Source organism: Ictalurus furcatus, chromosome 3, assembly GCF_023375685.1.
Source record: "Ictalurus furcatus strain D&B chromosome 3, Billie_1.0, whole genome shotgun sequence".
NCBI lineage: Eukaryota > Metazoa > Chordata > Actinopteri > Siluriformes > Ictaluridae > Ictalurus > Ictalurus furcatus.
The window spans coordinates 1,628,266-1,695,765 of record NC_071257.1 but is presented as its reverse complement, the minus strand read 5'-3'; the positions used below and the strand labels follow the sequence as shown (position 1 = coordinate 1,695,765).

Genomic DNA, 67,500 nt, shown 5'->3' with positions numbered 1-67,500 from the left:
TTAAAACCCTAGCCTTTATCAGGACTTGAACCCAGTATTTCAACACCATCTAAGAGGAGTATTTTATTCTATTGTGCCACTGATATTGCTGGTGCTCAATTGGTTGTTTTGCATACTTATTCATCTGCATTTCAGAGCAAAAAGATACAAATGAGAAGGTGGTTTTGAACCAGAGATCTCAGGAATAAGAGGCATACATCTTTCTAAAGCACCACAAACACTCACACAAACAACCCTGCGTTTATCAAGTTTATCCTCAACACTGACACTCTACCTTCAGGCTCCTGCTCAAGATGTGACCTGAGGTATGATTACCAGCTGGTCAGGGTGTGTTGAAGTGGCTCAGAGAGCTAAGCAGATGGGTCTAAGTGTGTGTGCGCTTACTTCCTTGTGAGGTACTAGGTCCGATGCTCGGGGCAGATGGGTCTTTGGTCACTGCGTGTCTGGCTTGAATAATCCTTGAATATGTGTGTTGCTATTATCTGAATGTGTACAAAGAACACATCTCGCAAACCGCTGGGTCTATGAGCATATATGTTCTAGTGCTGTGTGTGTGTATATAAATATGTGTACCTTGTTGCAGTGTGTTTCTGAACATAGTTGCTGTGTGTGTCTGTAACCATGTGTACTTCACTGTTGTGTGCATATCTCTCCCAAGGAGTATATATGTGTTTCTCATACACTGTTATGTATGGATCTCTTTCACTTACAGTAAGCATGGGCTAAGAAAATACTCCTGACAGACACCACTGAACACTGTTTATCAGGTTACAGAGTGCCATATTTCCTTTTGTCCCAATCACTGCAGATGTCACCCTTTTCCTTGTTAGATGCTTCCCTAAAGCATACTCATTTATCCAGTGAAGTTTTCTGTAAGGAGACGTTTATGAAAGTGGCGGCGCTTTGTAAGAGCTATATGTAATGCTCTTTAAGTTTTACGACGTCTTCATGGCGGAGGAGTTCACGTGTTTCTCGGTAACTGGTTTGCTGAAGAGGGAACGGCGCTACCTGCTGCACATTGCATTGAACTATAAACAGATTCGTAAAAGTAGAAGACTCTAGTATAATATTCTGTAATAAGAAAAGAAAGTAGCTGCCTGTAACTCCACTTCATCACACCAGACTGTCGTTAATTATTTTCCTATAACAGCGTAACATCACATGATTTATTAATGACATATTGCTCACTGCTACTTTTTTTTTAATAAAAAAATTATTGACATTATCAATCACATGCCTGCGCATTTAAAAATCGATCATATTGACCATCTTTTATATTTCAGTCGACATAAAGCGGATTTTTGAGGACCACCTCGTCAATCGGCTATGACCAGTGTTTGTGTAACGCCTCTGATTGATTTTCCCGCTTTTCTCCCGTAGGCAGCTCTCTGGAAACGCCAGCACGCCGCCTTGTTATGCACCTGTTTTCAGGATGCGCCTAAGGCCACGTGCTCCTCCAGCCCCTCGCTCTCCCTCACCGGCACCAGCGCCCTCTCGGGGATGACTCAGCCTTCCTTGTAGCGCTGGCTGTCCTCGGTGGAGAACGCGTAGATCCAGCCCAGCTGCATGCCGACCGTGTCAGGATCACACGGTCCTGCACGTCACCGTACTGCAGATTCATCGCGGTCACGTCAAGATAAACACACACACACACACACACGTACATGTACATATACTGTATATACTCATACATACACACATGTAGACACACTAGCCTTTAAATTCTCTGCTGAGTTCGCTAGTCTTGCAGCAAACACGAGTGTGAAATATGATTGTTTGAGCTCGGCAGACAGAATCCCTCCCCAAGCAGTAAACAAAAGCGAGAAAATCCGCAAAGGCTCGATCGGAACGGCGCGCTTGTATATTGGACGTGTCAGCAGGGGCATAATTTAACATCGGGGATGAGTAACTCGTCCACTGGTCCACGTTTCAGACACGAGTTGGTCGGGTTTTCGTTTCTGGTGGGTGCGCATCTGCTTAGGATCACATCTGTGAGCGTAACCTAATGTGGAACTCTGCCAAGGCAGTAAACACAGGGGACAAGAAGCAGCACACTGGAGGCTCCGCGTCTGTCTGTGTGTGTGCGTGTAGGTGTCTGTGCTAAGCATCACTAATTTAGGAAGAAGGACGTGGCATGTCGCTGTCGCTGCTTTTTCCTCATGTGGCTTGTAACCACACTCGGTGACTGTTTACGGTGGATTAATGAGACTGTATCATTAAAATCAGCTAATAGCGTTAGTTTTTTTTTTTTTGTTAAAACCCAAAATTTTCCAGTAATTATACATTGTTACTATATTTAAATTACATTTTATAGGATTTGTACTTAAGTATAGTTGAACGTTAGCGATTAGCATCACACTTCTGGGGTTGTGAGGTTCGAGTCCCGCCTCCACCCAGTGTGGGCAGAGTTCGCATGTTCTCCCTGTGCTTTGAGGACTTCCTCCGTGTACTCCGGTTTCCTCCCCCGTCCAAAGATATGGGTTGTAGGCTGAGTGGCATCTCTAAATTGTCCTTACTACGTGAATGGGGGTGTGTGTGAGACAGAGACAGACAGACAGGGAGAGAGAGAAAGCCCTGCAATAGGTTGGCACCCTGTCCAGGGTGTCCCCTGCCTCATGCCCCGAGTCCCCTGGGCCAGGCTCCAGGTTCCCCGCCGCCCTGTAGGAAAAGCGGTATGGAAAACGGATGGATGGTCATACTCTTATTCAGTTACATTATCATTAAAAAAAAAATCTTACATTTTCTTTCAAAACACAAAAAAAAAAATATATATATATATATATATATATATATATATATATATATATATATATATATATAAAAAGAGATAACAAGAAACTGCAGAGATCGCTTTCTCCTTTTGCTCAGCGATCACTTATATTAATCGGATTTTTTTTAAATCCCATTAACTTTATTAACACTGAATATTTGTCTCATTGAGTCTTTATGAATTAAAGTTGAGTGCCATACATCACACACTTCTTCACAACTGCAGAAATTCTACAACAAACTACTGATGGGACTGAACAGTAGCAGGTGGTTACGCTTCCGTCTTTTATTTTCTTCCTCCTCCATGTAATATTTTATTAATGTGGACTCCATGTTCTTTCTGGAGAACCGTCCCTGTACAACTGTCTGAGCTCGGAATACGTTCAGCGGCTTGAAAGCCTGTAAAAAAATTCATGAACGCAGCCAATTTCCGTCCGGGAGTGCTTTTGTAAAGATGGCACTGTTAGTTCCTGTCATCACTTACACAGACTCTATTCTTCCTCTCTCTCTCTTGAAGCAGAGTCAAAAATCACAGCTGGTCACGTTACCGAGAACCTTAAAGTTACAGCTTTACCTCCGACACTGGAGACTCCTTCTATAAAGGATCACCATACTGACCGTTATCCATTCATCTCTAGGAAATGACCCACATTTTGAACGCGTTTACGGCCTGGCGTGATTATTATGCATGATAAGATGGTCACTGAAGGGTTTTTTCATTGCAGTAGCAGTACATCACGTCTAACACATGGATTTCGCTCGAACCAAAAATGGATTTCCTAGATGAGAATTTCTAAACAATATGAAACTGGGCTCAATGCACATCTGGTGAAATGACCTAATAATCCTCCACGCCTTCTGCGGATCATCATCATCAAGCTTCTGTGAGGCATCTCGTACTCTTTCTGGTCTCAGAGTAGAATCTTCACAGGCCTGCTCGCTCAAAAACAAATATTTATATGGAAAGCTCTTCAGACTAAAGGGATTTGAGCTGAAGCTATGCAGCTGAATAATCTGGAACTGTTGGTTACTCCTACACGGTTACTCCTACACAGCCTAGCCTTCAAGATGCTAAAAACGAGTTTAAAACGAATTTATTTAGATGAGTTACTGACACGGTGGCTCAGTCCTGGGATTTAAGCTCTAGCCGCTTGGTCACTAGCGCACAAGTTAAACTTTTGCGCCGCCAAAGTCATTCGCCTGTAAGGAACTTTCCGTAGTGCAACGGCACGGAAATGAACTCCTGCACGTTTGACCAAGTCGAATCGACATCGTATGCAACCGGAAAACATGCTCACGGAATTTTCTGCCCTCTTCAGCGAGCAGCTTGAAGCCTTCATCCGTTTAAAGATGATCTGTTTGCATTCTTGGTGCAGTGGACATCATGGAAATGTAATGCCGTCTGGCACACGTTCAGATTCTTACACTGTTTCTCAGGCACGAACATGTGCGTTTAGATAATCGGGCCAATTTTAGTGGCTTCGCAGTCATTTCATCATGTTCTTTAAGCTCTCATACAGGTGCATCTTAATCTTAACCAATCCGTAATTTCCTTCAAAAAGTGGGAATTTCATATATTCTAGACTCTTTACACAAAGAGAAATATTTCAAGCAGTTTTTTGTTTGTTTGTTTTAATCTCGATGATTACGGATTACGGGCCAAGGAGAGCAAAAATCCAGTATCTCAAAATATTAGAATAAATACTTTGTAATACAGAAATGTGGACGTTCTGAAATGTATGGTAATTTATGCACGCGGTCGGGGTTTTAATCCTTTTGCAGGAATTACTGCATCGATGCGGCGTGGCACGGAGGCGATCAGCCTGTGGCGCTGCTGAGGTGTTCTGGAACCTCAGGCTGCTTCGATAGCGGCCTTCAGCTCGTCTGTATTGTCGGGTCTGGTGTCTCTCGTAGATTCTCTATGGGGTTCTGGTCAGGAGATTCGGCTGACCGTTCAAGCACAGTAACACCACGGTCAGTAAACCAGATACTAATAGTTTGGGCACTGTGGGCAGGTGCGGAGTCCTGCTGGAAAAGGAAATCAGCATCTCCGTAAAGCTCGTCAGCAGACGGAAGCATGAAGTTCTCTAAAATCTCTTGGTGGACGCTGCATCGACTCTCGACTTGGGAAAACACAGTGGACCGACACCAGCAGATGACATGTAGAGGCCATACCACACGATGCAAACCACTCATCCACAGTAAGACTCAGAAAGCCAGATTGGGATTTGCAAACAAGTACAGACATGAGCCACAAAAGTTCCGGAACCAAGATTAACCTCTACCAAAGTGACAGAAAGTGTGGAGAAAGAAAGGATCTTTACCTGCATGGTGGAGGTAGTGTTATGGCTTGTGCTTGCGTGGCTGCTTCTGGAACAGAATCTTTATTGATGAGGGAACTCATGAGGGTGGCAGCAGAACGAATTCAAAAGTGTACGGGAACGTTCCATCCGACAGTTTACAGAGAAATGCATCCGAATCAATCAGGAGGAACTTCATCATGCAGCAACACGATGATCCAAAACTGCTACCACGCTCATCTACAAGCCACCGATAGGCTGACGTGAAACTAGCAGGTCAGCTACAAATATGCTAGCGGTGATGGCAAAACATAAACGAAACAAGCCAATAGGACGTCAGAAATACGCTTAGTAGTTCAAGATCACAAATGAAGAACATTTTCGCTTGCACGAGCCCGTCTTCTGCACCAGCTGATGTCCGGATTATGCTCAGTGATGATGTAAGCAGAACACAGTCTATCATGATTGTATAGTCTGACATGGGAGCTCACGTTATCCCACAGTTTATTCTAGAATTCCAGAAACATTTCATTGTTATTTCACAAAGTATGACAAGAACCAAATCGCTGAAGCGAGATCGTCTAAAACCGACTGTAGCTAGGAAGATCCGACAGACCACTGTGCTCGTTAAACCTCACGCAGCATGATCTTTAAAGGCAAGAATAAAAACATCTCCCTGCCATATTTTGGGACTTTCCATTAAAGACTGGAAAGCACAAGTTCGGCCCCAACAAGATTTTTAATTTCCTGCAAAGATCACGTTTCAGTCAAAGGAACGTGTTTTTCGACAGTGTTTTCCAAGACCACCTCATATCGATTGTTCCACTGTCTTATCATACCGTTTCTGTTTATGTGAACCGTTCTAGTATTAGCAGGGCTTCATCTGAAATGAAGTGGACGTCGGCGAGTCCTTTCAGCCGAGACGGACTGTTCCACTGTCGGTACACGCCATACTGTCTTAAGCATTTCAGCACACTGTATATGGACCAGTCCGGTGTCTCCGTGTGTCATTTGAGCATTTGATGGACTGCTTTATCTTTTCATATAAACATGAAACCCCATCATGGGCTAAGGGTTTGATTTCTTTTCAAAACCGAATATTCTTCCACAGTTTGTTTGCTTTTATTTGAAATATTCCAAAAACCTGCCAATAATTTTGTGAACTTTACACAGCCTGAATGTCTCAGCTGGACTACATGACATGCTCCAGGACATGCTGTGTGTGTGTGAGAGAGAACGAGAGAGAGAGAGAGAGAGAGAGAGAGAGAGAGAGCGCGAGCGAGCGAGACATAAGCACTCATTAAAGACTTAATGTAAGCAATGCATCACACAATAATGCCGGGAAATTCCTCGACTGTATGAGGAGAGTGGATTATAAACATAGATTAACAAAGCACTAACCTTTGTCTTGCACACGCACGCGCACACACACACACACACACACACACACACACACACACACACACACACTTCGCTACAACACAGCTTGTCGTGTTACAGTGTAAAACTCCTCTGTCCTAAAAACGTCAGAAAACTTAAAAGTTACAGCTTCACCTCTGACACTGGAGACTCCTTTCTTACGTGTTAAACATACCAACATTCGCACACGTTTTTTTAATTTTATTTTCATTTGAATCCGTTTGTGTGCCTTGTCTGCGGTGCAAAACCTTGTGCATGAGCTGTTACTATAGACACGAGAACCCATTCGAACAAGCACATTAATACAAACCTGTGATTTGCAGCTGCACTACTGTCAGACACAACTCATCAACACCTTCTGACCAATCAGAATCCAGAGCTGGGTAAATAAGCGATTTACTAAATATTTAATTCTATAAATAGAAAATTAAATAACATTTAATAACCCGAACTACTCATTATGTGCAGCTTCTCTCTCGATGTCCTCCCCCCCCCCCTTCCTGTGTGTGTGAGACTGCTTGAAGTGTGTGTGTGTGTGTGTCATACCAAAATGAGTGAGGAGTGGCTCCATAAACGTTCACACCGAGTATTTCAGTGTCCTCAGTTCTGAGCCTCATCTTTCCTCCGACTCGTCACTGGCGCATGTAAGTAAGTGTTCTGTCTTTATTCATCTCTCAAATCCTTTACCTTTTTTTTTTCTTTTCAATACAACTTATCTAAAACGGGTTCATTCGGCATAAACTACCACATTAAGGTTACTTTTGTTTACTTTAAGGTTAATATGCTCAAGTTATGACTTAAGACTATATTTAGACAAAAATTAAATTAAGACCGAATATTAAAAAAAAAAAACACGATTACAAGGTTCCGGTTCGTGATACGGACTGGAGCCAGAGCCGTAACCGCCGTAGACACTGAGGGGGACAAGTGACCCCCAAGTGTCCGCAACCATCGTATTTAGATGCTAGCCTGTACGTCTTTGTCAGGTCTGTGCTCAAAAAGTTAAAGGGATAGATCACCTAAAAATGAAAATTCTGTTAGTATTTGGGTTTGTTAAATGATATTACTTTTCATAACATAAAAGAAGACACCACCCCCACCCCCAACATTCTTTTTCCCACTCTATTACAGCGCTATTCCATAAAATGGCAGAAGATAGCGATATCACGAGCTTTAACGGTGCCATCAAATGATATTCTTTTTTTTTCTTTGGAACAGCAGGAAAAAACAAAAGGGTAAGCTGACAGGAACAGGACCAAAAAGTTGTGTCATTCGTATTTGGTCTGCTCTACTGTTTGGAACGTACTATTCTAGTGAATATCTGTGCATAATAGGATGAAAGGCCTGCCTGGGGGTGGAGCGTGAGTAAATCTGAAATAGAATAAAACCATCTAATCTAACTTGTTTTGACCTTGCTGCAGTTATATTTTGGTCCTAAATATAAAGGTCCTGCAATGTTTGTGTGTGTGTGTGTGTGTGTGTGTATTATATATATATATATATATATATATATATATATAGTTTGTAGTTTGAGCTTTTTATCTACAATTATTAAACAATCATTTTCAATAAAATAAATCCATGCAAAGTGCAAACTACAACCTCTTCTATGCATGTGTTTACGGTATTGTACAGTACTGGGCAAAGACGGTAATTTTTTAAATACAAAATTTTGTTAAAGATGTTTATTTTATCAAAACTGCACAGCTATATTTAACAAAGATTTTTTTTTTTTTTTTTGGATTAACCTGTGTTGTGTTCACAATTGTTTGATATCCATGAGAGCAGAGTATTTTTGTGAATTTTTTGAACAAAAAAAATCAAAAGGTTAAAACAATAAAGAGAATTTTTCACAGCCTTCTTTGCTCACATTTACCAAGGGTGCCAATATTAGTGGAGGGCACTGTAATGCTTGCCATAGGACAGATGAAGACTTTGGAATCTTGTAGTATTTTTGGTAAAAATAGGGGAGGAAGGGCGGGGGGCGGGGGGAGGGGGGGGTGTTTGATCACAAGTTACAAGGACAAAATTACCATAATTAATAATATATATATATTTTTTAAAATAATAATAAGCTGCATCTGCTTTGAAGGATTAAAACACTGATGATGAAATATCACAGAATTGTCACACAGAACTTTACAATGTAAAGGTCTCTACAAATCTAACTTGCATCTGTTTCACAGTAACAATTCAAATGGCTGTCTGAAAAAAAAAATCCACATTAAAAGGTAAGGTGCACATTATTATTATTATTATTATGCTTCATTAAATTAATACTGATCAGTTTTTCATATCCAAGTAGCCAAAATTATAGTCACTGCAAAAATAAATGGAATGATGGAATGCACCTAAGCACTAATTTTCAATTAAAGATTTCAACTAAACAACAATTTATTCATTTTATTTATTTATTTGGTATATTTCACATGCATTTTATCGGTCATACTTATTTTTAATTGATATGGTAGGCATAGGTTTTTGGGGGTTTTTTTGTTTTTTTTTTAAATGTTGATCTGTATGAGTTTTGAAGTAAAAACTCACTGAATAAAAGTTAATTCTAACAGAAAACGTTCAATTTTCTATTTACAAAAAAATGTTATTTTAAGCCACCAGAAAGGGTACAACGATGGGGTCGGTTCACGGATTACTTTATATTCTTGTAATCTCATCCTACTTCATCACCGGTCATGGCCAAAAAATTGGTAGGATCATTTTTACTTATTACGATAATGTGACATAAAATTTTTGAGAAACTTCTTTTTTTGTCATGTAATATTGCTAATCGGGTAATCTCCACCTTTTTAGCTAACAATTAAACCTGAACCTAATCTCTTGCAGTGTGCACACAGGAAGCCAAGGCAGATTTAGTGTTTTTAGTGGATGGCTCGGCCAGCATCGGTCTAAAGAACTTCCAACAGATTCGCGAGTTCCTCATGTCCGTCGTGAAGAACTTTGAAATAGCCCCTAATAAGGTCAGGGTCGGCATGGTCCAGTTTAGCGACACACCGAAAACGGAGTTTTTCCTCAACACCTATGAGGAAAAGCAGGAGATTCTCGACTACATTAAGAACTTGCCGTATAAGACCGGCGGCACCTTCACGGGCGAGGCTTTGAAGTTCTTGCTGAAAAACCACTTCGTTGAGGCAGCGGGGAGTCGGGCGAACCAAATGGTGCCTCAGATCGCCTTCGTCATCACAGACGGAAGCTCTCAGGATGAGGTCGAGCCACACGCTCAGGAACTGAGGCAGAAGGGAGTCAAGGTGTACGCCATTGGAATCAAAGACGCAGACGAGAAGTTCCTAAAGAAGCTCGCTAGTCAGCCTTATAACAATCACGTGTACAGCGTGTCTGACTTTAATGCCCTCCAGGAAATCTCGCTGAATGTAGGTCGTGAGCTGTGCACCACCGTAGAAGAGGCACAAGGAGAGCGACAAGGTAAGAGCTCTATTTGAATGTTTTTGTTTTTTTTAAGTCATAAAGGATACTTTGTGAACGGTTCTACTAGCTTGAAAGCTTTTAATGTTAAGTTGTGGCTCATTTTTGATTACGGATTTGTGAATCTGATGATAATCTTGTTGATTAATTTTCAAGAACAGCAGCAGTCTGACAGTATTTTAGCTGTCATGTGCTTGTTAACTCCAGTTCATTACACCAGCTGGTCCATTACACCACTTGTGATTATTTTCCTATAACAGCATGCCCATGCGTTTCATTCCTCACCCAACTGTCGGTCAAGACAATTGAAAAAGTTGATCGGGCGGATTTTACAAGTTCGTCAGGAGTGAGGGGGAAAATGGCTTTGAAATTATAAAACCAAAGTCCAGTTCCCTTGAGGAAATGACTAAAAAAAAATTAAAAGAAATTTAAAAAAAACATTTTGGATCACTACGTTCTTTTCAAACTCAACCAGCTACTGCAATGATTCACAAGTTACAATTCACGCATGACAGTTTCGTTGTAGTGAAACGTATGTACATTTATGTTTTTTTCCCCCCTCCTAGAATGCAGCGAGATTACCGCAGCAGACATTGTTTTTCTCGTGGATTCTTCCGACAGCGTCGGAGAAACCAAATTTGGAGAAATTCGCCGTTTCCTCAATGCTTTTGTAGAGGGACTTGAAATTGGTGAACAAAAGGTGAGAGTCGGCCTTGCTCAGTTTAGCGACAGACCGTACCAGGAGTTCTTGTTCGGTGAAAATGAAGCCATGAAGGAAGATCTGCTCAGGAAGCTGCTCGGCATCACATATCGCAAGGGTGGGCCAAAAAGAACAGGGCTCGCTCTGGACTTCATTCGGAACACCTACTTCAGCCAAGCTAGGCAAAGAGCTTCCAAGATCGCCATCGTGATCACGGACGGGGAGTCGAGCGACGCCGTGCAGGGGCCGGCTCAGGAGCTCCGAAAGCAGGGAGTCGTCGTCTTTGTGATCGAGACCGGACCGGCGAATAACGCGCAGCTCCAAGCCATTGCTAACAGTCCCCAGACAGAATTCTTGTTCAGCACGGACAATTACCAAAATTTACTAGGCCTGATCGAGAACCTACGCAGAAGAGTGTGTACCGCTGTCGATGACCAATTACGAGGTAATTTGCACATCTTTCCGTTTCGACAGGTCATGCTCAGATCTCGTCAGATTCGTCACATAGAATAACGTGAGTAACAAGCCAGTGAAGGGCTGCATGGGAACGTAACCACCCAGGATGCGTCAGGCAGGAAACGGCAGTTTGGGACGAAAACGTGAGGTCGTACATAACTTATCTAAAATACCTTTTGGTGCAGTGGGTAGCATTACCGCTTCACTGTACCAGGTTCTCCGGTTCAACCCTGTGCTCAGTTTTCTGTCTGTGCTGGGTTTTGGATGTTCTTCCCGAATCTTAGGTTTCCTTCGAGGTTCTCCAGTTTCCTCCTACTGTCCAAAAGTATTCCAGTAGGTGTACTAGCTACTCTAAATTGCCCATAGGTGTGAATGTGCATGGTATCCTGTGATGGAATATTTTCCCATCCAGGGTGTATTCCCACCTCGCTCCTTGTATTCCAGGGATGAGCTCTAGAACCATTGCGACCATGACCATGATAAAGTGGTCACTTAAGATGAATACATGAATGAACTGTACCTACCAAAAAAAAAAAACAAAAAAAAAAGTTCCAGGTGCCAAACAACCACTAAATCTTTTAGTACTTCCCACTACACCATTTGTCAGTAACGGTCTTATAATTTGTGTTTCTGTTTAACAGTACAGCCCATACTATTATTCAAGTTTAACCTTTTAAAAACTTTCCCTTATTTTTTTCCCCCATTTAGCTTCTTCCCCCAAATTCTCAGATGTCTTTTTCCTGGTGGATAGTACAGCATCAAAACAAGAGTCCCAACAAATCAGAAACTTCTTGCTGCGACTGGTCAACCAGCTCGCCGTAGACAAGGATGGTAACCATGTTGGCCTGGCACAGTTCAGCGACGGCGTCGAAGAGGAATTTCTTCTCAATAATAATAAGACCAGAAACGAAATCTTATCGTCCATACGCAATCTCCGACTTAAGCCCAAAGGCGTGCGTCAAATTGGAAACGCAATCGAACACGCACGCAAGAACTTCTTCAATACGTCGACCGGTAGCCGTCTCGCCCAAGGCTTCAAACAGGTCCTGCTGGTGACGAGCGTGGGGAAATCGAACGACAGTGTCATTCGGCCATCGCGTACGATCAGAAAGGACGGAATGCACGTGATCTCTGTCGGCTTGGGCAAAGCCGAAGTGGAAGAGCTGGACGACATTTCTAGTCCGAATCAGACCTACAAAATGACGACGCAAAACCTTCCGCAGGTGCTACAGAAAGTCAAGTCCGTGATTGAATCAGAAGATGTGCTCAGTATCTCCCAAGGTGTGTTCTTTTGCTCGACTGCAGATCGTAAATAACCTGTAGCAGTAATCCTCCATGACATTAGAATCTATGTATGGTTTTGAGCTTGTGCGCGCGATAAAAGTGGATCAATTCTTGACTAGCATTGTAACACGGTTTTCTTGTGTGCTTCTGCAGACTGCAAATCCGCCAACATCGCAGACGTCGTGTTTATCGTCGACGAATCTGGCAACATGGGACCGGAAAACTTTCAGCTTGTACGCAACTTCCTCATAAACACCATTTCGGGGCTCGACGTAGGCATCGACAAAGTGAGGATAGCCATCGTTCACTACAGCGATGTCCCCAGGGCCGACGTTTATCTCAACACGTTCAGAGACAAGAGTGAAATTCTGCAGTACGTTCAGAGGCTGTCCTACGGCAGAGGCAAAGCGTACACCGGAGCCGCTCTACGATTTGCCAAGGACAACGTATTCACCAAGGAAAGAGGCAGCCGAAGTGATGAACACGTTCAACAGATCGCAGTGGTCATCACAGACGGATGGTCTGCCGACGACATCACCAACGTGGCAGCAGAGCTGCGTCGCTCGGGCGTTACAGTTTTTGCTCTGGGCATCAAAAACGTTAACTTACAAGAATTGAATGAGATCGCGTCCTACCCACCCAGAAAGTTTGTGCTTAACGTAGAGAGTTTCAATAAGCTCAATGCATTGTCGAGTATGCTAACAAAAAGCCTTTGTGGGGATATTACCTCCGCCTTCATACCCATGTTCAAAGATATTACCCTTCAGAAAGGTTTGTGAACTCTATGCTCAACTAAACTTTTCAAAATATTTCATTATTATAAACACTCTCAGATTCAATATCTTTATTCGAGATTCTTCTTCTTTACCTTCAGGCTGCAAGTTCACAGCTGAAGCAGACATCTACTTCCTACTCGATGAATCGGGGAGCATTTCTTACGAAGACTTCGATGAGATGAAAGCTTTTATTTTAGAGTTCCTTCATACGTTCGATATCGGACCCGATAAGGTGCGCATCGGCGTGGTGAAATTTGCGAGCCACGCGACCACCGTCTTCCGCCTGGACACTTACGACACAAAGTCGGACGTGGAAAAAGCAGTGAAAGAGCTAATAATGTACGGGGGTGGCACTAGAATCGACCTGGGACTGGAAGCAATGATCCCGCTCTTTGGGCGAGCGTCACAAACACGCAAGGATAAGGTCCGCGAGATACTCATCATGATTACCGACGGCAAATCCGAGGCGGTCGGAACGCCGGTGAATATTCCGGCTGAAGAACTGAGGAGGCAGAACATCACGATCTACGCCATCGGAGTGAAAGACGCGGATATGGCCGAGCTGGAAGATGTCTCCGGAAGCCCTAAAAGGACGTTTTATGTCCAAAACTACGATGCCCTTAAGCTAATTAAAACCAAAATCCTTAAAGAAATTTGTTCATTTGAAGGTAAAATAACAGCAGTTTTTGTGGTCGTTTAAATGGCAAAAGCTAAATGTTTTGACATATTATAAATATAAAACTACGAAATGACTGACTTTCTCCTGCCCTGTCTTACAGCTTGTGAAGATATTTCGGCGGATATCGTCTTTCTGATCGACGGTGCAGATTCGGTTGACGAGCTAGACTTTAAAAAGACCAAGGAACTCGTAGGATTTGCCGTAGAAAAACTCCCTATAAAAGAGAACAGGGTGCGACTCGCTGTCGTTCAATACAGCACACGCACAACTGAGGAATTTCTCTTAAACGAATTCCACGATAAAGACTCATTACAAAAGAAAATTGCATCCATCCAGCAGCTCCGAGGCAAAACCTACACAGGCAAGGCACTTAAAGATGTTTTAACAGTGTTTCAGGAGTCCAGTGGAGGACGTGCGAATACTTTGCAGTTCCTAATACTCGTTACCGATAGCGTGTCCAAAGACGACGTAGTACAGCCTTCTCGAGATCTTAGGGAGCGGAACGTCAACATTTATGCTATCGGTTTGGGACACGCTAGTAAATCTCAGTTGCTCGATATTTCCGGATCTTATGACAGAGTCTACCTAGACAACAACTTTGCTTCCCTGCAGAACTTGGGTAGTGAGGTTATCTTCAAGATTTGCAATACTGGTAAGTGATGCATGTATTAGGTTTGTAATAATAATAACAGTTATTAGGATATCTAAAAATCATAAAACTGTTGGTCTCTCATCTCATGACGATCATGGTCTCTCTCAAACGTTTGGCTCGCTAGAGTGCAAAAGACCTGAACTGATGGATGTAATCTTTCTGGTGGACGGCTCTGGTGGTGGCGACAACGACAATTTTCAGCTCATGAAAAGATTCCTGGGAGCGGTGGTGAAAAAGGCAGACGTCGGGGAGAAAAGAGTCCGCTTCGGAGCGATCGTTTACTCCGACCGGCCTAAACCCGAATTCACTCTAAATCAGTACATCAGCAAGGACAAGGTTCAGGAAGCCATCTCAGTGATGAACGCTCCTGGAGGTAGGAGAAACACAGCCCAGGCTCTCAAGTCTGCACTCTCCTACTTTGCGGCGGCGCATGGAGGAAGGCGTTCTCAGCATGTTCCTCAGGTGCTATGCTTGATAACCGATGGTCCGGTCGCCGACTCTGCTGACCTCACAAAATGGCCGGAAGATCTCGCAGGTTCCGAGGTCAACATGTTCGCGATCGGGATGGCGGGAGCCAACGAGGCCGAGCTCACAAGAATTACCGGGAATGACAAAAGGACCTATTATGTGGACGACTACGAGGCTTTTAAAATGCTGTCTAAACCAATTACTCAACAACTCTGCAATCTGACAAAGCCAGGTAAAGCCATTCTGTACCAAAGTGAACCCAAGCACTAGAAGTTAATGCAAGTACTTTAGATTTAGTGCATCATTTAAATTTCACTCTCCTTTATTCCTTTTAGTGTGTGAGAAGGAGACGGCAGATCTGGTCATTTTGATCGATGGGTCCGAATCGATTTCCGAGATCAACTGGAAAGTTGTAAAGGGCTCCGCGATCAACATCGTGAAAAAGCTCGAAATCGCACCAGACAGATGGCGGGTTAGCGTGGCTCAGTTTAGCGACAAAGTACTGAATCACTTCTACCTGGACAAATACAGCGATATACAAGGAGTGGAAAATGCCATAGATGAGATTACCCAAAGGAAACAAGGTACAAACACCTGGGAAGCACTTAAAGAAATAGCAGATTACTTTACACCAGAGCATGGAAGCAGGATAAAGGAAGGAGTGTCTCAGAACTTGCTGCTGATCACAGATGGCAAAGCTAACGACAAGGAGGATCCAAGTACACTAGCTAATCTTAGAGCAAAGAACATTGCGGTATATGCTATTGGGATCGGACAGGATATAAATCACCATGAGCTCATCAAAATCGCTGGTTCCAAAGAGCGGGTTTTCTACGAGACTTTTGAGAGTCTTTCGCTGAAGACGACCGCCGGAAAAGTTCTAGAAGCCATCTGCACACCGGATATCATACCGGATCCGCAGGGTAAGTGACCACTGTCTCCACCGTCAAAATATATACATATTTAGTTGTACAGATTACTCGTGTAAGGAAGCACTGCAGTATTGGATGCCTGACCGCACCGTTCGTTCCTGTTTGATTAGGATGCTCTATTGACATTGGCATCGGATTTGATGCATCACGCAGAACAAGCTCACAGCCTCTACTGGGACCACACGCAGAGTCCCTTGTCGCTGCAGCTATTCATCGTTTATCCATGATCGGTGGGCTCTGCTGCGTCGCTGCAGACAAAATTGAAACCAAGATTGGTTTCCGCGTCGTCTCTGGCAACGACGGGAAAGTTATGGATGATTTTAACTTTGAAAAGTATGACCAGAACGTGGTCACCAAGGTGCTCCATATACGGCCTGCGACGCCTACCGCTTTCAACGCGCTCCTCCTAAACTCCTTCAGACAAAAATTCTCTCGCTCGCAGGCCGGAGTGAAGGTGAGCCGGCGACGTGGGTTGAATAAGGGTTGGACGAATATTTCTGGTGAAATTTCATATATATATTATGAAATCCTACAAACAATAGTGAAAGGACCACACATGATCTCATGGTCCCATGATCTCACAGTTGAAGCAGAACCGTCCTATATACAAAACTTTGTGTGTTTGCTTTTTCCCAGGTGGTTATCCTATTCACGGACGGATTCGATGACTCCATGGAATCTCTAAAAGCGAGTGCAGAGAGCCTCCAGAAAAGCGGTACGATAACAGCTCAGACTAATGGGCTACGATAAAACAGGCTTACGATTGTATACAAATAAAACGTAAACATTGTACTCCACATTCAGATATATGTACCGTACTGTATATTCATTCCAAAACAGTGGAAATCCCAAATACCTGCTGACTGTTGATCCTTTCAAAAAACGGTTCAACTTTAGAGTAAGAGCAACCTTCTGAAAGACACCGAATGGTTCCACATATTAATTTAAGTTTTCACGTGAAAGTTGTACTAGGAATATATTAATAACAACTTCCGTGCAAAGGTGCCATCACGGCTCGGGACTGCCAGGCCTTCCAGAGGTTTCTTTACGCGTAGGGGTTCTCGGAGCCAAGTTCATATCTAAACTGGATGCCCAATCATATCTACGAGCCAAAACCATTCAACTTTATTAGTACATTTTAATCATTGTTAACTTTTAAATTATGAGGAAACCGAAGGTCTCTTAAGCGTCAGCGATTCATTCATTCCTTCAATGGAAGTGTGAAATTTTCTATCACTTTTAAGGGGCAAAAGAACGTGCGCTGTTTTCATCTCACTTTTGGTTGAAACCGTTTTAAATTCATATTGCCCTGCACTCAGCCAGAGTGTGTGTCATTTGTGCACTAGGGGTTAATGCACTGGTGATTGTGGCCCTGAAAGACAACATGGACCACCAAGCGCTGGAATTCGGACGAGGTTTCAGCTACGGCAAGCCCCTTTCCATCAACATGCTTAACGTGGGCAATGCACTGCTGGAGCAGCTTGTGAGCTTCTTTTATTACTTACAATACTCATAAGAGGAATAATTTGAGAGCCTATTCCTAAATATAAATAGGATATATTGCAATTTGAATGTAACAAATTAAGTCTTTGTATTTGTACTGTATGTGACATTTTCTGGAATTTCTCTCCTGACCGTATCTTTTCCTTCCCGTTTTTCTACATAAACAGGAGGCAGTGGCATCGAGAGAGTGCTGCAATGTGACATGTACATGCAGAGGCGATTTTGGTTTCTTGGGAACGTTTGGGCCCCCGGGACTAAAGGTGCAACCTCCGTTATTCCAGTTGTTTGTTGTTGTTTTTTTTCTTTATTTCTAAGACATGAATGAAAATTTGTACTGGAAATCTATCTCTGAAATTTGTTATGCTTTAAGTGTGCCCTAAACAGCAATCGGACATGACAAAATTGGCGCAATCAGCGCTAGAAGCGTCACATCACATACCACAGCACTCTTAAATTCCCAAATCGGATTGGTCAGAAGGTGTTGATTAATTTTCTAACTGCATCACACCACCCACTCCTTGATGAACTTCCTAGAACAGCACACAACCAAAAGTGTTTGTTCAACTGACGAATCAACGTGATGTCAGATTTTACTGTTTCTAAACCTACAGGGGTCAAAACACGTAATACATTCCCTCGAGGATTTTGCGACTTTGCAATCACAGAATTCAACGCAAAATCGAGCAAACGCCGCAATATTCCAAGGCGCTTGCAACTGTCCGATATTACAGCAGATGTCCCGCAGACTTGGGCCAAGACACGTCATCTAACATCGTCACAACACGCATTCAGCCAACACAACACAACACGAGTACGGCTAAAAAGGTCTCATTTACCAACAAACGTCACTGCGAAAGAGCGTGCAGAACTATATCGCGCAATTCCAATTTTCCGGAACTGACTGCTAATAGGCAGAGAAACCCAATTATTGGTTTAAAAAAAAAACAAAAATCCTTTAACATTTTTTTTTTGTGTTCAGACACACTGATTGGTTTTCTCAGGCTGCCACATAATTGGTACAGTAAAGAAAGTTTAAACCTCCTGGGAATAAGTAATGGGATACATTTGTGGGATTTATTCGGAACATGAAGTGAGACACCAGAATGGACACCACAAGCACAAAGATCTCAACACACAGTGGAATCCTTACCTGACAGGACTGACACCGTCATGACGACGAAAAAGCAGTGACTTTTAATTATCAAGTAAAAAAACAACAGAATTCAACTGATTGTTGTTGTTGTTGTCCAGAGAAGTCATTAACTTATCGTGCTTTATTAAAATGGCAAGTGTCCAATCTAAGTAACTGATTTTGTTTTGGATTTAAAGGGAGGACCGGGGCTAACTGGCCATCCAGGAATACCCGGTGATGACGGAAGCTCGGTGAGTACACTTTCCACTATTTTATCAGATCATATATATATATATAAAAAACATACCCACTTTCCATGACTTCTACATATTTTATGGTAGCTTCTGCTATGTCTTCTTGTGGACAGGGTGAAAGGGGTGCGCCTGGTCTGAACGGAACTCAAGGACACCAAGGCTGCCCTGGCAAAAGAGGTCTCAAGGTATAACATGCTGGGAATACAGAATAATCTCCTGTTCTGTGCTCGAAGATTTTACTTTACTTCACCACAACCTTCTATACAAGCTAGCTTTTGCGAATTCTTAGAAATTTGTTTTGTTAAAAAAAAAAAAAAAAAAATGGGGCATGTATGCAAATCCCCATTAAAATGACTCTCCATGAATGTATGTATGAATATAAAACTGCCTTTGTTCTACCAAATCATTAACGTACCTTTTCGTATGTTCTACAGGGATCTATCGGATACACTGGGAATCGAGTAAGTACCAGGATGGGTTTTTCCTCACTATGTTTCACCAGTAATTGGTATTCTGGTATTTCCTGAGTGCGCGTGTGTGTGGTTTTTTTTTTGTCTAACAGGGAGACGATGGAGAGTTCGGTCTCATTGGGGTGGACGGTGAACAGGTGATCATCTGTCCTTAAAATACAGCATGCTGATACTTGTATTCTTGCGATTTGATTTCATTAGTTAACACGTGTTTATTCCTTTACATAACGGGTTTACTGAGCAAGCTAATCCTGGTCCAGGATGTCATTCGTTAATGTAGTGTTAGCTCTGCAAATCCCAGGTCTGCCCGCGTTAAGAATTTGATTCTCCGGTTTACTGTATTGATTCTGTGTCCTGAGCAGGGTTTTCCTGGTGCAACCGGAGTGGCGGGACCGAACGGAGATCCAGGTCGACCAGTAAGTACATCCCACCATATTATTTATATATTACACATTAGATGGACAAATAATTGACCTCCATGTGGAACTTTCTACATGAAAAAACATCCCATTTAAATATCATCATCAAACTATAATTCATATAGTTTTAAATTTCCATGCAGTGAATAATAATTCTCATGCAGTTGCTTTGTCTTCGTCTTGCGTCTGTTCGCAGGGTGTAAAGGGAGTTAAAGGAGGTTCCGGCCCAAAGGGAGAACGTGGTGTGGGAGGAGATCCTGTGAGTCGTTTTGTTCTGCGACATTTAAAATGATTACGTTTTAGAAATTAAAATTAAATGTAATATTTAAATATAAATAGCGGTGGGTAAATAAAATCTAACTACTTTTTATTATTATACTTATTTATTTATTTTTTAAATAAATTGCCTTTGTTCTGTGATCATTGAATTTTTTTTTTTTTTTTCATATAATAATTTTTAGTTTACTAGACTACAATACGAATAATTTAGAATGATTTACATTTTTGGGCATGTATTATTAAAAAAAAAAAAAAAAACAGATAATAATAAAAACCTTAAGAATTAAAGTCTTTAAAGAGTAATAATTGATATTTCATATAATTTAATTCTATCGTTTGCGTGAAATGTTGGTGAACAGGGGATACCAGGAGAAGACAGCACCGTGCGGGGTCCGAAGGGTGAGCCGGGATACGCAGGCCGTCCTGTGAGTGTTTGCGTCTAATCGATCTTATGAATGATTTAACGCGTTTATTTATAAAATTATACATTTAAATTATTAACGATATTAAAGGCAAAACATAAACAAATCCCATCTGGAGCAGTGCAGCATGAATATGAAGAAAGAAATTAGTTTTTTTTTTTTTTAACTGAGCAGTATTAAAACAACAGCAATCTCGACTACCCTCCTGTTAGGGTGATCAAGGCCCATATGGAGCTCCGGGTCGAACAGGCGAACGTGGAGAGGATGTAAGTACACTTCAGCTGCAGCTCGAACGCAGCTTCTCCGCTAATGTACTGATGTTTAGTTTAAGCTTAACAGTGCTAGTCTTTTTTTCCTTCTTTTTCGGGTGAAGTTTTGGCTCCGCGTTGTTGCCTGGGTCATGTGTTACATTGCTCATCAGGAAAGCATGCCACAGCGGGAAATATTTGGAGTGCAAACATAAATATGGAGGAATTCAGAGCGAGTGCAATGATGTCTCCTCTTTTATAGGGTTTCCCTGGGAGGAAGGGACCACCAGGACCTCCAGTAAGCATAATTCCATCAATTCTATTCGACCATTTCTATTCCATGACTGAAAACTTATATTTAAACTTATATTTTATTCTTTTATAGTTTCATCTAATTCTATTCCATTTCATCTTATTTTAGTAAATACGTTTCTATTTCATTCTATTCTACTCCCCTTGGCAGTGACCGATAAACCATTGTTTATTTGGTTCTACTCTGTTCCACGTTAATATATTCTATTCTATTCCTCTTTGCAGTGACTGCTAAACCCTTAGGGTTTCATTCCATTTCATCTTGTTCTGTTCTATTCCATGTTATTCTTAATCAATTCTATTCTATTTCATTATTCCATCTAGTTGTATTTCATTCGGTTCCATCCCCCTCGGCAGTGACAGCTAAAACTTTATTTTCATTCAATTCCATTTAGCCATACACTATTCCATTCTCTTGTACACATTTCGTTGTAATCCCTTTTGCAAAAATTCTATTCAATTTCTTTCTATTCCATTCCATCGTATACGATTAAAGTTCACCTTACTCCACTGAACTGACTGCTAAACCTGTTTTCATTCTTATTCGAATCATTCCTATTCTATTTTGTTCTACTCTATTCCATGTGAATCTATTCTATTATATTCTATTCCCCTATGCAGTGACTGCTAAAACCCTTAGGGCTTCACACTCTTCCAGTCTCTTCTTTTATAACATTTCATTCCTTTTTGCAGATTGCCAAATCTTTTTTTTTATTATTATTATTATTCTATTCAATTTCATCTTATACTCTTATAGTTAATCTTGTTCTGTTCACGTTTATTCATTGAGCAGATGCTTTTATCCAAAGCGATTTACAAATGAGGAACAAGATTTCATATTTAATTCTATTTTATTCCCTTTGGCAGTGACCGCTAAACCTTGGTTTTCATTCTATTCCACTTCCTCTTGTTCTATAATATTCCATTATTATTATTCATTCTATTCTTTTCCCTTTTGCAGTGACTGCTAAACTGTTATTTTTTCATTCTATTCCATGTTTATTATTTTATTCTTTTCCCCTGTACGAGCCTGTATACATTTCCCGTTACAGAAATTCACTCATCTCCGTGTAACCCAATTACTCCCGTCTCCCAAAACAGCGATCGCATGACCATCAACTTTTCCGTTATCGGATGGAGTATCTCGTCTGATGGATTTTTAGTGGTTCCGTCATTTGTGCGTGTAACGGTTTTGACTCTATCATCGAAATCTTAATGTTTATTTTAAGGGGCTTTCCTCTACTGAACAAGGAGAACCAGGACCACAGGGTCCCGCTGGACATCCGGGATTGCGGGTAAGGACCTTAAGAACTCTTTATGTGGAAATATATTGCTATTTTCCCCAGACACATTGTATTTCTCAATAATAATAATAATAATAATAATAATAATAATCTCAAACCTTTTGTGGTCCTCTGTCTCAATAATTTGACTCCTCATGTGTTTGTCTCAGTCATAGTGTTCTGCTCTCTCTCTCTCGCTCTCTCTCTTCAGGGTCCTCCTGGAAGAAATGGAGCCAAAGGAGAGAAAGGTGATCAAGCTCTACCTGGAGTTCGGGTAGGTCCAAACTGCTCCTACAGCATCCGTATTTAATATAAATTTCGAAGCAAAATAACCAACATTAGCATCGTAAGAGCAACTCCACTTCATCGCACTACCCTACGGTTCATTATTTTCCTCTAACTGCACGCCCCCAAGTGTTTTATTCCTTACATATCAACTACAGTGAAACCGAAGCGGCTCAAATTTTTCAGATTTTCATCTCAAACGACTGTCGGCAAAAATCAAACGTAGATTAATATTAGATTGCTAATATTAATGCAGTGGGAAAAGGTTTAATGTCACTTTAGCCATAAAACATCTGTGCACAAACATTTAGATTTTCTTGATGGCTTCTCCTCAGGGACTGTACGGTGCAGTCGGGGTTATCGGGGCCAAAGGAAACCCTGGACGCAGAGGGCCACGGGTAAGTCACAAACCCTTTCGGTTTCTTTTCCCGTGATGTCACAGAACTAGACTCGGTCCCAAACAGGAACTTGGGGTTCTTCACAGAGACATAGAGAACACAGAAGAACACACAGTAAATAAATATAATTCCCAGTGTTCACACAGAAGGGGCGGAGCTTGCCTTTTAAGTCGATGGGTGCGAATAAGGAAGCATGGGTTAATGGTGAGCTCGAGAAATGGACAAATCTTTGCATCGCTAATTACTCAATGACATCGGCATGACAACCTGAGCGAAATGTAGAAACTTACGTGAGCTTCAGAGTTTCTTTACAGTCAGTACGTCTCCCCTATTCCTTTAACGACAGCGTGCTCTCGAGCTGGTTTCTCGAGTTGTTTGAGGAAAATCTGACCTTTTGTAAAAAATAAAAAAAAAGGCGTTAACTTGGTCTTATGTTGCACATTTGCTTACATTTAAATAGTGACCTAGAAATACCGCAGAATCCTGAATATTCCTACTTCACTTTACTCTTCATAACTTTATCACGTTGTTATGATAAAGCTGTTCTACACCGGTTTTAAATGCAGTTTAAACTCAAATTTTCTAGTCATTCGTTTTCATTTTCACTCTAAACTCAGTCAGCATTTGTATTTACTCTGCTTTGTGATAGTTTCTATGTAGCGTCCTAAACCAAGTTTGTGTTTTTCCAGGGGCGAGTAATGCTATAACGACTCTTCTCTCAAAGTGTATGTGTGTCATTTTTTCAGGGTCAGATAGGTGACGTGGGCAATAAAGGTGACAACGGACCTGAGGGTTTCAGAGGACCACCGGTCAGTATGTCTTTAGATATAGATCAAATATGATGGGGATTTAAAAAATCGAGAATTGGGATGAATAGGGACGGTGACGTACAAATCTATGTATCTTTAACCTACTTAAAAAGAAGGACATCATGTTCCATTTATAACACACGTGAATAAAAACCTTTTCACCGCCTCTGTTTCATTGCGGTACGTGTCAGAGGACCAAACATCCGGTGAATACCTAATACGAAACCAACCTGACCGTCAATTTGAGGTTTAACCTCGTTTTTTTTTTTTAATTATTACTATTTCACTAAAGCATATTTTTTGGTGAATTTTGTCATTCATTTAATAATTTGTGGTAATTTTAAATGGCACAAACAAGCTTTTGCAAATTTAATACCTGCCCTTCAATCATACTAACCCTCTGCATGTCCTGTTAATAAATCCCCTTATATGTTTTTTTTTGTTGTTGTTGTTTTTGTTTTTTCTGGGTGTTCAAGTTTTCACTCTTTAACACACACAATCCTTTGGTAAATCAGGGTATGTGTGTACGACTGAAAAAGCGAACTTTCTTTCCTTTTGTATAACTTTTATAAAGATTTGTATGAACACAAATGCTTCCAATCGGATAAGGCAAGCAAGATAAAGGTTGCTCATGCTCATATTATTCATTTCGTGAATTAAAATCCCAGTTGTATGTCAGAATCGCTACAAACTTTGCCCGAGATCAGGTAAGGATATTATCTGAAAGTTCATCCATGCAGTCAGTAAAATTAATGCTCATCAACGATACTAAACAAGTTTAAAAATGATTTTCCTCACAACGATTACCTGTAAGCTAAACTGATTACTACTTTTCTTTGAAACAGGGCAACATTGGCGCAGATGGTTACGGACCATCAGGACGTAAAGGACAAAAAGTATTGTTACATTTCCTGTCTTTAAATCCTACGTATATTGTATATAGAACAGATTGTGTTTTATTTCTTTAGTTTTATCACTTTGACTTTCTTGTATATAGTTATGACTAGCTGATCACGGTTATGAATTTTTGTCTCTTGCAGGGAAATCCTGGTTTTCCTGGTTATCCTGGGCTACCGGTACCTTTTATTAAACCTTTACTGTACTTGCTTTTAAATAATCGAAATTAATGGTGTATTTTTCATTTATTACATCTAAAAAAAAAAAATTATGTTTTTAAAATCAAGGGTGAAGATGGAACTAAAGGATCCGCTGGAAAGGGAGGGGCCAAAGGATACAGAGGACGGCCGGTAAGGTCTTATGATTAAGTTCTCAATAATTATAATTAGATTATATGTTTTAATATTAATTCTGCTTTGATTAGACAAAAAAAAAAGTTACCAGTAATTAACAGATTTTTTCCCCTCAGAGTAATTAATTTCTCAGACGTAATTATGTCTAGTCCTGTATTATTGTGAGTAGGGGAACAGTGGAAATCGGGGACCTCCTGGAGATCCTGGAGAAAAAGGGCTGAATGGACACCAGGTCGGTATTTCCTGATACCCCTCTGATATACTAATAATAATAATAATACTCGGTTGAATTGTTGATTATATCATCATTATCCAAAACCTACTGAAATTAGGAGCTGACACAATACATTATATATTTTTGACACACTATTTATCATGAAATCGAGTATTTCATTGGAGTTTTTTAACAAAAAGCTTTATTAAGATTCATTGTGATTTGTTGAGAAAAAAAAAATCCAATTTTTTTTTTATTTCCCTCCTCACAGCTAGAGGGCGGTCTTTATTCAGACATGACTTACTATGAGCCGATTTGAACCTGAAAACAACTCACTTCCGTTGTTTTTTAATATAATTTTGTTACACACTGATCTGCTAGTCTGTATGGTAATATAGTGGTGTACCTAATAATCCGGTAACTCCATGTAGTGCGGGGTATCTTCTTGTTTTGGTTCTTTAAACGGCAAAAAAAAAAAAAAAAAAAAAAAAAAGCCAGGGAAATATTCAACCAACGAGTGGAAATATGTGTAACATCTAATCTTCCTACAAAATAAAAATACATTTCTGTCAAAACTAATTATATAACGGTTAAATTTATATAAATTGCCTTACAGAATGCCTTTTTTGTGCTTTAGGGTCCTAAAGGATCACCAGGAACCAGTGTGAAAACTGTAGGTTCTTACATTTCACCTTGAATCGTACAAGTGCATACAAACGTGAGCGTTTATAGAGTCTGTTTAATGATGAGTGCTTTGGCCTGTTCTGTCTTGTAGGAATGCGAATTAGTGAATTACGTGCGTGAAAACTGCGGTAAGAGGAGAATCAGTACTGTAATCCTTACAGATGATTAACTATTAAACTAACCTACTGTGTTAAATATAACGAGCATATTGATCCATCTCTCAGTACGAAACGTTCGTTCTCTAATTCTAAAATGTGTCTCATTCGTCAACAGCTTGCTGTGGAGGTAAGACCATGATCTGTCTGTCTGTCTGTCCGTCAGTCCTGTAGTCCAGGTCACATGTCTACCTGTTCGTTCGTTTGTCTGTTGTCCGTCTATCCATCCTGTTGTCCGTCCATCTGCCCACCAACATATCCATTCCTCCATCTGAGTTGTCCATCAATCCAACTATACATGTCCAAGTGTTGATCCATTCATAAATCCATCTATCCATCCATCCTTGTCTATTTGTAAGTCCATTTATGTCTCATCCATCCATTAATCCAAATATTTATCCGTCTGTCCATCCACCCGTTTATCTTTGCATCCATCTATCCCTCCGAGCTGTGCATTAATCTGTCCATCCATTCGTTATACGATCCATCTAATCATACATCCATTTTTTAATCAATCTATCCATCCATCTATCTAGATCAAGATTCCGAGTCCACTGCCAAGGTTTAACGGTTTTGCCAAGGCGTCAAAGCCTAACCTTCCGAGAACATTCCGAGTGATCTGCTCGATCACGCTTCCTTACTGGATTGCCTTATTTTCTTCGATGTGTTTAGGTCACACCCAGTGTCCAGGTTACCCTACGGAGCTAGTGATTGCTCTGGACATGTCCTCTGACGTAGCCCCGAGGGCGTTCGAGAGGATGCGTTCTACGACCCTGTCTCTGCTAGAGGACGTCCGCATCGCCGAGACGAACTGTCCGGTGGGAGCTCGAGTTGCCGTCGTGTCCTACAACAGTCAAACCAATTATCTGATCCGTTTCTCGGACCACCATCGGAAGAGTCAGCTACTGGAGGCCGTCAAGGGAATCTCTCTGCAAAGGAGCAGGAACCGCCGCGATATCGGCCAGGCCTTGAGCTTCATTGCTGAGAACGTCCTCAAACGCGTCCGAAACGGCAAACTGGTCAGGAAGGTGGTCATCGTCCTGACAAACGGGGACTCACAGGACATCCCAGCAATCAACACGGGCATGATGAAGCTCAAGGCTTTAGATATCAACCTGGGAGTCATCACCTTCAACGATGCTCCAAATGTTCGTCGTGCCATCCAGGTAGGAAACAGGAACATGGACGACTTTGACTTACGTACAGGGATTTGTTTAAAAAAAAAAAAGAAAGAAAAAAAAAGAAAAGACCACAAACACTATATATGGGCAAAAGTTTGTGCACACCTCACCATCGTATGTGCTTGATGAACATCCCATTCCAGATCTAGTCCCCCTTTGCTATTATAATAAGCTCCACTCATCCGGGAATGCTTTCCACTTGATTTTGGAGCATGGCTGTGGAGATTCGTGTTCATTCAGCCACAAGACCGTTAGTGAGATCAGGCACTGATGTTGGGATGATGAGGAGGTCTGGAACTGGTGCAGTTCCAGTTCATCCTGCAGGTGTTCAATAGGGTTGAGGACAGGACGCCCGAGTTCTTCCACTCCAACCTTCTCAAACCATGTTTTCATGGAGCTCGCATTGTGCACAGGTGCATCGTCATGCTGGAACAAGGTTCGGGCCTCTTAGTTCCACTGGAGGGAAATTGTAACGCCACAGAATACAAAGACAATCTATACGGTTGTGTGCGTCCAACTTTGTGGCAACAGCTGGAAAAAACCACGTATGGGTGTAATGGTCAGGGGTGCACATACTTTTGGCCATACAGTGTATTTTCCCCCTTGATACGAGAATGTAAAACAAACTCGTATTTTAAGCTACTTTATCTTACATCTACAGTAGATTTATGTTAAATACCAATGTCGGTGGTTAGTTTTATTTATGTACAAGGTATACCCATAAAACACATTAAATACATTTAGGCATTTTGAAGAATAATGATAATAATAATAATAATAATAATAATAATAATATCTTCTGCATCTTATGATTTCTGCCTTTATTGCTTCTCAGGCTGATGAAACAAGAAGTTTCAGGGTTTCTGATTATCAGGACGCCAGCTGGTTTAAAGAGTGCGTCATCTGTTTCGGTAAATTGCTACATACATTAAAACAAGACCCTCACACACGATGCTTGAGGCCCTATACTTATTTAAGTTGAAGTTATTACTTACACAAGTGACACAAACATATCCATGTCATAAAGTATGCGTAGTAACAACCATCTTAAATCGTACGCTAACGAGAGCAGAAACAATCCGCGTATAACAACGTTTGAGGTCATGACAGTCATTCACCACTTCACCACTCTCTCTCTCTCTGTAGATCACTGTAACCCACACCGGAGATGTGACATAATACTAAACCCTGAGCCCGAGGAGGTGGACGTGGACCTGACTGTAATGATGGACTCCTCTTACGACCTTCGGGCTGATCAGTACTCTGACGTGAAGGAACTCTTGGTGTCTGTGCTGGACGTGGTAGACATGAGCAACGAACCTACCATAGCGGATGGGAAGGCCAGGATCGGCGTCTATCAGCAGAGCTCTGCTTACCCCAACTTCCACGTCGAGGAAGTGATCGGACTCGGCGCATTCGAAGACCGCGCCGCGATAGAGAGGTGCATTTCCGAAGACATGCGACAAGCCGGCGGTTCGCCGCGTCTCGATTCGGCTCTGGACTGGATCGTAAACAAAGTTCTCCTGGAAGCGCAGGCTCCGAGGAAGAAGCGTATGGTCCTGAACATCCTCGGTGAAGAATCGGAGCGTTTCGTGGACAGAGACGAGCTGAAATACGTCTCCATGCTCGCTCAGTGTAACGATATCGTGATGGTCACGCTGACTGCGGGAGAAAAATTCAACTGGACTCTGGTAAAAGGTCTCAGCACACCGCCGTCAGAGCAACACCATATACCTCTGGGACAGCTGGGGCCGAGGGACAGGAAGTATGCTCAGAAATATTTACGAGCCTTCCTACGCATGCTCACCAGTAAGAAACATCTCCATGACTCTTTCCTAACGTTGGGTTGTATCCAAGTTCAGCAACTTGGGTTCAAAAGACAATAACATTTATGCATATCTTTTGTTCAATTCACGCACTCGTCTTTTTCTCCACGTTACATTTCTTTTTCTTTAATCTGCTTACAGGAGATTTCTTTCCCAAACCATCTTCTCTAAATGACAAGTGCAGCACTTTTGTTCCAAAGGAGAGGGTACATTTGCCTGTTGTTCCTCCAACAAAAAGGTAAGACGTGTCTCACTACGCTAAAGCTTTCTTGGGGGCGGGGGTGGTTCAAATGGACCTGGACGATTCGAAACGTTTGGTGTTAACTGTTGCTTTTAATGAATTGTTTTATTTAACTACGGAAATGTCTCACCCAGCGTGACAATCCGCAAAATGTTTACGGCGAGCGAAGAAGAGAACCGGAAGATCTCCTTTACTAATACAATAAACAAGCGATGGCAAGAACGGATACAATTTGTTATTAAATATGATGCAATGACTGAATCATAATCTTAGAGAATAGGTCATCAGATTAGAGGTTACATTTCATACCTGCCCTTCACTTATAAGAAATAAAGAAATAACTTTCGTCCTGGGCAGAGATTGAGCTTGATCCCGCTGGTCCGTGTTCTACTTCCTATCAGCTAACACATGTACGTCTGATAATAAGAGCTAATCTTCTCTTGCTGTTCATATCACACTCTAAAGTACAGAACTGCTCACTTATCCTTCCTCTAAATGGTCAGACCTGAAGTTTTCGCCACCACTGAAGAGATCACCACTCCACCCGTTACCGAGGCCTACACCGAAGCAAGCGCGGACGAATATCAGGAAACCATGGCGCCGCTTCCGGAAGTGTTCTTAACTATGTATACAGAAACGTATACGAATGTGTACACGGAGACGTACACGGAGACGTACACGGAGACGTACACGGAACGTCCGCAAATAATCGTCGAGACATTTCCGGAGGTGTATACGGAGACGTTCACGGAGACGGATGTATACGAGGACGTTTACCCGAACGAGTATCGGGACCAGCCTGTGGACGAGCGCGCCGAAGGGCCGGAGGTGAAAAGCGAGACGGCCGAGAAGCGAGACGAAAAGGACGCCGCGCACCGAAACGGACCCGATCCGTCCAAGGGTACGCCCGACCGTTTAATAAACGAGTAACTGCAAACGTTTTAACGTCTCGGGATTTAGACTTTGTCACGCACGCAGAGTAATGACGTCAAAATTGCGCCACGGGTTTAGCGTTTTGGTCATTTTTCATACATGAGATTAAATCCATCTGTATTATAATAAGGACCATGCACGGTGGGGGTCTTCTTGTAAACGTATCTTTGCATCCCATTCTCAAAATTCGTTCAGTACGTAGCGGTACTGATTATACTCAATTCTGATTGGCCAGGAGATGTTGATCTGGCTCTTTTACTTTTATTCCTTACTTGTGCGTTAATGAGCTGATTTACTCATTCACATAGCTACATGTAAGCATAAACAGAGCTAAATCACATGTTCCACGAGGTCCGTGACTGATTCACACGAAGCCGGTCACTCGACACACATCGCAAACGTGTACCAGGTCGGGATTTTAACGCGTGGTTTCTGTTGTTTGCGTCTCAGCCCGATGCTTGCTCGAGAAGGACATGGGGAGGGTGTGTTCAAGCTACGAGGCCAGGTGGTACTACGATCGGAACGCTGGGAAATGCACCCACTTCTGGTACGGCGGCTGCGACGGGAACGACAACCGCTTCCCGACTGAAGCCGAGTGCGAGGAGACGTGTGGAGGGTTACGTGAGTCAGAAGCGGGTATGTAACCGTCTTCCTAAATAATAATCGTGTCATCTTTGATCGTTCCTTTAAACATTCGTTTCTCCGACAGATGTTCAAGCTTTTCAGAAGGACGAACCATCAAAAGCGACAGGTAGCGCGCGCACACACACACACACGTTTTAATGCATTGCATAGCATACATATGTAAAATCGGAATTAAATTACAGATTTAATACCTGCCCTTCAGGTGCACCAATTTACACACAAATTCATTTTCTGTTCCTGCCGTGTTAAATAAATTCAATATTATTCCAATCCATTTTCATTATTTTTGCAGTTTCAGGTTACTAACAAGCTAGGGTTAGGGTTATATTCAAAGAAAAGCCTTTCACTATAGTGTACTTGTGGCAATAACTTTCTATTACACGCACAGATCTTTAGTAAAGCTGCACCTCGGTGTTCACTTATACGTAATGTAGATAAACAGTACGGGTTATTACGCGTTTCTCTCCGCTCAGATGTTTGCCAGCTCGCTCAGGACATGGGCACGTGCTTCAACTTCATGCTGAAATGGTACTACGACGCCTCGAAGAGAGAGTGCGGCCGCTTCTGGTACGGAGGCTGCGAGGGCAACGGGAACAGGTTTGACACGCAGGAGGAGTGTAAAGCTCGCTGTCTGGGGCCCAATAATAAACGCTGAACATGTGGCACGTCGTAAACATCCACTTCATTTACAGGGTTAATTTAATTGATCTGTGTTGTTGAGAATTTTATTATTATTTTTTTTTTAACAAATTTTGACTTTTATATGTTTCATGATTGATAGAAGAGCAGCACAGGGCAGTAATAAGTCCAGTTTTAATCACAGTCTGTACAGACAGAACTGACTCAATGTTATTATATCAAATATCAGTTTAAAGTCAGATTGAGATCAAATGCCATTGGTTAAGTATACGGAAGGAAAAAAAAATTATATTATTAACTGCATATAGCAAAACACAAGACCTGATTTATTGATTTATTGGACTCTGAATCATCAAAAATGTGTCCTTGTCAAAATTTATGATGGTTTGGTGTGTATAAAAAGTTAATTTCACAAACTTTGGCTCATTTTTGCTGTGACTCGAGATATTAAGTCGTGTGTCCACTGTTAAAAGGTAGCCAAAAAAAAGTCCACATTTTGAAGCTAATTTATGTTTTTGCACTTTTTGGCATTTTTGTCAAGTCGTTTTAAATCTACAGGGGTTTTCTTTTCTTCAGATGTTCATTTCAGTAGCATCTCAATCAGCAACACACACACAAATGTCATAATACTACTACAAATACTACTACTACTACTACTACTACTACTAATAATAATAATAATAATAATAGGCCCAAATTTGGTCTGAACATTCCTTAGACCCTGTAAAATCAGTGTGCCAAATTTCACAACTTTTTACTAGACAGTTCTATGGACTGCCATAGACACCATAAGCCAGATGAACAAGAAATGGAAGAAGAAGAACAATAGGGTGTCTACACACCTTCAGTGCTTGGCCCCCCAATACTAATAAACATGAAGAAAGAAATTAATCCAGACACAAACAGAATAAGAAGGGGAAAAAAATACACAAAGAAAGAATAAAATAATGAATAATGTGAAACTCTTAATACATAATACAGAAATAAAAATAATTTTAATAACCCTTTAAAGATTTCGAAGAAATTCTAAATGAATGTTTAACAAAAATAAATAAATAAATGATCCAAACATCGAAATAAGAAGTTAAATAAATAAATAAATGACAACAAAAAGAGGCTTTAAAAAGAAAAGATCTTTCTAGAAGAATTTTAGCATATAAAGTTTAAAGACAAAGACATAGTTGTAGTATCATTATTATTATTATTAAAAACATCATAATAAACATACTTCAGCTTTCATTTTTAACTTACCTGAAACTAAATGACTTTCTCACAAATATCTTCAATAAAAGTGGATGATGATGATGATGTAGTTTTAAACTGATATGAAGAAGTGCTGTAGCTCATGACAAACACGACGAGCCTGCGATAATATTTTGAGTATTTATTAGACCTATGGAGAGTGTTTTACTCCTGAAACCTCCACCCACAGGACAGGGCACTACTTATCGACTTGTTTGGCGTTACTGAGGCTTGGAATGAATAAAACCAGGTTAACACCTGAGTGCTTTGTGCGAATTCAGGTTCCTTTCTACCTGAAAGCAGAACAGCTGAACAGGATCGCTCCACACCGGAACCGGAAGCACACGCTGGGAGTGTCGGGGCATCAAAACATTACATGAAGAAGTGACAAAAACCTGTCGGAAAACTGATATTCAGACATCTGTAAGGTTTTTCTAGAGAGTCTAACCGGCACCACACATTAAAATGCACATAATTAAGTAAACACTGCACATAAAAACGCAGTAATCCCAACCGAAACGGCATCGGGCACTATTTAAAGCTGCAACCATTTTGCGCATAAATGAGTGTCGTACTGTAGGCTAGTACCAGCCTAATATACAGATATATTAACTTTTAGCATAGAAATACTTAACATTGTGTCTTACTCAATAGACATATAAAACGCATACCAGCGATTAAACAGGAATTAAAAAAAACGTTTTATGAAGAAAGCAAACGCACCTGGCAATGTTTTTTTCTTCTTCTTCAGGTTCTCTCATGCCGTATTCCTGTTGCTCCCAACTGCTGCAAAACGATCAGTACGGCAATCAATCATGATTTACGGCTCTCTCTCTTTTTTTTTTTTTTTTAAAGCGCTGTTGTGTATAAATTCAAATGATTAAACGAGTTGAATTTCTCTTTAAAAAGTCATTTAAAACCCGTTAACAGCTTTTTTTTGTTCTTTCAGTTTTTACTAGAATTAGATGCAAAAAAAAATATGAAATGAGTTATGAAAACATACAGTATTTAAACAGAAATAAAAAGGTTTAATGAAGCAAGCAAACGCACCTGGCAACGGTTTTTTTTTTCTACTTCAGGTTCTCTCATGCCGTATTCCTGTTGCTCCCAACTGCTGCAAAACGATCAGTACGGCAATCAAGCCTGATTTACGGCTTTTTTTTTTTTAAGCACTGCTGTGTATATACTCAAATGGTTAAACGAGTTGCATTTCTCTTTAAAAAGTCATTTAAAACCCGTTAACAGCTCCTTTTTCTTCTTCTTCTTTAAATTTTTACTAGAGTTAGATGCAAAAAATGTGAAATGAGTTATGAAAACATACAGTATTTTCACATGAATAAATGTTCGGCCAAGTATTAAGTAAGGAATAAAACATTATGTATCATGCTGTTATAGGAAAATAATCACCTACAGGGTGATGTGAGGATGCAGGGTCACTATTACCACCGCAAAGTTGATTATTTTCCTATAACGGCACGTCCCAGAGTGTTTCATTCCTCTTATACCACAGCAATTTGCCCATTATTTACAAAAAAGTACATGCTTATCAATCTTTTACTCACTCATCATGCAGCTTGTCACGTTACAGAGAAACTACAGTACGAAATAAAAACCCTCGGAAGATGTCGGAAATCTTAAAGGTACAGCTTTTCCTCCGATGGATACAAAGCAGTGACATCGGAGACTCCTTCCATAAATTATGTTAAATAATCAAAGATTATCCTTTTTTTTTTTTTTAATCTGTTCATGGTTAGCATACACCTTCCAAGTGACGGTGCAAGTTGTTACTAGAACAAACACGTTAACATAAACCTGGATTAATCTCAGAGCTGCTGTTAGGGAAAACAAACCGACGCCGATCGGAATTTCGAACTCAACAGCGCTGTGGTGTGAATGCACGTAATTGACACACACTTTTCCTTGAACTCGTGACAGTTTAATTTGAGCATCATATCATTCAGGCCTTTGAGATGCACCTGGCCTTCAGCATCCTTCAAAAGCAAATCCGTCTCAACTTTAACGTGTTCGTGTACGTGGTGCGATACAAAATCTAGAATATAGACAAGATAGTAAAAAGTAACATTTCAAATCATTCAACAAGCAATACAAAGAATGTGTCGAGATTAATATATACACAATGCAGTTTCACCTGGATTAATGCACCTAAACGGATTTTAGTGACAAAAGAAATAAATCAGTGCAGGAATTTCTACTTTTCGCAGAAAACAAATGATTCACGTCATCGTTTTTTTTTTTTCCTCGTACGTTATCAGGCGTACAAAAAGGCGTACACCCCACTGAAAGTCGATGTTAATGAATTCCTCACGACCAAGTCCTGGATTATTGCTGAGGTGAAATGTTTTCAGCCCTTGTTGAAAGTAGAGGTGCGTTTCCCCTGGAGGCGGTTCTGGCATCTGTGAGATACCCGGGTGGACGTCCTTGAGAGGTGTGTCCTTTAGCACAGGAGCGTTTCAGTACGGATTAAGACAGCAGCTCCATAATTACCTTGTCTTCTCTTCTTTGCACATACCTTTTACACCAGATGCATCTATCCTTTGAGTTACAATATGAAACTGTAATAAAAAAACAATTTTTTTTAAAAAAGAAGACGTTAGGGGTTCACGGGCCTGTAGATCGAAAAAGGAGAAACCACCATAATTACATCACGCATCAGTTTCAGAGACATGACACGATGATATAATAATCTATACCCATGCAAATTTGAATTACATATGCAAAAAGAAATCTAATTTTATTTATTTATTTATTGTACTCTCTGCTTTATTTTATATAGACAGGACAACCATTTCTCCTCGCCAATAGAGAGGATTCTCTCATAACACTGTGTAAGACATCACTCCATATTCAAGCCCATTAAAATGAATCAATAAACGCTCGTCTCACCACCCCGACGTTCGTTATTCTTTATAATTCTCCTGCATTATAACAGCACATCCTGAGGTGATTTATTCCTCTTATACCACAGAAATTATTCCAGCTATTCCATTTTTTTTTTTTTTAATGTATTAAAGCACGACCGGTTACTTTCTACGCTTTTATACTTACGTTTAATGTTGTGGAATGTCCGTGAAACAAGTACAGCTTATGTTATAACAGCTATAACTGAACAGTCGTTCCCACACCAGCCTCTCTGGTTTATTCAGTTAATAAGACAAAAACAAAGAAATAATGCAGCTTGTCATGTTACAGAGAAAACTGCAAAATGCGTAAACTCGCCTGTCCTGAAAAACGTACTGTAAAAAACAAAACAAAAAAAAAAACACTGACGCTGGAGACTCCTTCCATAAATGTTAAAAATAAAAGAAACGTCTCCTTACAGAATACCTCCTCACCAATGATGTTTTTCTTTTCGCCCCCCCCCCCCCCCCTCCCCCCCGCCCCTTTAAATAAACAAGTGGATGCTATAGAAACTAGAGGATCGTATAAACCTGTGACTTGCGGCTGCACTGCAGTCGGACCTGCTGTTGTAGAAAACGGATTCGAACAGTGCTGTGGTTTAAATCCCGGTAGCTTTATCAAAAGTTCGCCCGTGCTCTAATCGAATCGAGACGCCGGAGGTCCTGTGAGGTTTACGTCACTCCGGCGTGTCCTCATCCGTGTCGGTGTAATGATGTACAAAGCAGCTGGTTGTTTCCTGATAAGACATGGAGGAAAGACCGCTTTCCGTTCCATCCCTCCATTTTAATCGCCTCAGTGCTGTCAAGCTTTGGCTCTGGGCCTGTCACTAAAAAAACCCATCAGGGCCGCACTTACTCTACGTCCTTCTGTTCGTCCGTTATCTCCTCTAGACTGGAGCCAGGTGCCGTGATACCCGGCCTCAGCTGGAGCCGCGTGTGCTGTCATTACACTCCAATCTTCCGTCCTGTTTTTGAAGAAATGTGTCCTGTCACACCTTGTTAACAGTCACAGATGGCGTCCGGTGGTTGTTGTTGTTGGTGTTAGTGAGGAACTGCTTCAAAATATGCACAGACAGACAGACAGACAGAGAGAGAGAGAGAAGAAGAAGAAGAAAATGAATTGAGCGAACGAGAAGCACAATGACATCTTGGAGTTAATGTTTAATGGGAGTTATTAGCCTGCAATCCTAATAACTCCGTTTTATATCCTTCATTCATTCTAATAAGGACGCAAGAGGGTTAGCGAACATTAGACTAACTCTAAAGGTAATTAAAGCCGTTAGCTAACATTAGGCTAACTGTTTCATTGTGGCCACTCTGAATCTGTTCGCTAATAAAGCTAGCTAACATTGCGCGATTAGAGTTTGCTAGCAAGTTTGGGTGTTAAAATCGCACATTTCCTACAGTTCTGACCCGGGTGCAAGTAGCTCTGCCTTAAAATGAATAAAAGTGTCTCTAATCAAAGCTTCTATATAAATCTATATAATATTTTTAGTATTCTTTTTTCTTTTTAGTAAATTATGTCCTTTGTAGCTAGTTATTTAGCAATACACCGAGTTCTGGTTCTTCACAGTTTGCTAGTTATTTAGCAATACACCGAGTTCTGTTTTTTCACAGTTTGCTAGTTATCTAGCAATACACAGAGTTCTGGTTCTTCAACGCTAGCTAGTTATTTAGCAATACACCGAGTTCTGGTTCTTCACAGTTAGCTAGTTATTTAGCAATACACAGAGATCTGGTTCTTCAACGCTAGCTAGTTATTTAGCAATACACCGAGTTCTGGTTCTTCACAGTTAGCTAGTTATTTAGCAATACACAGAGTTGTGGTTCTTCAACGCTAGCTAGTTATTTAGCAATACACCGAGTTCTGGTTCTTCACAGCAAGCTAGTTATTTAGCAATACACCGAGTTCTGGTTCTTCACAGTTAGCTAGTTATTTAGCAATACACAGAGTTCTGGTTCTTCACAGTTAGCTAGTTATTTAGCAATACACAGAGTTGTGGTTCTTCAATGCTAGCTAGTTATTTAGCAATACACCGAGTTCTGGTTCTTCACAGCAAGCTAGTTATTTAGCAGTACATTACAATCCTCTGGTTCTCCCTTGCTATCTAGCTACTTATATTAATGTTCAAAAATATCCTGACTAGGAAAAAGATGTTTGTTCCTGAAGATGAAAAAAATAATAAAATGGCTATGAATCATCGGAGTTGTTCATTCGTGTTGGTTTTATTTATATGATAGACGCTATGAGGATGAGGCTTAAGCTTCTACAGCGTAACTTCCCAGAACGATTCACCTGCTCGTTGTCCTCTGAGCTCTGCTTGGAGGTGGACGCGGAGGTGGAGGTGATGGAGTTACACCTTGCTCCGTAACAGCCCCCCCGTTGGGTGCTCGGGGGTACTGCACTCTGATGAATTCTTGGCTTTGTCTTTGTTATTGTTAGGCTCGTTGTCTTTGATTATGTCGTACTGACGGCAGAACAGGGCAATCACACCTGACGGTGAAAGAACGACAAACAGGAAAATGTTTTTTGGGTTTTTGGGAGTTTTTTTTGTTGCTATTTACGATTAAGGCTAGGCCAAACGAAAGCTTGCCATTAAGCCAGAAAAGAAAAATCAATCATGTCCTCCTAATGGGAACTGGCCTAATGGTTTCCAATAACAATTATCCTAGAATTATTTATGCTTGATAGAAGGCTAATTGTCATAATGCTTCTTCTTACCTGCCCACATTACTAGCACCACCACGATGATGATGAGCTCCCCGGCCCTGAGCTGACTGGCTTGCCCCACTTCCTCCATGGTGACTTCGTCTAAGGAGATACATGGCAGCTGTCAAATTGACAGAACGTCACACTCCTAACTTTAGCATGACGGCTGTGTGAAACTGACAGTCCATAACTCTTTCAGCTGATTAAGAACTTCGTCCCGTCCGCTTCTGCCACAAAATGAGGTCTCAAAGAGATCGTTTCTGGCAGGAGCTTGACAGGCTTTCAGAGTCACAGATAAAAGCTTTGAGCTCCTTTGGAAGGAAGCTCCAGCTTATAGCTTTCTAGATAATGGCTCTAACTTTCTATATATAGCATCTACTTTGTGAATTTATTGTAGAATAGAACCGCACAATAGAAAGGAAATCTTATTAAATATTAAGAATGGAAGAAAACAATACGCTGATTTTAGAGAAGTAAACAATTTTTTGGGCGGCAAATTTTTCTCAGTACGTTTCGAACCCGTAATAAACTCTCCGGACCGTGTAGGAAAAGGCACCGAGTGTACGTGTGTGGGTGTGTTTACTTTTAGACGCCTGTATCTCGGTTTCCTTCGGCGTCCGGAAACGCAGAGTTTCGCTCGGCGGACTCGTCCCGTGCGCGCTGATGGACTGCACGTGCACGATGTAGTCCGTCTCCGCCTCCAAATCCCACAGTGCACAGCTCCGCGTGGTGGTGTTCACTTCCTGTATGAAGCGTAGCATGTGCACGTCCTTTTTCTGTCAATAGCACAAAAATTTTATTTAAAAAAAAAACGTCAGTATCTTACAGGGATCCCAGACTTCTACCAAAAACGTTGTTTTGATCGAAGTTTCAAAGCTCAAATAATACGTTTCTCATTTCCAGAATGTCGAGTTTAGACCGGTTTTGCTGATTCGGTTTCCTCTCTAAGAACAACAAGGACAACAAACACATTGATCTTTTCTCTCTACAGTGAATACTGATCACTTTTTGAATATTACTGAAAACTTCCTGCTTTTTTGTGGGTGATTTCTGCTCATGAACAGCATCCACCCCCCACCCCCACAACCTGGCGCTACCACCACCACGCTTCACAGTGATTTGCGGTTGCTCAAAACATGACCTTTGAACATCACAACAAACCGCCACACACTCGGACTTGATGCAGACTTTGGGATACCGACCACAAGGTTATAGGTTCAGATCTCAGCATTGTCAAACTGGTCCCTGATCCCTGACGGCTCAGTCATCTCAATCTTAAATCGCAAATGTAAGCAAATCCATTGGTCCATCTGCATAAGAAGGATATTTTTTACAAAATGGAGACTGAAGACTGTTGTATGCTACGCAGTATTTCCTGCACATGCAGCATATTGTTAATACATGTTCAGTTTAACATCTCAGAAAACTCTTCATACTATAACTGTCTAGACTCTTACACGCAGAACCCCCTCTTACTCTACTAACACATAAAGGTCTTATAGCTTTTCCAATAAGGGCTTTAAAAGCCAGATGGCCGGATTCATTCTTTCTTTCTCACTCTCTCTCTCTCTCTCTCTCTCTCTCTCTCTGTACCTGCTGTGTGATGGCAAATCCAATAACTGGCTCTGCTCCTGGGATGTCCCATGTCACTGTAGCTGAGTTGGCCTTTAGATCCCGGATAGACACATTTACAGGAGGAGCTAAACTGTCTGAGAGAGACAGAGACAGAGAGAGAGAGAGAGAGAGAGAAAGAGAGAGAGATGGGGACAGATGACGGACACATTTTCTGTTGCAAATGAAATATGAGAATATTTATGCTTGTTTGCATGATTGTGCATGCGTGTGTGTGCGTGTGTGTGTGTGTGTGTGTGTGTGTGTGTGTGTGTGCCTGCACACGGACACATTAAAGCATTTCCCATGACTCCCATGATATTCAGCATCAAAAGCTCTGAACTTATCCTTTCTCTGCATTATTAATATTCATAACTAGAGACAGCTGACATATCTGGGCATCTGGTAGGACACAACATCCAGAAGGGGTGTGTGTGTGTGTGTGTGTGTGTGTGTGTGTGTGCGTGCGTGTGTGTGTGTTCCTTTCCGTATGATCTGTCAGTGTGCTGTGGAAGCACAGCAAGAAAGGCCTGAATTATACATAAGAGCTCCACAACTGGGTCAAGAGCCTCAACTATGGCTTCGTGTGTGTATATGTTTGTGTGTGTGTGTGTATGTGTGTGTAAATGTGTGTTTCTCAGAGAGGAAAAAAAAAAAAAAAAGTCTGTGTGTATGTGTGTGTTTGATATTTCTTAGTTTCCTGCTCTTTATTTTCTGAGAGTTCTAACGTCTTCTGGTTCACAGGTCCTCTTTAAAATGATTCATTCAATGATTCATTCAGTCAGTCCGTCCCTCCAGCTGCCATTATTCTGTGGAACAATACAGACGTGTGTGCTCTGTTTAACCCTCAGTTACCATTAATCACACACCACAGAGCAGCAGAGACAGATGGATGGATAGATACATACATACGTACATACATTGATAGATTGATAGACTGATTGATTGATTGATTAAGTTATTGGTGGTTGGATGGACAGATAAGTACACTACAGCTATAGGACAAAAAAATAGATATATCAAGAGACAAGTGGATGGATAGGACAGGTAAATAGACAGCTCAGAGAGACAGACTGACTGATTGATCGGTGGATGGACAGACACCGAGACTACAGCTCGGACAGATAGATAAGTAGATAGATAGATGGATGGATGGCTCGGACAGATAAATAGATAAATTAAGTTTCCGTTTAAACGTGATACATCATTAGCCGTAAAAGGCCGGAACGCTGACCTAACCCTCCTCCTTCTCGCTTCCTACTGCGCTGCACTTTCTGACCAATCCTGTTTTCATTACATTCCAGAGAAAAAAACAGTTAAGTGCAAATGTCTCGGTGACTCTTCCATGAAAAACAGACAGACAGACAGATGTGGCTGTTATCCTGCCATAACAAACCAAAACATACTGCAAAATCACCAGAAAAAAAACTATTTTAAAAAGTTTCACAACAAATCAAAGCTCCTTTTGGCCTCCAGATGTGATTTTTGGAAGGTGGTGTAATATCTGGCGGGAGAAGAATGAGGAAAGACGGGCCAAGCTTTAGAACAGAAAGGTTACAAAAGCTGCTCGGAAGATGGGAAAGATAACGGCGGCAGTTGTAAAAGCAAAAACGTGGGCAGACAAGTTACTGGACGACATCTGTGAAAGCGAACCTGTAAATATATCACATTACAGAACTGTTTATTTTTTTCCGATTTAACCTGGAACGCAACAGCTCAGCTGGGGAAAAGCATGAGAGTTCACATCTGCTCCGATGATGATGACTTAAATGAGACTGTGTGACTGTGAAAATGTGCTGACTGTGTAGTCATTAGACATTAACAACGCACACTGGACTAATATAACTACAGTACATCGACGGGTGAGGGGCGGGGGGGGCGCAAACCTTTGAGCTCGATGATAAAATTACTGCTGACTCGGCTGTAACGTTCGGGCCGATGGGACTGTGCTGGTGATGCTGGAGGAGAAAATGTATCCCTGTGTTTTATTTCAATGTAACAACGCATTTTTTGTACTACGTTTGTAGAAAATAGCAGGGGTGTACAAACTTTTGTACATATGATTTAGGAGTATACCCATAAAATGTGTAGGCGTGTCTCAAAGACAGACCTCAATGAAAATTTGGAACAATTCATACAAGTCAAATCATAATTAAACGTGCTTAAGGTAACTTATGGTTAACTTATGGAGGAGGGAGAGGTGGAGGTAGAGGAGGTGGAGAAAAAGGTGGAGGAAGAGGTGGAGGAAGAGGAGGTGGAGGAGGTAGAGGAGGAGGTGGTGGAGGAAGAGGTAGAGGAGGAGGTGGAGGAAGAAGACGAGGAGGTGGAGGGGAAGAGGAGGAGCAGGTAGAGGTGGAATTGGTGGAGGAGGAGGAGGAGGTGGAGGAAGAGGTAGAGGAGGTGGAGGTAGAGGTGGAGGTGGTGGAGGAGGAGGAGGAGGTGGCGGTAGAGGAGGAGGTGGTGGAGGAGGAGGAGGAGGAAGAGGTAGAGGAGGAGGTGGTGGAGGAAGAAGAGGAGGAGGTGGAGGAGGAGGAGGTGGAGGTAGAGGAGGAGGTGGTGGAGGAGGAGGAGGTGGTGGAGGAGGAGGAGGAGGAGGAAGAGGTAGAGGAGGAGGTGGTGGAGGAGGAGGAGGAGGTGGAGGAGGAGGAGGTGGAGGTAGAGGAGGAGGTGGAGGTGGTGGAGGAGGAGGAGGAGGAGGAGGTGGAGGAAGAGGTAGAGGAGGAGGTGGTGGAGGAGGAGGAGGAGGAAGAGGTAGAGGAGGAGGTGGTGGAGGAGGAGGAGGAGGTGGAGGTAGAGGAGGAGGTGGTGGAGGAGGTGGAGGAAGAGGTAGAGGAGGAGGTGGTGGAGGAGGAGGAGGTGGAGGAAGAGGTAGAGGAGGAGGAGGAGGTGGGGGAAGAGGTAGAGGAGGAGGAGGAGGAGGAAGAGGTAGAGGAGGAGGAGGTGGAGGAAGAAGAAGAGGAGGAGGTAGAGGTAGAGGAGGAGGTGGAGGAAGAAGAGGTAGAGGAGGAGGTGGTGGAGGAGGAGGAGGTAGAGGTAGAGGAGGAGGAGGTGGAGGAAGAAGAGGAGGAGGAGGAGGAGGATGTAGAGGAGGAAGGGGAGGAGGAAGAAGAGGAGGTGGTGGAGGAGGATGTAGAGGAGGAGGTGGAGGAGGAACACGTCAGTTTCTGATTAATGGATCTCTTCTCCACATTAGCGGTAGATGTACAGCCACTCTCACTAATGTTTTACGATCACATGCGCGTGTCTGAGTCTTGATTTAACGGTCAGCAGTAAATCTGTAGCGCTGATGGACGATGATAGTCGTTTGTTTTAATGTTTAAATGTCTAGTGAAAGCTGCCCAGCTTGTGCTTGTGCTGCCTTCAAATCCTCCTCGGAAGTTTGCGTGTACGAGTTCCGAGGTCATGATTACGACGTGTTCAAGTGGTTTTGATGGGAACAAAACGACAAGAAGTGAAATTTGTCTTGGGGAAAAAGAAAAAAAAAGGAATCGAACGGTTAACGTGCAAAATTAGCGCTTACGCTTTACGCCACATTCATATCAGCGGCCGCTGTGACTCTTGGTTTGCAGCCATTCATTCCTTTACTGCTTCTTTCATGCGTTGTTGCAAACATGTGCACATACAATACATGTTAATTATGAATATATGCACAATATAAACAATATAAACAATATAAATACACTACTGAAGTGTCTGTAGTTTTCACACTAGACATAAATCTAGAATTATATAGAACTTATTTACTTCTTAATTTGCATTAAATACATTTATTGAAAATATAACCCCCTGTCTCTGTGTGTGTGTGTGTGTGTGTGTGTAACAGGTGCATAAGATATACAGTCAGGCATCTGACCTGCTAACGTCACCTGTAATTCCAATGCAACGTACAGCGCACGAGGACGCAAAGCGTGGTCGCGTGCAGTGCATACAAACGCTTTCTTTCTTTCTCTCTCTCTCTCTCTCTCTCTCTCTCTCTCTCATGCCCCGTTATCTCTCTCTCACGCGTGCGCGCGCGCGCACCAGAACGAATCCCATAACCCTCGTGAAAAGCCTGTTGCCTTTTGTCTCGTAACAAACACGCGCTCGCGCGCACTTACCGGCCAAAACCCGCGACACGCTGAAGCAGCTCAGCACGCACAGCACCGCGCGCGCCAAACACGGTGTCATCCTTTACACCGCGCGCTCGACGTGCAGAAGCAGCTCTGCTCCGCTCATCCCCTCATCTTCTCTCTCTCTCTCTCTCTCTCTCTCTACCTCTCGGTTATTCTCTTGTTTCAGTCCGGCTCTCGCGCGTCCGTCTGCCTTGTCGCATTAAAAGGCGCGTGCGTCGCTGACGAGCAGCGAGCAGGGAGAGACGGACAGGTTTCAGCACCGCGGACAGCGCAGCATGCTCATCAGTCAGGAAGCAAGAGAGAGGACGGGAAGAACCGAGACTGTCACGGAAGTAGTAACGGAAGGATGCAAACGGTGCGCGCGAGACGTCTGTACTCACTGGCTGCGTCAGGGTGGAAGTGAGAGAGGAAGTCTGATTACCCCCCCCCCTCTCTCTCACACACACACACACACGCACAGAGTGTGTGTGTTTTATTCATTACATAGTGCATCAATATAGTGTAACTGCAGCCTAGCACAACAGGTGAAAGATAAAACTGTGTTCGTCTGAGATGATCAAACATATCAAGTACATTTGCACCGAAGACGCCGCTCTATTTTTTAGCGTATATCTCGAGATTAAGACATCTACAGGAAACAGGAAGTCAAGCGAAGGAGAGATCAAGCGAACTCTGCGGACTATTCCGAGGAGCGTGCGATTTTTCAAAACTTCCGCAGATTCGGGCCGAGACGCGTCGTGCGACGTCATCATCGCAATCCTCTTCCATTCACGTGTGTCGAACACGAGCATGGCTAAAAGGGTCTCGTTCACCGACAAACATCACAAGGGCAATTATATATATACAATATATATATATAAAATATATATACACACACAGTTGTGCCCAAAAGTTTGCATACCCCTTGTCACACCCCCTGCTAAATCTTGCAAATTGTTGTTATTATGTTTAAAGATCTTTTTTTTTTCATTTCGTACCGCCCTTCAGACACTAAATAAGATAGTTACACGTCTCCCAGAAGACAAAAATATCAACAATTCACACCGATCATCCTGTTCAAAAGTTTACACCCCCCTCCCCCCGGCTCTTAATGTATCGTGTTGCCTTCTTGAGCGTCAGTGAACGTTTGCACTTTTTCTAATAGTCGTGTACGAGTCCCTCGGTGTGAAAAGACGGACCTCGGCGTCATATAGCCGCTGTCGGAAAGGGTCTGAAATATGCAGAACATGCTGGAGAAGCCGAGAACGTGCAGGACCTGGAGGATTTCCCTGAAGGACAGTGGGCAGTTTAACTGCTCAGGACAAACAAACGACTCGCGAACACAAAAACTATCACGAAACATAAAAACATCATGTCGTGGATCGTCCAGGTGACGCCACACGGGGTTAAAGAATCGAGTGTGTGTAAACTTTTGAAGGAATTCAGCTATTATTTTGTCTTGTGGAGTATATGTAAACGTCTGTCATGTGAAATAGCGTCTTCAGGACAGGACTAAATAAACAACAGCATGGGATTTCTATATAAACTCCTCTGTGTTGCCGGATACAGAGACAGGACGCAAAACACTCCGCGCTCAGCGGCGCTGAACTGTGGCTTTAAGGTCAGCGAGGAACAAAGCGGTGCTGCGAGTTTAACGCTGGATGTAAGTCGTCAGGGTGACGGCTTCAAGCTCCGCACGTCCAGCACGAGATGAACGACCGTCCTGTAAGAGCGTTGGTGTTTTAGACCACTTCTGCAGCGTTGTGTAATATCCAAGCCCGATACTGCAGCATTATTTATGATCCATGCATTTCTTACTAAACTAGAGGACGTTTGACAGTCGTTATTGTCTGGAGATCGTACGACCGTACATAAGAGTGGTTACTCCTCACACGGGGCACCAAGAGAGAAGAATAAGAAGAAGAAGAAGAAGAACAAGAAGGAGCATTCATTTCTCACTTATACAACACGCTCTTAACAATACAGGTTCTTTAATGGTTCTTTACAGCACTATAGGTTCTGCAAAGAACCTTCTTCTTGTCAAGAACCATATTTCGTAGTATTGGGCTCATGAGTTGAGCTGTATGGTTCTTTGGAGATTTAAAGAAGTTCTTTATGTTTCAGAGTGTTGGTTCTTCGCGTTATCATACCTTACCGGGTTAAACTGAACCCTATAAGGTTCTTTGTGGGACTTTAAATGGTTCCCCTGGCACCGATTTTAAGAACCTTACTTTGGTTCCTTAAAGCACTAACTAAGGGTTGTTTTTTTTTAGAGAACTGTTGATAACATGGTTCCTTGTGGCACTGCTGTGAAGAACCATTTGTGGAGTCAGAGGTTCTTCTGTGGCATCAGGCTGAAAAACCCCAGAAAAACCCTTTGGGGTTCTAATTGGAACCTTTATTTGTTAAGAGTGTACCGCACAGTGAAATGCTTTTCTTCACATGTCCCATCTTTTTAGGACGTTGGGGGTCAGAGAGGGTTGAGAGGGCTGATGACCACGCTTGCTGATAGCTCTGAGAGCTCTCTCGATTAAACATACGGTTTAGACGTAATAAAGATATCTTTATCAGGTTACTCGTGTCGTAGGAAACCCGACACTCAGACTTCATCTCTTCCAGCTCACCCTTTCCTCTTCCTCCGTGTTGCCGTGGAGCGTGTTTGCGTGCCGAGCGAGCTGGAGGCGCGTGAACAACACTGCAGTGCCCTCAGAGTCGGCGAGGTGTGACGACGCCCTCCCGATCTCCGCAGTCCCCCATCACAGCGTCCAACGAGTCTCTCTGCTCTCGTTCTCAGAGTTTAACCCTCCGTCATTACTGCACTGTTTTCCTGAAGATAAATTACTGAGCAAATACATACGGAGAAAAACGCTCAGTGGCACGCGGTTACAGGAAAACCATCCAAATGTGTGAGATGTGTGTGTTAGAGAAAGAGACAGAGAGACACAGAGAGAGATACAGAAAGAGAGAGAGAGAGAGAGAATTAGAGACAGAGAGAGAGAGACAGAGAGAGATAGAAAGAGAATGAGAGACAGAAAGAGAAAGTGAGACAGAGAGAGAGAGACAGAGAGAGAGACAGAGAGAGACAGAAAGAAAATGAGAGAGAGAGAGAGATAGAAAGAGAATGAGAGACAGAGAGAGATAGAGAAAGAGGGAGAGACAGAGAGAGATAGAAAGAGAGAGTGAGACAGAGAGAGGGACAGAGAGAGAGAGACTGAGACAGAGAGAGAGACAGAGAGAGAGACAGAGAGAGAGAGACAGAGAGAGAGTGAGACAGAGAGAGACAGAGAGAGAGAGACAGAGAGAGAGAGCGACAGAGAGAGAGACAGAGAGAGAGAGACAGAGAGAGTGAGATAGAGAGAGAGAGACAGAGAGACAGAGAGTGAGACAGAGAGAGAGACAGAGGGAGAGAGTGAGACAGAGAGAATGAGACAGAGAGAGGGACAGAGAGAGAGAGACAGAGAGAGAGAGAGACAGACAGAGAGAGTGAGACAGAGAGAGTGAGACAGAGAGAGAGACAGAGAGAGAGTGAGACAGAGAGAGACAGAGAGAGAGAGCGACAGAGAGAGAGACAGAGAGAGAGAGACAGAGAGAGTGAGACAGAGAGAGAGAGACAGAGAGAGACAGAGAGAGAGTGAGACAGAGAGTGAGACAGAGAGAGAGAGACAGAGGGAGAGAGTGAGACAGAGAGAATGAGACAGAGAGAGGGACAGAGAGAGAGAGACAGAGAGAGAGAGTGAGACAGAGAGAGAGAGACGGACAGAGAGAGAGAGACAGAGAGAGAGAGACAGACAGAGAGAGAGAGACAGACAGAGAGAGACAGAGAGAGAGAGACAGAGAGAGACAGAGAGAGAGTGAGACAGAGAGTGAGACAGAGAGAGAGACAGAGGGAGAGAGTGAGACAGAGAGAATGAGACAGAGAGAGGGACAGAGAGAGAGAGACAGAGAGAGAGAGTGAGACAGAGAGAGAGAGAGACAGACAGAGAGAGAGAGACAGAGAGAGTGAGTGAGACAGAGAGAGTGAGACAGAGAGAGAGAGAGACAGACAGAGAGAGAGAGACAGAGAGAGAGAGAGACAGACAGAGAGAGAGAGACAGAGAGAGAGAGACAGACAGAGAGAGTGAGACAGAGAGAGAGAGACAGACAGAGAGAGAGAGACAGAGAGAGAGAGAGACAGACAGAGAGAGAGAGACAGAGAGAGTGAGTGAGACAGAGAGAGTGAGACAGAGAGAGAGAGACAGACAGAGAGAGAGAGACAGAGAGAGTGAGACAGAGAGAGAGAGACAGACAGAGAGAGAGAGACAGAGAGAGAGAGAGACAGAGAGAGTGAGTGAGACAGAGAGAGTGAGACAGAGAGAGAGAGACAGACAGAGAGAGAGAGACAGAGAGAGAGAGAGACAGAGAGAGTGAGTGAGACAGAGAGAGTGAGACAGAGAGAGAGAGACAGACAGAGAGAGAGAGACAGAGAGAGAGAGACAGAGAGAGAGAGAGAGACAGAGAGAGAGACAGAGAGAGTGAGACAGAGAGAATGTAAGTACCTCAGTAACAGTTAAGGATGTTGTGTTTGCAAAAATAACCTGAAGGTTAGATTTTATTTACTTGCCAGTGTGCTGAACTGTTCACTTTCTGCCATCAATTTCTCTCTCACACACACACACACACACACACACGCAAACATGCATGCACACACACATGACACACACATGCACACACACACACACACACATCTACTGTAAACACACATCTGCCTTCCCATGTCATCTGAACACACACACACAGATTCAGCATTTAAAAGCCTTCCTCTGCATCATGAATCATATTCATGAGAATATTCATCCCCAGATACAGCTGGCCGTGCATCTGGCTGGACGCAACATCCAGAATGTAAGAGTGTGTGTGTGTGTGTGTGCGCGCGCACGTGTGTGTGTTATAGCGTGAGGTATAAAATAAGGGTATGCAGTGCATCCTTAGATGCTGCTATACAGTTTTTCTTCTTGTAACATTCACGTACACTGAAAAGGCGTTATCTACCTTCTCGTAACTCCTCTTTAATTAAAAGGCATGACTCGTTACAGCATCGTCTATAACGTGTTTATAAAGGAACACATTACGACTCTGTATCTGCACTTCATCCAAACGGTTTGAAGTCTAAAGAGTAATCTGAAAGTGGAGTAAAAAATAAACGTATCCTCGAGGTGTTAAGCCAATAAAGAGCTCTGTAAAATAAATAAATAAATAAATAAAGGTGTTAAATACATAAACAGGGAGTGAGTTTCTGTCCATCCGCGGCCCGCGGCCCGTAAATCAGCCGAGGGGTTTTTATAACGGAGCACGCGGACGAGTCTCTGGAGAGAACGGACGCCGTAAACGTGTCACCACGAGAGCCGTTTGATGACTTAGGGCTTCTGCTGGATTTGTGTTTATGTGTTTGGAGCGACCCGAGCCAAAAAAGAAGCCGAAAGTGCTTCGAGAGCGAAACGCAGGGGCGGGGGAAGCGGCCGGTCAGAGTACGATCAGGAACCAAGTTCCAGATCGATCTCAGCAAACGAGTTCACCAAGAACTTCGGCCAAAACCTGACATTTATAGTCGGATGTTTACATCGAACGTTGTCGCGAAGCCGAGACCTACGGTGTTCGGGCGTCTGAAATGACGCTAATGTAGCTAGGAAGTTACGATGGTATTTATGAGGATGAAAACAGGAACCAGGTGTCTCGTGTACGATTCTCTGTGGTGGGGGCGGGGGAGGGGGCGGGGGGCTGGGGGCGTGTAAATAATCAGGGATAGAAAATGCGGACTCTGCAGAAACTTCAGACGAGAAGTGTGTTTAGGATCATCGGTCATCTGTTTGGAGTTAAAGTGGAAATTGTGTTGTTTTGGAGCCCATTTTCACGATACGCAGGGGTGTGTGTGTGTGTGTGTGTGTGTGAGAGAGAAAAATTGCACTGAAATGTGTCTTTCCGTTTCGGACATTACACTATGGATTAGCTTTAAGTCTAAGAGCAGTGTAATGAAAGGCAGCGTGGAGACTGAAATGCGTGTGTGTGTGTGTGTGTGTGTGTGTGTGTGTGTGCCACATCCAAAAAAGAAGATTTTCATCATGCTATATAATACATTACCATCTGGATCACTCATGCTGATGAAGCTACTGTATCGTGTGTGTGTGTGTGTGTGTGTTGATAGTGCTTTCTAGATCGTTCCATCTACAATTCCGACTTTTACTCGTTCCATTTAATTTTTTTTTTTTTAAAAGCGCTGTAAGCACTGTACTTGAGAAAAGGTCAAATCTTCCGTCTGCCGCGGGGAATCTGTAATTGATCGCCGTTCATTATTTGATCCTGAGAACTCTCCACATGCACCTTCTACCTTCTTCCTGTGCAGTTCTCCCCCAACCCCCTTACATTTACATGATTAAATGTAAATGATTAAATGAGCGGTGATGAAAGTTTTAGAGAGAAATCCCAGCGTTACAATATGGCAAGAATGGAGGATGATTATTTGATGTGAAGAATAAAACTAACTATATATATATATATATATATATATAGAGTGTGTGTTGTGCTGTTATAGGAAAACAATCAACGCCAGGCTTCGAGTGATGTGTGTGGTCTCGCTCGGTCTCTTTCTACCTCACACATACTTTAATGCATGATGGAAATGGTGTGTAACGTTATACTGCACGTTATACCACTGCTACACACACACACACACCTCATTTCAGTGTACCTGTGCTAGCAGAAGTGTGAACATCCACACAAGTGCATTTACATTTAGATGACCTTCTCTTGACTAGTGTACTGTTCCTTTTTAAGGCTTCGAGGCAGAGGTTTGTAATATTATAAGTGTTAGAGACTGGTGCCTGGAAGTTTGTTTTTGTTTGTTTTGGGGGGTTTTTTTGGGGCGGGGGGGGGGGGGGGGGGTGTGGTGGTGTTGAGGGGGGGGGGTTGTGCTGACATTCAAAATGTGCAAATAGTCACTGTGTTGCTTTTAAGAAACACTAGAAGGTCCAAATATCTCTTTAAAATATACTTTAAAAAAAAAACAAAAAAAAAAAACTCACCACCGCTTCCCTTTTTCAGAGGTCAAGGAAGTCTCTGGAGTTAAAAAAGCTGCTCCTCAGAGGAAGAGAGAGAGGGAGAGAGAGAGAGAGAGGGAGAGAGAGACAGATAGAGAGAGAGAGAGGGGGGAGAGAGAGAGGGGGAGAGAGAGAGAGAGAGAGAAAGAGAGGGAGAGGGAGAGAGAGAGAGAGAATGTGAGAAACAGAGAGAGAGAGAGAGAGTCGTACACGACTATTAGAAAAGGTGCAAACGTTCACTGACGCTCAAGAAGGCAACACGATACATTAAGAGCCGGGGGGGGGGGGGGGGGGGGGTGTAAACTTTTGAACAGGATGATCGGTGTAAATTGTTGATATTTTTGTCTTCTGGGAGACGTGTAACTATCTTATTTAGTGTCTGAAGGGCGGTACGAAAAAAAAAGAGACACACAGAGAGAGATACAGAAAGAGAAAGAGAGAGAGAGAGAATTAGAGACAGAGAGAGAGACAGAAAGAGAATGAGAGACAGAAAGAGACAGAGAGAGACAGAAAGAGAAAGTGAGACAGAGAGAGAGAGAGACAGAGAGAGACAGAAAGAAAATGAGAGAGAGAGGGAGAGAGAGACAGATAGAGAGAGAGGGAGAGAGAGGGAGAGAGAGAGAGGGAGAGAGAGAGAATGTGAGAAACAGAGAGAGAGAGAGAGAGAGACAGAGAGAGAGAGAGAGAATGTAAATGAAAAGTCTGCGATTAAAGGTGTCTCATTTCCCTCCGTCTCCACTCGTTCACTCTGTCTCTCGGCTCTAAACGCGACTCTCTTCCCTTCGTTCCCGCACGCGCTCTCCTTCTCTCTGCTGAATTTATTCCTCATCTCTCCACTTCCTGTAAGAGGGAACACGTTATTAACTCCACTTCCCAGCAGTCAGACGCAGTGCTGTGGGGAAGCTTTAAAAATATATATAATCGAACAGCTTTAAGCAATGTAAATAATTGAAAGGACCGGGCAGAGGATTAGCATGAATAATTCTCTAGCACTTTCATTTACGCAAGTAAACAGTCCACTAATTAAAACCTTATAACTAATTAACAAGGTATGAGGTTAGAAGTGTATGAGAAAGGTTTAACTTAATTAACACAATCAGTAAAAGTAATAAAAAGTGTTACAATTCTCTGACTGTAGGACGAAAGGTCTAGAAGAACAAATTGTTTTTTTATTTATGTTTTTTTTCTCATCAGTCTGGGCCTTTTTTCCCCCACTTTGTGCAAATTCAGACAGGTCTCAATATGACGTGAGCCAGACTTGTTGGAGGAGTAGCGAAAATGGCACTTAGATGGAAGCGTTTTCGGCATGTTATCGCAACTTTTGACCAGTAAGTGGTGCTGTCACTAAATTTGTTGCATAGCCTCAGGTCATGGTGCTGAAGTTGCCTCCCGAGATTTCCGTCAGTCGTTGCTCAATACAGCCTCACTTCCTGTTTGCCAGCTTCGCTGTCAGATTCGTTGGCACATTACAGGCAAACCTTTTATGGTATTCAAAATTCTTTCGATGAGTTTTGTGAAGCTTACTCTGAAGATGATGTGTGCCAAATTTGGTGAGGATTGGACGAAATCTGTAGGAGTAGCGAAAAAACAGTTAGGTGGGTGTTTTTTTTTTAATTTTCAATTTAAATGAGGTGGAAATTGACGTCACGCGATGTGTTGAACTCGTCTCAACCCAGGGAATCCAGCGATGCCTGGCTTTTACATTTTGGACACACGGTTCAAAAGTTATGACCTTAAAGGTAGGTCCAAATTAGGCGCAAATTTGACCTGATGGTGGCGCTACAGCATTGGCAGTACTCTGGCCCAGATTTGGTGAGAATGTTCCTCAGACCATCTTCAGTCAATGTGCCAAAATTTCACAACGTTTTACTAGACGGTTCTATGGGCTGCCATAGAACCAACATCCTATCCAGAAGAAGAAGATGCAGAAGAAGAAGAAGAAGAAGAAAAGGTAGAATAAAAATAGGGTTCCTTCGGTGCTTTGAAGCACCATCTAATCACTTTTGTTGTTCATTGTAATGAAGGGACCTCTGTGGAATGTTTGAGCAGAGCGGCCAATACTAATGTTAACAACGCCGTCATCGAAAGATCAGCAGCCAAATGGAGAATTCGTCCTGCAATCCATCTTCATTCATGCGTCAACTCTCCCAGTCACTTTTTCTCACGAGCAAAGTATCAGAAGTGCACGCTCCTGGTTTAACTCCGGTGGAAAACTCGCACGGTACACAAATAAAGGTAGAAATACAGGAGCACATGAGGTCACTGAGCCAAGGTTGCGGTCTGGAGGAAAGTTTGAGCTCGCCACTTGTTTGCTGCTGACGCAGAAATATTGAACCAAAAAAAGAAAGACGAGTGTGTTTCGGAGGGGATTAAAAAGCTGTGCTGGGTGCGTCTGATGAATGAATGGACAATGAACGCGAGAGCTGCTCTGGGCATCATGCTAATTAAATGGACGAGATGGAAGCCGAGGTTCCTGCTCTATTTGTTTTGCGTGGACGGCAGTTCGGGGGTGGAGGGGGGCGGGATGGGTGGGGATAAATGGATCACTCTATTTCATCAGCACGAAAACGCACTCTGGGTCAACTTAAAGAAAAGCTGCTTACGCATGGGCTTTAGCTCTCTCTCTATGTGCGTGTCTGGAAGTTTCTCTTTGAAAAAAAGGGAAAAGTTCCTGCGCTATTATCTGCAACAACACGTCTTTCTTTAGCACATTAATACCGTATAAGCTACACGCTCATCTGATAAGGAAACGTCCTTTTTTTTATCTTGCTTGCTTGCATGGGATGGCGATAAAATATAATAAGGCTAGGTTAGTTTGGTGTCGCTAGCCAAGGGGAGGCACAGCTAAGCTATCGCTGTATGGGTTTAGCTGCTACATGCAAACATGCTACAGTGCCATGGAAAGTACGATAGCTGTGCTTATGCTCTGCTCATATCATGTTCACGTAGCCTGGAACTCATATAGACATTTACACACCTTGTCTTCCTGCTCAGCATGTGAGGATGCTAATGTTTCAGTTTCAACCCCTTTACTGATAAAAAAAAAATATATATATATATGAATAAATAAATAAAAATCGGCGTACATTCATTTCCCCCTCATTAACTGCCTGTGTGAGCTAGCGTTTAGCAGAGTCGAGAGACTGTCAGCCAATAAGACACGAGTATTTCCACGTATTTTCCCGTCTGAGGTCACGCCTCCGTTCACTGAAGATGAGACACAACACTCTGGTGACCGAAGATACAAAATGACAACACTGCCTTTTTTCTTCTTTTACTGTCGTTCAGTTACATGGTGACAAACCGCTCCAAGCGTAGACTTATTCAGGGCTAAATATATATATATATATATATATTTTTTTTTTTTTTTTAAATGCCCAGGCCAGGTTACGCCCCTCTCCACTCCAAAAATTCACGGAGGCGGGAATCACACGAAGGCGATTTGCATAAAATCTGCATACGCAGGTGCGTAACTCTACTCTGAAGACGCATAACTTTCCCTACTTCACGCACTGGCAACAGGAACAACTTGCGCACTGAAGAAGACTTGTTCTTGGTCTATGCAAACGTTTTCCGCTCAATATAACCGAGGCATCTTGTTCTGTTCAGTCTTTCATAAACACACGTCCTGATAAGAGCGCATTAACAGCACTAAAGTGAACAAGAACTTTTCCGTGCTCTTTGCCAGAACATGCTCTCATTTTCACTCAAGAAATGACTACAAAATTTATTTATTTATTTTTTTTTTTTAAAAACCTCAACAGCTTGATTATGTAAAAATGCATACGCAGTGTGTGGGCTTTCGCTTTGAGCACTGCATACGAAGATGCAAACGGGTCCATATAGGATAGATGAGGAGAGAACATGAAATGAACGCTGACTGCATAAATAAACACAACAGCAGCAAATCAAACACACACATACACACAAATGAAATCTTTGGCTGTGAGCCTTCATGCTGTAGTGTGTGTGTGTGTGTATGTGTGTGTGTGTGAGAGAGAGAGAGAGAGAGAGAGAGAGAATCAGCAATGTCAGCCATTTCCAAACAGCCTCCAAGCCACATTGTCATTCATAGCCTCGCTCTGGACGTATTGAATAGAGTAGTGCCTCAAATGTTATGCGTCTGTTCCTCAGACCTAAAAGCCTGTGTCACAATCTCAAGTGAATAAAAGCTGCGTATTAATAAACCGGAGACGCCAAACACAATTTACGTCCACGTCTCAACTCCCATGATCTCTCCTTGTCTGAGAGGTTAATACTTGGAGAAAGTCGGTGATCGATAAAGTGCCAGCGGGATGAGTGATGAATCCTTTCTCTCTTATTTCCGTCATTTCCTTATTTGTAGTAGCTCGAAGGCTCGATCGATGAAGTTTCATTTCAGTGGCGGTGTGTACTGAAGTACCAAACCTCTCTAACGAACGAGAGAGAGAGAGAGAGAGAGAGAGAGAGAGAGAGAGAACTCAAGAGAGACTGCACTCAGCAGGGGAAAAAAAAACAAAAAAACAACCATCTTGCAATATTCGTAAACGTTTATCCTTATTCAGACCACAGTGCTGCTGAACGGTCGATTCTGATTGGTCAGATGGTGTCGACTCTGACAACTGTTCATATAAAACAGGTTTATACTACTGTGCTCGTTATCGTTTCTATAGTAACGACAAACGTTACATAGAACTGCTACGGACCAGGAGTAAACAAAGGGAAAGCCGACAAACCGCCTTTAACCGCTTCAAAAGAAAGCTCCCCAAAGAAAACGCCGAAATCCTGGATCACACGGATTATATTCTTATTTACGTAATCGTTTGAAAAAAGCTCCACTGACATGCACGTTACTCGCGATCTGAACCGGACGTATCGGCTTTTTTCGATAATGACGAATACCCGTCTGAAGTATCATTACGACATGGCAGATAAGGTGAGCTGTGGAAGTCATGGCGAGAAATCTCTCGGATGGAACTGCAGGAAGATTTATCTGGCACAAGAGTGGTGGTGCAGTGGTGCTTGCGCAAACATGATCTGCATGGAAGAGTCATCAGAAGGAAACTCGACCTGCAACTTGATCAGCAAGGGGAACATGTGCTGCGGACTGATGATGTAAAATGGCCACCGAAAGGTACGTTTGTAGGGGATACAAGAGCAACATTTGAGGAAAAGGACACGTTGCTAAGTGTTAAGCAAGGGAGTCGATAGGTTATTCTTTGAGGTTTTGTGGCACAGGAAACACTGTAAGCTGTAGGTAGATGAAAGAATGGATTCCTCTAAATATCAGAAAATTCTGCAAACAAACTGTAGCTGAAAAGAGACTGTCTTCTACAACAGCTCCATAATATGTCTCAAAATCCACCTTGGACTTCTTCAAGACGAAGCTTTTGGAATGGGCCTCACGGTCCCCTGACTTCAACATCATTGACAACTGAAACCGGCAAGCCCAGAAACTAGACGAAATTTGGTCAGGGGTGCTCAAACTTTTGCACACAACTGTATTAGCCCTAAATCTCTGCAACGTGTTAAAAAAAAAAAAAAAAAGCTCCACTGACGTGTACGTTACTCGTCATCCACAACCAAAACGTACGCGAGCGCCACTACGCATCGGCGAAAACAACGGAGGCTTATATTTGATGGAAGTTTTGATGGAAGAAAAGAACAACAATTTCGGAATAGTCTGGGAATACAGCGCCGAAGAGAATACACCGGTTCTTTCAAAAACGCCAACCGTGTACAGAACTCGGATACTGCAGGCAATAAGCTAATGACAGGAAGGCTTGATGCATCGATTTCCTGTATCGGAGCAGAAAACGCTCGCAGCCTAACGCTTAAATAAGGATTTCGTCGCTAGGGTCAATGGAAGGAAACACGAGACGACACGACGAGTCGACGGTAGTTCGTAAAAGCGATAAAACGGAGACGCGTCATCATTTTCGAGCTGTTTTGAACAATGCTTATGGAATTGCAGGGTATTTAGGAGATGTGTCCGGTATCCTGCTTCATGCTTTTTTGAACAGTATAAACGTCAGATTTAAAATCTGCAAAGGAGTCAAGACTTTTGTCTCAGGGTTCTCGGGGCATGGATACCGTATATAGTGTTCATATTTCATTGCACAGGCATCGCCGTGCTTTTAAGGGTTACGCCAGTCGTACACGTTTGAAGCGATCGATCCGGTGACGTGACAAACCGCCATTTTCACGTTTTACGACATCGGTCAACATTAAAAAATGTTCACGCTTGACTTTATCCAGACTGCTTTAGTCGGCGTGTTGTACGGTAATCTCTCTTACGCTTCACTGAAGTATATCAGAGTGAGGACGGCTGCGCTGACCTACAGTGTGTCCAGCCGTAATTGTTTTTTCATTGGTTGACCGACTATGTGGAGAGGATTTGTGTGTGTGTGTGTGTGTGTGTGTGTGTGAGAGAGAGAGAGAAAGAGAGCGAGTGATAAATCCTGCATTGAAATGAACTCAGAAGTGAGAGTTCGGGACTGGGAATTCTACATACAGAGCTACAAAGTGGACGCGTGTCCAAAGCGAGGATCTCTTCATCCGCACCACCGGCTCCATCGACGCTTAGTCGGGGTGATATCGTGGATGCCGAGGATGCTCATTTGGAGGAGGAAGAGGAACACAAGGAGCAGGGACCGACTGTAATTAACACGACGTGATCGTGCCGTGACGGACTCGCGACCTCCGTCTTTTCCCTCCATAACTCCTTTCTGAAATACTCGAACCCGGCCCATCTGGCACCAACAACCATTCTGATGTTTGATGTGAACGTTAACCGAAATGTTTGACCTGGATCTGCACGATCTTACGCACTGCGCTGCTCTTACATCTGGATAATTGCAAGAACGAGTGGGGTTACCCGTATTCCTAATAAACTGGACAGTGAGAGTATACCTCTAAGAAGGACCCAGGCCCAAAAGATGTTGTTCCAGCTCCACCTCCTGGTTGAATTTGTAGCTGCGTGGTTTATAATATTGGAGCGTTCCAACCAAGAAAGTAAATAAATATTACACACCTTTCCCAGTAAAGCGATCGTTTTAAACTGATGTACGCTGGAGCTTCAGAAAGTCAAACATAAAACATAACACACTGACACACATCAAAGTCTTTCAGGCAAGTGAATTCATTTGCATAAACCGTAAAGTAGCTCCGTAATAACATGCTGAGATTAAATTAGTATGATGAGAATATATTTACATATTTTTACAGTTGGCCAGGAGGTGTGAAGCACGTGTTATAAGGTGAATGATCAGAATAACAACAATAATTAGTAGAAATAACTTGAGTATGCATCGCAAAGCAGCTTAAGTTGCTTACAGGCATTTTACAAATGAGACATAATAATAATAATAATAATAATAATAATAATAATAATAATAGTGGTGATATAGATGAGGATGATTCAACCATTAAAAATTATTAAATGTGTTGCACAAGATAAAATTGAAATAAAAGCAAAATAAAATGAATAAATTAAGAGAAATCACAGTCAATTACAACAGTACTATCAATTAATGGTTAAACATATATCATGTATATCAATATAGACGTAAATACAAAGTTAAAGCTAAAGTAAACCTTTTTAACGACTTTAAGAAACCATGGCTGACTAATATCAAAGAAAGTCTTGCATAAAAACAATTTCTCCAAACATTTCCGTGCATATTTCTACTCCAAACTGTTCTCTAAAATCATCCGAGACCATGAAAACATCCACGAGTCATCGCTTTGTTCGGGCAGGCTCAGGCGCGAGCTTGGCCCACAGTCTATCCCAGAATGCCGTGCGTTGTCCGGGTTCCTCGGGCCAGTCTATGTAGGTTTTCTTCTTGACCACCCGTGCCAGCCTGTGGTGAGCGGACAGCTGCTGAGGCGAGATCTTCTCCAGAAACACGACGATCAGAACGTCCCTGTTCTCCACTAGCAAGCGGTGAGTGGCCAGCTTCATCTCTAAAGAGCACCACTTGCTGCGGAGGTAGTGACGGCTGAGCAGGCAAAGCGTGTGGCGGCTCCTGTACAGACTTCCTGTGATGTTCTCCACGATGTCCAGGCCCAGCTGAAAGTCCCGGCTGTGGAGGCAGAGGCGCAGGAAGGGTGGTCCTCGTGTCTCCAGGTTGGGAAGAAGCTCGTCGACGACCCAGCGCTCGTCGGTTCCAGAGTACGACACGAAAACGTCGTACTGGTAGCGCCTGTTAGCACGCCCTCGAATGGCTTCGCCAACCCAGCCACGAGCGATGTATATAAACGCCAGCAAGTAATCTCCAGCAAGATTATGGACTAGAACCACTAACATGAAAAGCAGAATCGCGAAAAAAGTCAAGGCGAATAATACGAACTCTACATGTATCAAGCAGCTGGACTCGGTGTACTTGGCAAAGTTTTGGATGCCGTTCATGTTTTGGCATGCTAATGCAAGGTCCTTGTTGTACGCCCTTGTTATCACTTGGACTTGCCTTTGGTGTTTGGCCCATTCGTTAAACCAAGCGTTGTCACAGCTGCAGCTGAGCACCGTGTTAATCAGAAACATGTACTTCAGATTTAAAAGTGGCCTGGGAAAGGTTTCAACCACACTCAAGCCATTGTACAACTGAACGATGAGATATTTGAGTGACTTCAAGTCTTTGGTAAGATCTTCACTGAAGGAAGGAATTCGGCATTTGTACAAACCCAAAACGTTCAGCGATGTCAGATTGTGGAGCATGGTGCCAAGTTGGGGTTGGTCAGAGAGGTCTACGTTCTCGAATTCAAGCTTCCGAAGGCGCAAAAGCGTGTTAAGATCGACCAGATCGACAAACGTGGACATAACTTGAGAACATAACAAAAAGCTTTCCAAGTGTCTGAAGTATTTCCCAGCGAAGCGTGAGCCGCACAACAGCTGCTTGACTATAGCTGTAAGATCGACCACGGACAGAAAGAACGGCTTCTCGCAATCCAGAAAACGGACGCTGTGTCCGAAGATACGAAGACGGAGACCGGGCTTGGGTGCACTCTCGCTGCCGATCACGATGGTCATCGGGCGGCTACACGAGCTGATGGCGAGCTCGGTGAGGTTTACCGGGATGCGACCAAACAGGAGACCGAGATTGATCTCGACCTCTGCGGTCTCGGACGACGGATGTCTGAGACACCCGACCGTGAATTTCCTCAAAGAGGTTAAATCGCTCAAGGCAGAGGGCTGAAAGTATTTCACTACATTATATTCAAGCATCAACGACTCTAAACGCTCCAGACCAAAGAATGTGAGCCTGCTAATTTCAGAAATCTTGTTGTAATCCAACATTAAAGTCTTTAAAGTTTGCATTTGCTCGAATGCAAAGTCATCGACGTATGCGATTCTGTTTCTTCTCAAGTCTAAACGCTCCAAACTCGCCAGTCCCAAAGGCGAGATCGAACGATCCGCCGTGATCCGAGTAATCCTGTTGCTGCACAGGTTCAAGACTTTTAAACTGTTCAGGCCCTCAAATACGGCAAAGTTAACGGAAGACATTTTATTCCCTGACAGATCTAAATGTTCCAATCTACGGAGGCCAGTAAAAGTCTGATTATCAGTCAAAGACAGTAAACTCTTGTCCGTTAGGTATGAAACTTGCAACTTATCAAATCCTTCAAATGCAAAGTCGTGTATCGTGGATATGTTGTTATAGGACAGATCGAGAACGCTGAGATTTCTGAGACAACAAAACTGCCGTCTCGTTATTTTGTTTAACTGACTATTATTGAGGCGGAATTTTTCCAACAGTGACGCAGAATCAGACGGCTCACAGAGTTTCCCGAGCGACCGCGGCGAAAATTCTCCGTCCAACTCCAAAACGCGTAGATTTTTCAGCGCTCGGATGGAGCGCAGCTCGTCTTGCACGGAGGAGCTGGCGAGCGTTATTCCTCGTAGTCCGACGCATCCTTCGAGTCCGATATTGTCGCGAAGCGCAAAACGCGTTCCTAATTTTACACGGAGGTTTTCAACCGAAAGTTCGAACGCGATACCGCAGACCGGCCCGAGACCACCTTGTTCCAGGTCGGCTTCAAACGTCGCGATGCTTCGTACTCCGGACTGCAACAGCTGCGTCTTCAGAACCGTATTCACGCGCATGTTTAGAAAAGAAATCTCTGGAAAGTACTCGAAAGCACTTTCGCCCAAATATTTCAGATTTGGAAATACGAAAGAGACGCTTTTCAGAGCTTTGAAATGTCCACTCATCGGGGCGTCGTCCAAGCGAGGACAGCTTTGGCGTCTCAGCGTGACCGTCTCATCAGCGCCGACATACAGTGACGTCAGGGATTGTGAGAGTTCAGCAATTCTGCATGAAATATCCAAGGCTTCTGTGCCACAGATGTGGAAGCGCAAGGCTTTTAGGTCTGTCAGTCCACTAAACACATCTGTTGACATGGTGGAGATGTTGTAGTGATTAAAAGAAAGCTGGATCAAGCTGGGGAGCTGCCCGAAAGCATTCGGCAACACAGATGAACTGCAGCATCCTACGATTTGAGTCAGACTTACGTTGAACGATATCAGCCGCAAACGTGGCAACCCTGCAAAAGCTCCAGAATGAATGACTTTGGGACATCCTCTAATGTACAACTGTTCAAGAACGGAGAATCGGTCCAAAGCATTTGGACGTAGCACCAGTCCACGTGCTGCTCCCAGGCAAAGGCTGTTAGTTCGAGGAGGAAGCGTGGCAAGATCCGTCTTCACATCGCCGACATCCGTACAGTCCGCCGTAAGGTTTCCAGTCGGGCAATCTAGAAAGCCCGTGTTCTTAATCATGCTAGCGTCTTCATAAACGTAACATTTTTCCGAAATCCAGCATGTAGCCGACGAAAGCAGGAGCACAGAGAGGAGCCAGAACATTGCTAAATCGTTAAGACTCCGTCGTCTGATGAGAATCGGGTCAGACTACGCATCAGTGCAGTCCGTCCACGAAGTGACGAAGACAAGCCTCGACGAGTCCTGTAGCTTTTGACTCACCAGACACTTTTTTGGTTCTGGTCAAGTTCTCATTTCTTGAAAAGAGGAAACTCGTGCAAAACAAGTTTATTTTTAAAAACCATGTCTTAACAATCCTCATCAACGGCACAGGACGTGTTTGATAGATATGGATCTTCGCAGCTTAAGCAATGTGGCAAACGTCAGCGTCGCGGTGACGCACTAAACGTTCCTCCAACGCATTTGGACGCCGTTATACAGGAAACTGGGCCTCAACTGCGACGAATGGTCTTGCACTCGGGTCTCCTTTCAACAGTGGACTAGTTCAACAAACAGACTACATATAAAAACCATAATGAACTTTCTTTTACTTTCACACTATGCGTTGTGACCCAGATGAGGACGGGTTCCCTTCTGAGTCTGGTTCCTCTCAAGGTTTCTTCCTCATATCATCTTAGGGAGTTTTTCCTCGCCACCGTCACCACCGGCTCGCTCAATAGGGATAAACTCACACACTTCAAATCTCTATCCTGTGTTTATATGTTTCTGTAAAGCTGCTTTGAGACAATGTCCGTTATTAAAAGCGCTATACAAAGAAATTGAATTGAATTGAATTGAACTAATTTCATATCCACTTCAGAAAGACACTTTATCCCATAGGTAGCCGGTTCCGCTAATTCATACTCCTTGTTGAATAATTTTCCGAAGACAACACCGTCTGTTCATGATTCTTGGTTAACAGTAGGGCGTATTGATCCTACTTGCTCGTCCTAAGTGCTTGCGTTTGCATTATGCATCCCTTCCACACTGATCCCGCCCAGATCCATCCCTCAACCTGGCCCTTTCCTGTCGTATTTGTTTTCTCTTTCCATCCCCTCCTCTGATTCTCATTCCCACCATCCCGCCCAAAGCGACGTTCATTTTCTTTAGGGACAAAACCCTCGCCCCAGGCGTCGCTCTCGGTTGTTGCCGTTGTTGTTTTTCCCGAGGTTCCCTAGTCTTTGACCCCTGTCGGGGGGTGCCGTCCTTTGCTCTGCTGAATCCTGCCGCATCAAAGCGTCCGTCACCTGAGGCGGGGACGCATTACAATAAGAGCTCACCTGATCCTGGTTTCCCTGGTTCCGTCACCTTCTCGAAGTGAATACGAATGACCCCTCGACCCCACCGTGACCTCCCGAGACACGACACCTTCAGGACTGTAACCTCTTCACCTCTCTGTCTGTCTTATTCCTCATAATATTCAGAAATCTCATTTGTCGTTTGATTTTATAGCGCAGTGTTTCTAATTGTCCATCATTTCTAGACGTGTAACGACACAGCATTTGCATTGTTGGGTTTTAGCGCTGTGTGTGTGTGTGTGTGTGTGTGTGTGTGTGTAGGCCGTTGGTTAAACATTACAGGCCGTGTATCTCTACGTAGGGAATCACCTCTGACCTCGTAGGCAGTAGTGTAGCTACTGAAATGGCTAACACCAGCCCACACACATCTTCATGCTTCATGCTAGAGATGTTATGGTGCCTGGTATCAGAAAGATCTCTACCATCCGATAGTGATGGGTAAACTTTGCTATGTTATATAAAATAATAATAATAATAATAATAATAATAAGATCACCCCTCCTTCCTTTCAACGTGTCCGTGTGTGTGTGTGTGTGTGTGTGTGTGCGAACAGGACGATAAACAGACATGGCCTCCTTTCCTTAATGTGTGTGTGTGTGTGTGTGTGTGAGAGAGAGAGAGAGAGAGAGAGAGAGAGAGAGAGGAGGCCCGTGAGGAGGCCGAAGCTGCTGCCTTTTTGTTTTCTCATAATAAGCATCATAAAACAAGGCTCCTTAATTGGTGCTCTATAAAATTAGCATATGCAAACATGCTGGATTTCCTCCTCTGCTTCCCTGCTTTTGTCTCTGCGCTGACCCTTTTCACCACCATTTTATCCCTGTTTTGTTGTTTTTTTTTTTTGTCCTTTACTCTTATTGAGGAGAATAAATAGCGAGAGGAAAGTGACATGATTGCATCAGCTCTCTTTCGCTCCTCCTTCTCTTTAGTCACGCGTCGTTCTGATGTCTTTCTGAAAAGAAAAACTCTCTCCCTCTCTGACTGGGCTGCGACCCCTTTAACCTCCGCATGCAGGTAATCATTATCAGTTGCACCATTTTCTCCTTTGCTTTATGTTTTATTTTTTTCTAAGCACCGTGAACTCAAAACAAAACATTAAAAAAAAAATAAATAAAAAAAAAACATACCAAATAATTGTCTGCAAAACAATTAGGATTAAACAGATTTTGAATGACTTGTAAAGTGATAAAGTGGATGTGTTCAGAAAGATGGAACTAGAAATGAAACTCAGCAAGTGATTCAGTGATTCAGTGGGTGCTTGAGTGAATCAGTGAGACACTAAGTATGTGAGTGAGTCAGTGAGTGAATGAATTGTTTAATAAGTGAGTGAGTGAGTGATTCAGTTAGTCAATGTTAGTGACTGAGTGAATGAGTAAGTGAGAGATTCATTAAGTGAGTTAGTCAATAAGTGAGAGTGAGTGAGTGATTCAGTGAGTCATTAAGTGAGTGAGTGAGTGAGTGAGTAGGTGAGTCATTCATAAGTGAGTGAGTGAGTGAGTAAGAAGTGTGTGGATATGTGATTCAGTGTGCGAGTGATTCAGTAAGTCATTAAGTGAGTGAGTGAGTGAGTGAGTCAGTCAGTCATAAGTGAGTGAATGAGTAAGTGAGTGAGTGATTAAGAAGTGTGTGGATATGTGATTCAGTGTGCGAGTGATTCAGTGAGTCATTAAGTGAGTGAGTGAGTGAGTGAGTCAGTCAGTCATAAGTGAGTGAATGAGTAAGTGAGTGAGTGATTAAGAAGTGTGTGGATATGTGATTCAGTGTACGAGTGATTCAGTGAGTCATTAAGTGAGTGAGTGAGTGAGTCAGTCATAAGTGAGTGAATGAGTAAGTAAGTGAGTGAGTAAGTGTGGATATGTGATTCAGTGTGCGAGTGATTCAGTGAGTGGTTGAGTAAATCACTGAGTCGCTAAGAACAGGTCTGTGAGTGAGTCAGCTAAAGAATTTTCGAATTTGTCTCGAAAATGACACGAGACACATCCGTTAGCGCTATTTCTCGATCATAACTTCTTGATGTAATTCAACAATCCGTAATTATTTCAATTATAATCCAAAAACTGCAACCTAAAACAAACTTTCTCTCGACCTCTTGCCCTTCCACGCTATAATTTCCCCTCTGTGCTGTAATTTCTGCTCTCAGCCCGCCCTCTCTCTCTCTCTCTCTCCCTCTCTCTCTCCCTCTCTCTCCAGATGGGGAATGCATTGAGCACTTCTGTTTTTTTCTCCCCCGTATTTTACGATTCCCCATAAACCTGTTTTCATATTTAATTCTTCCAGCAGCTGTGCAGACGGCAGCCGTGCAGGACTCGTGCAGCAAATCAGCAGGAACAGATCCACACAAGCAAGTCATGTGACTTAATACTCGAGGTTTAACCCTACAACCCGGTCTTTCCTGGTCAGTTAACGTTCCACTCGTGTTACTGAAGAACCGCAGAGTGCAAACTCCTCTTCCTCTTGGTAGGAGAAACCTCGCTGACACTGGAGACTCCTTCCATAAAGTCTGACGACACAGTTTTTTATTTTTTAAATCCGTCCACCATACAAGTACAACGAGCTGTTGCTATAGAAACGATGACGTATTATAAAGAGCGCATTGAGGTATATAAAACTTGGGCTTTGCAGCTGCGCTACTGTCAGAGCTGCTGTTAAAGGAAATTAATCAACAGCTTCTGACCAATCAGAATCCAGGATTCAACAGCGCCGGGGTATATTGTATTTCTCTCTCTCAATTGTTCTGGTCACACTTTGAAACATTTGGCTTCTTACTGAAAAGCCTCCATTGTTGTAGACATACACACTTCTGCTGCCTCTCTCTCGCTCTCTCTCTCTCTCTCTCTCTCTCTGTCATGATGTCTCTCACCCCCTCTCTTCCCTAATAATCTCTCTCTCCATCTCTTAGACACGAGTCCCGTCCCTTGGCTTTTGTCTCAGCACCTTTAGCACTGCTTGTGTTCCCTCACCATGACAACCAACACACACACGCACACACACACACACACACACAGAGTACGGGGCCCATCTGTGACTGGCCCTGTGCCATGTGTCCATTCTGTGGTTGTGTGTGTGTGTGTGGAGTGTGTATGGGGTTATAAAGCCGAGCGCGCTTACAAAAGCGGCCCTACATCCCCCTCTATTGTATTTAGGATGGAGCCGGAGTGTTGTGTCACTCACTCCTCTTGTTGACCCGGAGGTCATGGAGGACAAAGCCGCCTGCCATGGTGGCCACTGTACCACTGTCTCGTTTTCTAATGATTAACGACGGAGAGAAGTGTGCACGAGGGCGGGTGGGTGTGATGAATGCGAGCTTTTTAAGTCTAGTTAACATTCTGTTAACTCCGTTTGGGTTAAGGCGGGCTCGATGGAGTTAAATGAATAAATGGCAGTTAAGTGCACTGGACCTCGGGGTCAAACTGATGAAAATATGCGCTTTACAATCGCACTGATCTACAGTATATTAGTGTTTAAATGACAGACACGTTCTGCTTTTTATAGCAACCTCGCAAAACACCGCGCTAACGACAAACAGGAAGTGAAAGAGTCTTATCGTTCAGACTTCCTATAACTGGGTCAATATTATAAACATTTATTTATAAGTCAACTTCCTCACACTCGTGTTCAGTTAGGGATAAACTTCCTGTCATACTACTACTACTACTGCTACTACTACTACTACTACTACTAATAATAATAATAATAATAATAATAATAATAATAATAATCAACAATAAGGTGGTGTTACTGTAAGCACCCTGAAGTTTTTCTATTTCGCAACATTTACAAGTTTTTATTTATTAAAGAATAAACATCATACTTTTTTTTTTTTTTAATCTTTTTAAAGTTACAAAGTTAGGGTGCTGTGGACCATCTACGAAACAAGCCCCCTGCGAACGAACGGTTCCTATAGAAACGACGAGGTGTCCGATCGAGCGCGTTAATACAGCGTAAAGCCGTGATCGGGTCTGCAGCCGGAACTACTTTCAGAGCTGCGGTTATAGAAAATGATGAGATTTAAGAATAACAGCTAACTACTAATGAAGGTAAACCGGCTCTCGAACTTTTCGAATCCTGACCAGGTGAATAGGGGAGAGAAAAAGAAAAGAGAGTTTACAAATAAAGTCTTGGTTACAACTTTTTTTTTTTAATAAGGATTAAATTGAAGAAATAATAGGCACAGATGTAATAAACGTGGGATTAGCTAGATTCAAAAAATGTAGTTTTAGTGTGTGTGTGTGTGTAATAAAATTGTAAAAAAAAAAAAAAAAAAAAAACCAAAGCGTTGACGTGTTTAAGTGATATCGAGTGATTTTCCGTGTGAGCCGAAGAATTAAAGACGATCCGTTTAACTCTGCTGAATTCTAATGAAGAGATCAACT

General features: G+C 42.7%; 3 protein-coding genes across 3 annotated transcripts; 1 reads left to right on the top strand and 2 right to left on the bottom strand.

Moving 5' to 3' along the window:
- The first annotated feature begins 8,918 nt into the window (after positions 1-8,918).
- Positions 8,919-31,857, top strand: LOC128605152 (collagen alpha-6(VI) chain). The gene is made up of 41 exons (XM_053620316.1): positions 8,919-9,193; positions 9,330-9,926; positions 10,493-11,071; positions 11,791-12,363; positions 12,520-13,137; positions 13,241-13,810; positions 13,922-14,473; positions 14,598-15,173; positions 15,277-15,864; positions 15,984-16,327; positions 16,510-16,588; positions 17,220-17,356; positions 17,544-17,636; positions 18,706-18,759; positions 18,876-18,947; positions 19,197-19,223; positions 19,325-19,369; positions 19,595-19,648; positions 19,848-19,910; positions 20,290-20,355; positions 20,565-20,618; positions 20,863-20,898; positions 22,142-22,207; positions 22,407-22,469; positions 22,816-22,878; positions 23,625-23,687; positions 24,533-24,583; positions 24,728-24,763; positions 24,872-24,934; positions 25,107-25,169; positions 25,789-25,824; positions 25,927-25,963; positions 26,109-26,120; positions 26,663-27,156; positions 28,007-28,082; positions 28,318-28,980; positions 29,139-29,235; positions 29,742-30,139; positions 30,622-30,807; positions 30,881-30,922; positions 31,290-31,857. Exons 1-41 carry the CDS (start codon positions 9,118-9,120, stop codon positions 31,469-31,471), a joined length of 8,544 nt encoding a protein of 2,847 aa, XP_053476291.1. The 5' UTR covers positions 8,919-9,117; the 3' UTR covers positions 31,472-31,857.
- Positions 31,858-36,494: 4,637 nt separating this feature from the next.
- fndc5a (fibronectin type III domain containing 5a) lies at positions 36,495-40,244 on the bottom strand. Its single transcript, XM_053620150.1, has 6 exons — positions 40,214-40,244; positions 39,919-40,034; positions 38,909-39,101; positions 38,338-38,427; positions 37,912-38,109; positions 36,495-36,667 (listed from the first exon to the last, which is right to left on the bottom strand). Exons 1-5 carry the CDS (start codon positions 40,242-40,244, stop codon positions 37,970-37,972), a joined length of 570 nt encoding a protein of 189 aa, XP_053476125.1. The 3' UTR covers positions 36,495-36,667; positions 37,912-37,969.
- Positions 40,245-58,792: 18,548 nt separating this feature from the next.
- LOC128605138 (toll-like receptor 13) lies at positions 58,793-61,937 on the bottom strand. The gene has a single exon (XM_053620292.1). It carries the CDS (start codon positions 61,935-61,937, stop codon positions 58,815-58,817), a length of 3,123 nt encoding a protein of 1,040 aa, XP_053476267.1. The 3' UTR covers positions 58,793-58,814.
- Positions 61,938-67,500: the final 5,563 nt, after the last annotated feature.

Bases quoted from the DNA above. Each gene is read 5' to 3' on its own strand.
- fndc5a (XM_053620150.1), bottom strand. From the start codon at position 40,244: ATGGGAAATGCTTTAATGTGTCCGTGTGCAG. The intron at 40,035-40,213 runs GCACACACACAC...TGTCTCTCTCAG, and splicing joins TTTAATGTGTCCGTGTGCAG to ACAGTTTAGCTCCTCCTGTA. The intron at 38,428-38,908 runs GTAAACACACCC...GTATCTCCTTAG, and splicing joins CGAGATACAGGCGTCTAAAA to ACGAAGTCACCATGGAGGAA.
- LOC128605152 (XM_053620316.1), top strand. From the start codon at position 9,118: ATGGGGTCGGTTCACGGATTACTTTATATTCTTGTAATCTCATCCTAC. The intron at 12,364-12,519 runs GTGTGTTCTTTT...GTGCTTCTGCAG, and splicing joins TGTGCTCAGTATCTCCCAAG to ACTGCAAATCCGCCAACATC. The intron at 20,619-20,862 runs GTAAGTACACTT...CCTCTTTTATAG, and splicing joins CAGGCGAACGTGGAGAGGAT to GGTTTCCCTGGGAGGAAGGG.
- LOC128605138 (XM_053620292.1), bottom strand. From the start codon at position 61,937: ATGTTCTGGCTCCTCTCTGTGCTCCTGCTTTCGTCGGCTACATGCTGG.